At 40.8% G+C, this 60,948-nt stretch overlaps 1 protein-coding gene and 1 non-coding gene across 2 annotated transcripts; one reads left to right on the top strand and one right to left on the bottom strand.

Annotated features, from left to right (window-relative positions):
• Positions 1-20,804: 20,804 nt before the first annotated feature.
• Positions 20,805-36,566, top strand: LNP1 (leukemia NUP98 fusion partner 1). Its single transcript, XM_066347139.1, has 3 exons — positions 20,805-21,165; positions 28,083-28,313; positions 35,449-36,566. Exons 1-3 carry the CDS (start codon positions 21,001-21,003, stop codon positions 35,596-35,598), a joined length of 546 nt encoding a protein of 181 aa, XP_066203236.1. The 5' UTR covers positions 20,805-21,000; the 3' UTR covers positions 35,599-36,566.
• A 914-nt stretch (positions 36,567-37,480) lies between these two features.
• LOC136380219 (U6 spliceosomal RNA) lies at positions 37,481-37,583 on the bottom strand. The gene has a single exon (XR_010746895.1). It is a non-coding gene; the product is annotated as a U6 spliceosomal RNA (small nuclear RNA).
• Positions 37,584-60,948: the final 23,365 nt, after the last annotated feature.

The following is a 60,948-nucleotide window of genomic DNA, read 5'->3' as shown; positions in this document are numbered from 1 at the left end:
CTAATGATTGATGCTTCTCATCTCTCTCCGTTCCTGTCTGTCTGTCCCTGTCTATCCCTCTCTCTGACTCTCTCTCTGTCTCTGTTAAAAAAAAAAAAAAAAAAAGAAAGCCAGCCTGTTTACCTTAAATTCTGTATGAATATTTTTTATCTCTATAGAAATATAAAAGCCAAAATATATACTGTTTTCTTAAATTATATTGGAAATTGGAAAAATTTGACTCACACATTCTTGGCATAGGATATATTTAAAATTTTCATTCATCTCTGATCCCATTTACAGAATCACATTTACCTATAAAGAGATAAGTCCATAGACATCCCCCTGCTAATTAATCACACTAACCTTCTGATCTTGCTGCAAAAACAAATTAAATCAATATTTCATTGTACTGGTTTTCTTTTTGATTATTTATAAATTGGATCTATAAACAATAAAAATAGGGACTTTAACGTGTCAATTGAAATGTTTCCTTCTCCCATTGTCAGAGGCATAGTTCCAAGCTGTTTCAATACTTCCAATGTAATAATGCTTATCTTTTGCCCAGGCTGTGGTACTACAGAAAAATAGAAAAATCCCCAGCAACAAAATCTTCATTTTTTTCCTCCTCTGCCTGGAGCTCCAGAAGCAATGAGGTGAAACCAGAAGCAGCCAGTTTTATAAATGAGGCTTTCTTCCTTTATATACTTGATTGACACAATTTAAGGTTGCATAAGAGTAAATTGTTTCATTAAAGCAAATAACATTTTCCACTTTAGTTCAGTTCTGGTAAACCCAGAAAAAAACAGGTTTCTGCTGCCAAGCTTCTCCGATTACAAATGAAAAGTCGACAGTTCTTGCTGCGGAGGACCCAAGTGTCCATAAATCTGTGCTGCTTCCTCTCGCTGTGCAAATTCCAGGGGGGGCAGAGACTATCACTAAATGGTCCTTGTGTTCCTCCAACGGTGTGCTACATGGTACAGTGCCCAGCCCACTGGGAACTTCTGACAAACCAGGATGAAAACTGTGCCAAGTGGGTCAAAACATGGGGCTCTTTACTTCCGAAAAGCCTAACTATACTTAATTGCGACATCAAGATACAAACAATGTGATCTTGACCATACCAAATGTAAGTATTGTTAGTCAAATAAGTTTGTAAAGCCTGACCAGGCGGTGGAGCAGTGGATAGAGCATTGGACTGGAATGAGGAGGACCCAGGTTTGAGACCCCGAGGTCGCCAGCTTGAGCGTGGGCTCATCTGATCTGGTTTGAGCAAAGCTCACCAACTTGTACCCAAGGTCTCTGGCTTGAGCAATGGGTTACTCGGTCTGCTGTAGCCTCCTGGTCAAGGCACATATGAGAAGGCAATCAATGAAAAATTAAGGTATCACAACAAAAAAACTAATGATTGATGCTTCTCATCTCTCTCCGTTTCTGTCTGTCCCCATCTATCCCTCTCTCTGACTCTGTGTCTCTGTAAAAAAAAAAAAAAAAAAAAAAAGTTTGTACATATAATATACATATATGTTTGCTCGCTTATAGTTTGCATAGGGTGGGGGAGACAGGCCATAAGCTGGCAAGGTCCTTATAGCCTAAGGCTTAGTTTTAAGACTCAGCCTTTCCCACCCTTTTAATACTAAGATTTTTTCAACATCTTTCTAATACAAAGATCTTCTCAAAACTAAGTTTTTCCCCATACCCTTGATTGTTGCATGATGTAGGATGGTACATTCTTATGAGGAATCCCATTTATGCCTCAGATAAGTGACTTTGTATCAGAGACTTCCTTATTTGTATATTGGCTTAAAGGTTTTGATTTCTACACTATAAAATGGGCCAGACCAGGGGCTCGCTCTCTCTTGGTTTCTGCTATTAGCATTGCAGAGGAGAAGCAGCCAAGATGGTGGAGTGCTGAAGGAGAAGCCAGTTTGTGCAGAGAAGGAGATGGGGAACAGAGGTGAATAAGGCTGGTGAGGTAGAAACCTTTGATTCTAGGAAACTCAGATAAGTCAGTAGCTTTGGGAGCCCTGAATGGTAAGGGAATTGTTTTCCCACTGTGTGTATTTCTTGCCTGCCAGGTGCAAGCTAGGATTAAAGCTAATGGCCTACCAGTTCTTGGCTCCATTGTTTCATTACCATCTGTGCAAATCAAATTCGAACCTGCATGTGCCAGGTGGCTGTGATGGTGGTCGCCAATACTGGCTTTACAAAAGGGTTCTCAGGGGATTACGGGGTTACTATGTCCCTGTGGAAACTGAGGACTTTATGTGAACTAGAATAGCCCACTGTTAGGGAAATGAGTTTGTAAAATTTGTATTTTTTGAGTTTGCTACTTTTATTGTTAAAAATAGCGCTGGGCAGCCACGGGTGTGCTTGCCCTCAGAGATTGCAAGTGGCCGGTTGAATTAATACATTTCTGCTTGGGAGGGACCATTGTTTTGCTAATGTCTGCTGGAGAAGAGGCAGAGGAAGAAGCCAAGTTTGCAAAAAACAAAACAAAACAAAAAAAAACATCAGCAGGGATAGTGCTGCCTCCATAGTGTTCAGAGCCCCTGCTGTGCTTACTTATGCTCCCCCTCAGGCACCGGGAATCCCAGACACCACTACCCTTATATTGACTTGATGGGGTAAAGCACTGTAGGTCAAAAAGAGGGTTGGTATCTCTTATGCCAGCTGGATAGCTACCAAATAGTGAGTACACTTTGACCATTCTTTATTTTCCTCAGTAAATCAGTAGTTCATTGGGGGTAGTAGTTTACAATCCTCTTTTTTTTTTCCTTTCTTTTTTTTTTAATGAAGCTGGAAAAGGGGAGAGACAGTCAGACAGACTCCCGCATGCGCCCTACCGGGATCCGGCACGCCCATCACCCGGGGTCCACCCGGCACGCCCATCAGGGGAGATGCTCTGCCCCTTCGAGGCCTTGCTCTGCTGCGACCAGAGCCACTCTAGCACCTGGGGCAGAGGCCAAGGAGCCATCCCCAGTGCCCGGGCCATCTTTGCTCCAATGGAGCCTTGGCTGCGGGAGGGGAAGAGAGAGACAGAGAGGAAGGGGTGGGTGGAGAAGCCAATGGGCGCTTCTCCTATGTGCCCTGCCCGGGAATCGAACCCGGGTCCTCCGCACGCCAGGCTGACACTCTACCGCTGAGCCAACCGGCCAGGGCCTACAATCCTCTTATTGTAAATTGTACTAAGTTTGTACTAATGATGAGGCATATAAAATTGTATAGTCTGCCAAATACAAAGACTTCCTTTTGTACCAAGGATCTGTTGTCGTGGAAAAAATATTTTCTATGTTAGAAATGTATATGTTATTTCAAGAGTCTTTTGTTAATTCTCCTTTTTATTTGCAATTTCATAGCCCTGTGATGTTGAAATTTTGGTTTAAATATTAGGAGATATGTAATGGTTATTAATGATATCTTTTTATACGGTGTATAAATATTCAGTTTATTATCATTTCTGAAGCAGTTAAAGGGATAAGTGTTAATCCAAATTCGGAGGAACCCGAAACATGGAAGACAGGATCAAAGTCCGTCGTTTACACATTAAAGTTTTATTGTCTAGCTTGGCCAAGTGCGGGAACTCCGACAGAAATCTGACGGAGAGCGCGCTGGCCCTTTGTTCTACTTAGTTTTTATAGTTTTGTAAGTGGGAAGTACAGAAGCAAAAATTGCAATTAGGAGCCCCTTACTGCTATTGGTTATAGTCATATGTCCTTTAACATGATAGGACCACGTTCAATTTGCAAACCATACATCATTTTGGAGAAAACAAAATTTACAAGTCAACACAATGGTAGAAAGATGTCTTTTTACATATTAAAAGGCCTTCCTATATTTTCTAGTGTTCATCCGCCATCTCTCTGTCCAGAGTCAGACGTATTAACCACATGCATTTACATAAGAGAGGTAGTTTCCGTGGGGACAAATGCCCACAAATGGCTCATAGTTATAAGAAAAGGTTTATTTTGGCTTTTCCCTTCTTGCACCTGGCTAGCCATTCACTCCTTTCCCCACAGGTGTGGTGGAATGTCAGGGAATCTATGCTTTCCTTCCCTTTTCATTTACAATACAATGGCAAGATCCATCCTGGTTATGCCAATCTCACAGTACAGAGACTATGTCTCACAATTGCTTTGCACACCTTAACCCAAATTAATAAAATGTTCTCCAAGCCTCCTAAAATATTAATATCAATTCTGTAGCCTTTGGTACTTTACAACACCTGGGGGTGAAATGGCTCAGTGGCTCCTCATAAGGTCCAATCTGCTTATGATCGTGTGGACCATGGAAGCAGTATTGTTCAATGTTATGTGACCAAACCCAGAGTGACAAATATTACTATTGATTGGCTTAACAGTAGAGTTCTCAACATAGTATGTGGAAAGGAGAAAATAGATGACTAATTGTAGTAGTAGGAAACAATTTAAGTTTTGTGCCCAAATTAAAGGGCTAAAGGATGTGAAAAGAAATCTGTTTCTCTTGAGCTTTTTAGACATTATCTGTTAGGGTGCATAAAGTTACCGCATAAATAAGGTATGTTTCCTTAGAACAGGGGTCCCCAAACTTTTTACACAGGTGGCCAGTTCACTGTCCCTCAGACCGTTGGAGGGCCAGACTATAAAAAAAACTATGAACAAATCCCTATGCACACTGCACATATCTTATTTTAAAGTAAAAAAACAAAACAGGAACAAATACAATATATAAAATAAAGAACAAGTAAATTTAAATCAACAAACTGACCAGTATTCCAATGGGAACTATGGGCCTGCTTTTGGCTAATGAGTTGGTCCTCTCACTGACCACCAATGAAAGAGGTGCCCTTCCAGAAATGCGGCGGGGGCCAGATAAATGGCCTCAGGGGGCCGCATGCGGCCCGCAGGCCGTAGTTTGGGGACCCCTGCCTTAGAATGTAAAAGGGATTTATGATTAAGTAGAGTATAAGATTTATTTTATGAAGTATTGGTCATTTCAATTGGTGCTTTTAACTAGAACTTTAGAATTTGAGGCATGGATGTAATAGGACATAGTTTAAATCCTTTTTCCCCCAAGTGTCCCTTAGAATTAGAAAGCTCAGAATCCTCTTTCTCAAGGAAGCCTCAAGCCCTACAGGACTGTTAGAATCTGTACTGTACATATGCTGCCCCACTTAGAACAACCGAGACCACCTCGAGAAGGTGTTTCTGGTTGCCTGGCCTAAGAGGAACCCTAATAGCCAAGCAAGTGAGGAAATTTTGGACACTTCCCACCAGTTTCTGTTAGCCAGGATCAGGGAAGATACTAAGAAAAAGAACCATAAATTTGTCTAAGGTGTCAGAAGTGGTTCAGGATCCTCAGAAGACCCCCGCAGCTTTCTTAGACTACAGAAAGCTTACAGAGTCTATGTACCTCTAGAACCAGAGGCACCAGAAAATACTAAGGCAGTCAACTTAGCCTTTACATAGCATTCAGCTCTAGAAATTAGAAAGGAAATGTATTATAAGTTTTTAAAAAACATAGAAACATCAGTTGCTAAAAAAAAAACCCCTAAACATTTCAGAAGGGACATTGCTCCTCCCTCCCTCACATAACTATGTTTGGCCCCTAAGATGGCTGGTTAAGTCAAAGTCAGGTAAGATTCTTCAAGGCAGGAAGAATCTAAGACAGGCACAGTCGAAGAGGGGCCATCAGGAGAAGGCTTAAGAACTAATAAAGGTGAGGCTCAAACCCACACCCAACAATGCAGGAGCCTGCTCCCCTGAAATAGTGGCCTTCATCCACTGTCCAGGGCACCAAAAGAGGGGGACTCCCTAGAAACTCAAGGAAAACCAAGCAGCTGATGATACTACCAATAAGGTAGCCCTAAAACCAGTGGGGATTTTAAAGGAAATTTTAGTAACTTTTCTAGAAACCTTGTTGCCAGAGGTTTTTTTATTTTCTTTTTCTTTCTTTCTTTCTTTCTTTCTTTCTTTCTTTTTTTTTTTTTTGCAACCAATTAGAAAAAGATTTTTGTCAGCAGGAAAGGGATGACTAAGAAGAAGAAATAATTAGCAAAGCCAGACTTAGAATCTACTGCAGAAGGCATAATGTCCTAGTGTTTAGTCTGTGCCCAAATAAATACTAAGCAAAGTAAAGAAATTATAAAGAGAAACAGGGAGAGAGGAACTTTCCCAGATGGACATTTAGAAATAGATTTTACTAAAGTAATTGACACCTTTCTAGGATAGGTGGAAGCTTTTCCTACTAGAAATGAGACCGCAGTAGTAGTTGTTAAGAAATTGCTATATAAAATTATTCCCAGATTTAGCTTGCCCATTAATATTAGGTCTAATAATAGGCCTGCATTTGTATCCAAGATTTCACAGCTAGTAGGAAAGGCATTAAATATTAATTGAAAATTACACTGTGCCTACAGGCCCTGAAGTTCAGGGTGGGTAGAATGCATGAATTGGATCTTAAAGGAAAATTTAACCAAATTTGTTTTTTAAACCAGTGAAAAGTGGCCCACCTTACTTCCCTTGGCCCTCCTTAGGGCGAGGTACACTTCCTACAGGAAAGGATTCACTCCTTTTGAAATAATGTTTGGGAGACCCTCTCCCTTACTACCAAAACTCAGAGAAGAAATGAAAGCTGAGTTAAGTAACCACGCCTTCCTTAAGTACTTACAGGGTCTGCAGTTTACTCAGCAGGCTGTTCAAAAGACTGTCCAAGAGGTGCTTCCAGCACTGCCAGGAGATCTGGTACATTCCTCCCAGCCTGGGGACTCAGTCTGGGTAAAGAAGTACATCACCCAAAGACCGACTCCCTCTGCTACCAAGGTAGAAGGCATACCTGCCTGGATTCACCATAGCTGATTGAAGCCTGCAGCCCCAGTGGAAACACCCTCATGGACAGCAGAGACTGACCCTGCCTACTCTTGTAAGTTGATCCTGAGAAGGACAACATGCCTTGCTCCAGTCACAAACCTGGAGCTGGCTGGTCCACGGAGGACTGAAGCCTGAGGAACCTTGCCATGGGGTTTCTTATAATTGGACTCTGGGGAGGGAGGGGAGCTAGGGCAGAAGACTATGGACTGTGTATTCATATCACCAAGGAAGCCCAGAAGGTCTCCACCACCTTGCTTTTCTATAGCTCCTATGAATGCCAGGGAACTCAGAAAGGAACCTGTACCTATAATCAGACTCAATATTCAATATGTGACCCAGGGAATGACCAACTTTATATCTGTTATAACCTCACAGACCCTCCTACTGAAGTAATGCTTGAGGTAAAAATAGCAAAGAGAGGAGGCGTTTGGGGATGGAAGGATGGGCCAACCATGGCTCAAACGAGGGTCAAAGGAAAGCCCGAACAAGTCACCTTAATTTTTTTTTTTGTATTTTTCTGAAGCTGGAAACGGGGAGAGACAGTCAGACAGACTCCCACATGCGCCCGACCGGGATCCACCCGGCACGCCCACCAGGGAGCGACGCTCTGCCCACCAGGGGGCGATGCTGTGCCTCTCCGGGGCGTCGCTCTGTTGCGACCAGAGCCACTCTAGCACCTGGGGCAGAGGCCAAGGAGCCATCCCCAGCGCCCAGGCCATCTTTGCTCCAATGGAGCCTCGCTGCAGGAGGGAAAGAGAGAGACAGAGAGGAAGGAGAGGGGGAGGGGTGGAGAAGCAGATGGGCGCTTCTCCTGTGTGCCCTGGCCGGGAATCGAACCCGGGACTTCTGCACGCCAGGCTGACGCTCTACCACTGAGCCAACCGGCCAGGGCCTCACCTTAAGTTTTGATGCATGTGCTGCTATAAGTCATACAGAAAGGGGGTGTGGGTCTTTCATCTGGGAGAGAGGCTACAGTGCAAATTAAAAGTATATCTGTGCTTATAGCTACTCTTGTGGAATAAGCTGTTACTATTGGTCATGTGTGTTAATCCAAATTCAGAGGGACCCGAAATATGGAAGACAGGAACAAGGTCCATCGTTTACACATTAAAGCTTTATTGTCTAGCTTGGCCAAGCAGCAGGAACTCCGACAGAAATCTGACGGAGAGTGCGCTGGCCCCTTTGTTCTACTTAGTTTTTATAGTTTTGTAAGTGGGAAGTACAGAAGCAAAAATTGCAATTAGGAGCCCCTTACTGCTATTGGTTATAGTCATATGTCCTTTAACATGATAGGACCACGTTCAATTTGCAAACCATACATCATTTTGGAGAAAACAAAATTTACAAGCCAACACAATGGTAGAAAGATGTCTCTTTACATATTAAAAGGCCTTCCTATATTTTCTAGTGTTCATCTGCCATCTCTCTGTCCAGAGTCAGACGTATTAACCACATGCATTTACATAAGAGAGGTAGTTTCCGTGGGGACAAATGCCCACAAATGGCTCATAGTTATAAGAAAAGGTTTATTTTGGCTTTTCCCTTCCTGCCCCTGGCTAGCCATTTACTCCTTTCCCCACAGGTGTGGTAGAATGTCAGGGAATCCATGCTTTCCTTCCCTTTTCGTTTACAATACAATGGCAAGAGCCATCCTGGTTATGCCAATCACACAGTACAGAGACTATGTTTCACAATTGCTTTGCACACCTTAACCCAAATTAATAAAATGTTCTCCAAGCCTCCTAAAATATTAATATTAATTCTGTAGCCTTTGGTACTTTACAACACCTGGGGGTGAAATGGCTCAGTGGCTCCTCAATGTGTCCGATGGGGTACTTGGGAAAAGGACACCTCTAAAAAGAAAGAAGTATATTCTAAGAGAGGGGTAGCTCTGTCAAACTGCACCACCCAGGGGTGAAACCCCTTAGAGCTGATCGTAACCAACCCCCTAACCCCCCGCTGGAAGGCTGGAGAAGTGCTAGCACTTGGCATTGATGGGACAGGGCTAGATCCCATCGTTCCAATTGTTACTAGAGGTCAGGTACTGGACCACCCCATTCAAGCCTTCCAAGTATATAAGTCCTTTTATAAGGAAGCAACTGAACCTCTACCTCCACCCCCACAGTCAACCAAGAACTTGTTCCTCAGGATGGCTGAGGGAGTAGCCCGTTCCCTAAACGTCAGCTCCTGCTACGTATGTGGGGGAACTCTAATGGGGAACAAGTGGCCGTGGGAAGCCAAGGAACTAGTTCCCACTAGGGCTAGGCCCAATGTAACAACCCCCACCCCTCTGAGGACAGCCAGTGGATTCTAAAACATGCTGTCATAGGGAAATACTGCTTAGGCAGGGGAGGAGATCTGACTGGATCAGTGGGGGAACTGACTTGCCGTGGGCAACGGTATTATAATTCCACCTCCAAGCAGAGTGTGTGGTGAGGAAACCAGACGGAGAGGAATCCGCCGGCCAGGTCCCTGAGCTAACTGGAGCCTGGCGGGACCCCGGCAGGGCCAGAGACTGGATAGCCCCGCGTGGACTTGACTGGATCTGTGGGAACAGGGCTTATACCTGTCTCCCCACGAATCGGGAAGGAAGCTGTGTGATAGGTGATAAAGCCCTCTCTTTTCCTCTTGCCTCTAAAAACAGGGGAACTGCTTGGCTACCCAGCTCCACAGCCCTGACAACGAGTAAAAAGAGAACTCCAGATGGAGACTAGAAAGATAATGAGTGGCCCCCAGAGTGGATAATCCAATACTATAGACCTGCCATCTGGGCAGAGGATAGATTTTAGGGATACTGCATCCCCATTTACGTGTTAAACCAGATTATCCGATTGCAGGCAATGTTGGAAATCATTACCAATGAGACTGGGAGAGCCCTCACCCTCCTTGCACGTCGGCAAACTCAGATGAGAAACGCTGTCTACCAAAACAGGTTAACACTAGACCATCTGTTAGCAGCAGAAGGAGGGGTGTGTGGGAAATTCAATCTCACTAACTGTTGCCTGCAAAGAGATGACCAGGGCCAGGCAGTTGAGGGCCTTGTCAAAAAGATGACAAAACTGGCACATGTGCCTGTGCAAGTCTAGCACAGGGGGAACCCCGGTAGCCTTTTTGGGGGATGGTTCTCAGCCTTTTGGTGGGTTCAAAACCCTAATAGGAGCAGTCTTTCTGCTCCTAGGAACTTGCCCGATAGGTCCGTGTCTGTTGCCACTGCTAATGAACAACATAAAAAGCATGATAGAGATCACTGTGCAGCGACAACTACAGATTAATGATCTTCCAAGGTACTTACACCACTCACCCCCCCGTAGAGAATGAGTCAAGGATTTGACTCATGAGATAAAACCAGTGGGGAATGTGATAAGGTGCCAAAGAACTGTGAAACTTAGCATTAGGAATGCCATTTTAAAGAGGAAAAGCCAGGCTCCTTACCCCCTCCTTTCTGTGGAGAAAGGAAAGAGAAGAATGCAGGAGCTTCGGGCTTACAAGAACAGCTGGATCATCTAGTCATAGTTTAGCTGATTCCTAGAATTCTCTGAAAGGGTGCCTGGGGCCACTTGCCACACAAAGCAAAGAAGATAGAATTTATCTGAAAACCTTAGAAAACAATGTTTATGTACCTTAATCAAGAATTCCTATACTCGGACTCACCCTAAAGTCAGGAGAGTGACTTATACCTCTAGACCAGTGGTAGTCAACCTGGTCCTTACCGCCCACTAGTGGGCGTTCCAGCTTTCATGGTGGGTGGTGGAGGAGCAACCAAAGTATAAATAAAAAGATAGATTTAACTATAGTAAGTTGTTTTATAAAGATTTATTCTGCCAAACTTAGCAAAAATCCAACATAAAGTTCTTGGTAATTATTATTATATGCTTTAACTTGCTGTAACTCTGCTTTACAAATTTTATAAAGTAAAGTTACTTCCCTACTTTTTAAATCACCATTACTGTGGAACCGGCAGGCGGTTAGAAAATTTTACTGCTAACAGAGATACAAAAGTGGGCGGTAGGTATAAAAAGGTTGACTAGCCCTGCTCTAGACAAAGGGATCACAAGCTCCTCCTTACCCACTCCAACCAGTACTTGATTTTGTATAAAAGCAGGCTCAGAACTGTATTAGGCCTACATGATTTGGGATTGTGCCCCGTGTAGCTAGCTGGCTAATTAATAAACTCCTCAAAAATTTATCTGGACTTGTTGTCTTTGTGGAACTCACAGGTTACATTACAACACTGTAACTCAACAGCATTTTAATCTCATTTAGAGCTACCTATTTAGAGAAGTTTATTTTTCTTGATACCGGTCATTCTTCCTTTTCACTTTTATTTTGAAATGATTATGGATTCACAGGAAGTTACAAAAAAATGTACATGGAAGTTCCATGTACCTTTTCACCTCTTCCCCAAATCTCCCAATATTGACAACTTGCATAACTGTTGCATAATATCAAAACCAGGAAATTGACATTGACACAATTCACAGCACTCACTCAGATTTAAACAGCCATACGTGCAATCCTTTGTGTGTGTGTGTGTGTGTCTGTGTATTATAGTTTTGTGCAGTTTTAACACATGCATAGCTTTGTAAATAACGTTGCAATGAAAATACAGACCTATTGTATCACCACAAAGCACCCTCATGCTTAACTTCTACAGACTCAGCCCTGCCCCCCTCCCTAATCTTTGGCAGCCACTAATCTGTTCCTCATCTCTAAGATTGTGTTAAGCAATGTTATATAAAGAAAATCATGCAGTATGTATCCTTTTGAGATTGGGCTTTTTCACTCAGCATTTTTAAGAATATGAAGACTTTCCATTGTTTATTGACTCAAACTTTAATCTTCCTAGTTTCTTTTTCTAAATGTCTTAAATATTTTGCCACATTTTCCTTTAACTGTTCGGTGATCTCCTTTTTTGCCCCTATAAGAAGTGAGACTCACAGGGCTCTAATTTCCCCAGTTCTTCTCTGAAGCCCTTTTTAGGGACATTGAGATATTACCCTTAGATTCTGTAAAATTGCAGTTGGTTACAGGGAAGAAGCCTTTTGTGAAGTACAACACACTGATGAACTGGGTTTTTTTTTTACATTGTAGTAAATTTTAAAAAAATAGTATTTTCAATCTGTTTTAGAATAATAGGTTCTCGGAGGTCAAAAAGACCTTGGAGATCATACAATTAATAACAGTCTTAGAGGCAAAGTTGAAAAGATGATCTTCCATCCCTGGCAGATGAGAAACAACGCTGTGTTTAAAGGTCTCCTATGGAAGAGATGTATCATCTCTTAAAAACCTATTCCTGCCTGACCAGGAGGTGGCGCAGTGGATACAGCGTCGGACTGGGATGCAGAGGACCTAGGTTTGAAATCCTGAGGTCACCAGCTGGTTTGAGCAAGGCTCTCCAGTTTGAGACCAAGGTTGCTGGCTTGAGCAAGGGGTCACTCGGTCTGCTGTAGCCCCCTGGTCAAGGCACCTATGAGGAAGCAATCAATAAGAAACTAAGGTGCTGCAACGAAGAATTGATGCTTCTCATCTCTCTCCCTTTGGACTGTCTGTCCCTATCTGTCCCTCTCTCTGTCTCTGTCACAAAAAGCCAAAACAAAACAAAAATAAAATACTTATTCCAACATCTAACAAGTGGGACTAGTATAAAGACTTTCAATAGCCAAAATCTGTAGAACTTAATGATATTGAATGCTAACTGAATATGTACATAACCAATATTCTTGTAGGCAAACTCTAAAGACACACCTTTATTTCCTTCATATGCTTTTTACATTGACAGTGGTATATTTTAAAAGTGGTTTTCATAGCTTATTAGAATAAAAATAATGATGATGTGGCCTCATGTATATGCTTTTGGACACTTGGTTAAACAACAGTCTGTTTCTTTGAAGATCATCTGAAAAGGGTGGCAAATTTCACTGTGTAACCTGATAACATTCATGGGAACGGATGATTCTGTTAGGACATTTTGCCTACAAAAGAACATTCTGACAGTCAGGATATTAAATGGAAACAGCACACAGTTTAAAGTATTCAAACACTGCTGTCTGGCAAGTAAAAACTGTCTACAACCATTCATGTATTTTGATTGTATATAAAAAATGATGCAGTGGCCTAGTTCTTTTGTACACAGCATTTCTTTCTGAGAATGGGACCAGCTCAGGCAAACTTAAAAGCAGTGTAAGGAATAATTTCTTCCTTTTTTAGCTATTAAGAAAAGAAAAGAAAAAAAACTAAACTAAAAGACTAAATTACTATAACAATAGGGGCCATGGAGAATTAAATAAATAAAGGGAAAGAATATTTTCACTATTTCAGTCTTCCGGATCAGAGACTATGGAAGAGGGCATTGAAAAACCACTTTATTTTTACATAGCCCAACAAGAATTCTCACTGATTACCTGGGCACCCATGATGTCTGGTTGCTTATGAGAATACACATACTTCAAGCTTCCTGCCCCTTATGAGAGGGTAGCACCTTCCACACTAAGCATGATTAAAAGTAAACCACGCACTCGGACTGCAGCTGTCTCCGCCACGTGACCCTTCGGGGATGCCCTGTGGGCTGGGCAAGGCAGAGCAGTAGAGTAGGGTCGAAAGGGCAGCTCCCTTGGGTCCTGTGCCCCTGGCAGCACCTCCTCCAGGCGGGTGTCCAGGCTCCTGCCCGGGGGAAGCCAGCAGCTGGCCTCCCAGGGGATACCTGGCCTGTCTTGGGCCAGGGTGACAAGCCGGCAGAGCAGCGCTCCCGGCCTCCAAGGTTTGACAGCTGCTGCTGCCGCTGCCCCATCACTGCGCCGGTTTGTTATGCAAAATCTGGTCCAGGCAGAGTGGGGAAAACCTTTCTCTCTCACTTTTAAAGAAATGGGCTTAACAGGAAAAAAATAAATGGAGGTGGGCTAATTTTATATAATATAGACCAAATTATATATTTTTCTTCCGGTGGTAAATTTGTATCTTGTTGCTTTGGGTAAAATTTTGACAAAAGATTTGAGGTGTTCCTTTCCCTTCCCGTGCCGGGGAACCTGACCACTCCCAGGTCTGGTGACTGAAAGGATTCGCAGGGCTCAGCATCTAGTGTACTCACAGCTAAGATTTCCCACAGGATATGGTGCAGAAGCAGCACAGTGAAAAGGCAAGCAGGTGACGTCAGGCGGAAACCCGGCTTATGCTTCCAAGTGTCCCTTCCCACTGACGTCACACAGGATGTGCTCAGTTCCTTTGGCGGTGAGCTGTGACAGCACAGGCAAAGTGTTCACGGGAAGCTCATTGGCGAAGACCTAGAAAGACTTCATGTTTAGGAATTGATTGGGACAAAATGTTGAATTTTCAGAATGTGTTTATATAACCTCACTCCTTTTGTCCTGATCATTTATTTAGTTAGCAGTCTAGAAAAGATCAGTCTCTATTTGGGGACAGCTATATTTAATTATCAAACTTCCTGACTAAACAGAAAGGTGAGTGAAGTACAACTAGGCAATCAATCTATTGTCGGCCCAGAGTGCAGACATCCTGAGTTTGATTTCTGCTTAGGGCACATAGGAGAAGTGACCATCTGCTTCTCTCCCCCTCCGTCTTCTCCTTCATTCTCTCTTCACTTCTCCCAGCCGGTGGCTTTATTGGTTCGAGTGTCAGCCCGGGGCACTGAGGATAGCTTGGTTGAGTCAAGCATCAGCCCCAGATGGGGGTTTCCAGGTGGATCCTGGTCAGGGCTCATGCAGGAGTCTGTCTCACTATCTCCCCTCCTCTCATGTAGAGAGAGAGAGAGAGAGAGAGAGAGAGAGAGAGAGAGAGAGAGAGAAGGGGCTGAGAGTCCCATTGGCCAGGGGTGGGTGAGAGGTCCTACCCCCCATGATGTGCTGTCCCCAACTTGTACCTGTAGCTTTCGACAAGCGTGGTTTCTTGGGATCGATCATCTCAGATGCGATTAGTTTTCGCATTAGAATTGCAGAGCCACCAGCGGCTCGGTCTCAGATGGTCCCATCAGAGAAGAAGTCTTTCCTTCTGTGCATCTTCCAGGGTCCCCTGTGGTACAGGCAGCGCCCAAGATGTTTGTATAGTTTATTGTTCAACTTATTTATAAATTTATTGGTATGTGCCCTAGCTGGGGATCAAACTCACAACCTTGGTGTGTCAAGATGATGCTCTTAACCAACTGAGCTAACCAGTCAGGGCAGATATTTGTATAGTTTATGGCCCACAGGACAGCGTCTTGAATCTGCAGGAGTCCCAGAATGCCAGTTCTGCTCACTGACACTGTGCCTGTGTTTGGAATAGTCCATCACGGATGTTATCAGCTTTCCACCCATGGTCAGGACCAGGAAACGAGGGTCTGACTTCAGGATTCCAAAACCGCCAGTGACTTCTCCTTTTTAGCAGCAGCATAGCTGAGAGACGACAGGGTCAGGCAGTGGGACTCCAGGTCCTTCTAAGGCCTTTTTGTCTCATCAGTTTTGGAGTCCAAACTGACCCAATCTAAAATGTGCACCGTAAGCTGGAAAACCAGCAGCTTTGATGGGTCAGCCAACTGATTTCACAAGAACTGATTAGCAAACTAAAAACTGCGTTTTAAAACACAAAAAGTATATTTTCCTGTGGAGCTATCTTTCTTAGCTTTTACGTGTCTATTTTTTCCAACAGGGGAAAGTCATAGCAAAAACAATCAATCATAGAGGATTCAATACTCAGACAGTCGAAGAGTTTAAATTTTAACCCATCCACCAACAGCAAAAAGCAAGGGAGCTGTGTTGCACTAACACTTTTTATAGGGAAGCTTTCCTAGACTGGGACAATCTCTCTACCATTTATGACAATATAAGCATATGATATTTTATTTATTTATTTTTGTGTGTGACAGAGGCAGAGAGAGACAGAGAGAGGGACAGACAGGAAGGGAGAGAGATGAAAAGCATCAATTCTTCATTGCGGCTCCTTAGTTGTTCACTGATTGCTTTCTCATATGTGCCTTGACCGGGGGGGGGGGGGGGGGGGGGGGGAGGCTACAGCTACAGCAGACTGAGTGGCCCCTCGCTCAAGCCAGAGACCTTGGGCTCCAGCTGGTGACCTTGGGGTTTCAAACCTGGGTCCTCCGCATCCCAGTTTGATGCTCTATCCACTGCGCCACTGCCTGGTCAGGCTGGCAAAGCATATAATATTTTACATCAGTTTTTATCATACATCTAGAAGCAATAAGCCACAACATAAAAAGGCATTTTTTAAAGTCTCTCCTTTTCTTTTTTTTTTTTATTGAAAGTTTATTCAAACCCTGGTCAACAAATTCAACACTTTAAGGGTTACCTGAGATCGCAGCTGAGCTACAAGGAGCTGCCGCCCCAGTGAATAGAGTGTCGTTCCTCCCCCGCCCGTCCGCCTCCCTTTTTTCTGATTTATCTAAGGTTTGCTCCTTGGAACTGACTTAATTGTTCACCCTCCCACTTGGAGGGAGCAATCCAAAGATTAACATTTTGGATCACCCAAAATGTGTTTTGGGGGAAGTTTTGGACCTTTCCCCTCCCACCTAGAGGTGAGAATAAAGCCCACAGACAGCACCCGGACCACACTTTTTAATCCCTTGACTTTAGCTATCATGGCCCAAAGCAGCCAGCGGATCCAGTGAGCCAGTTCTCCTGGGGTTGGATGTATCAATTTTTAATTACGTAGGTGACATTTACCTCACAATAGACATAAAAGTTCAGCTGCTGTTTCGTACCAAGATGGCTCTGTAGCCAACGGGCATAGAAGGTTCATCATCTCATCCCCTTCACCCTTCCTTTTCTCAGGGGTGGTGTTAGCAAGTCCTACCTCTGACGCCGACCGTCAGCCCTAGTTTGGGAATCTATCAGAAGGATTTACAGGACTGAGCATATAGTTGTGCTTATGGGTCAGATATATTGTACAGAAAGGGTACACAGCAAAATCAGAAAGGGGGAGAGGCGTGTCAGGTGAAGTCCAAGGAAATCAGAAACAAACTTGCAAACGTCCCATATGCTTTGCTTGATTCCTCCAGCAATGAGTTTGTGGTTTCACATGTGAAATATCATCTACATCAGGGGTCCCCAAACTACGGCCCGCGGGCCACATGCGGCCCCCTGAGGCCATTTATCCACCCCCGCCGCACTTCCAGAAGAGGCACCTCTTTCATTGGTGGTCAGTGAGAGGAGCATAGTTCTCATTGAAATACTGGTCAGTTTGTTGATTTAAATTTACTTGTTCTTTATTTTAAATATTGGATTTGTTCCTGTTTTGTTTTTTTACTTTAAATTAAGATATGTGCAGTGTGCATAGGGATTTGTTCATAGTTTTTTTTTATAGTCCAGCCCTCCAACGGTCTGAGGGACAGTGAACTGGCCCCCTGTGTAAAAAGTTTGGGGACCCCTGGTCTACATGCTTAGTAGAGACTTAGTGCCCAGGGCTTTTTACTGGGTGCTCGTCATGGAGGCTGAACTAAATGTTTGGGGTCCTCCCAAATTCATATGTTGAAGCCTAACCCACAATGTAACGGTATTTAGAGGTGGGGTCTTTAGGAGGTAAATAGATCAGGAGGATTTCATGAATGGGATTAGTGCCCATGATACAGGTATTGATCGACTTAGGACCTATGCAATTTATGACCATTCGACTTTATAGCCACAATCGCTAGCCACGACTGCTCCGCGTCTGGCAGCGCAAGCGTTATTTTGATATGTTTTGCAATTGGGAAAATGTTTCCTATGGTATTTTTTACACCTGTATTTTGTAATTTTGTATGTTTTGCAAATATTAAACCAGTTGTACCGGTAATGCAGTGTTTTACTTAAACCTGACGAATGTAAAAATAAGAAACAAAATGGCGTAGAGATGATACAAATGGCAGCAGATGAACAAAGAAAATTATGAAATATAACAATAATGAAATAAAATTACGACAAAATATGACTTGAAGATTTTTATAACACCATTTCATAGTACTGTACATATAGCCTACTCAACTTACCACCGAATCATGTTATGACCGATCTGTCGGAACCAGTTGTGGTCATAAATCGAGCAGTAGCTGTAGTTAATTTTCTGTAATTTTGATGGACTAGGGCTGCCCGGATTAACCACTACGTCTGAGCGTGTCTGTAAGGGTGTTTTTAGATGAGATCAGAGTTTGAATAAGTGGACTCAGTAAAGCAGAGTGCTCTCCCTGACGTGGATAGACATCATTATTCAATCCACTGAGCGCCTAAATACAACAAAAGGCAGAAGGCAGAATTCGCTTATTTTTTTTTTTCCTGCCGCATTGCTTGAGCTGAGATATCTCATTTCATCATTCCCCAAGAGAAGTTGTCTTATTCCTTTCTTTAATAACAGAGACAACCAACAGTGATGAGATACAGTTATAACTCTTTCTCATCTGGGTCGTTGAGAAGCAGGCTTCTGCCATTCCCAAATAAAAATAATACTGTTGATATAGGAAACGTCCAAACTTATACAGAGTTTTTATGAGTTTATTTGAGTCAAACTGATGACAGTTTCCAGGAAGTAAAATCTCAGTGGATTGAGAAAATGCTCTGGGGAATGGCAATTTTACAGCCTATTTTATAGATACATTAGAATCACATGAGTAGACAGTAGGGGGTTCCATGAAATTCATTGGTGGTAAATTAGGGAGACAGGACAAAGCAAAGGGGAGAATCTCTGAGATTGGATAAAGAGCAAAACAGAGAGACACATACTTGTTTTACATTAGTGACTATAGGAGAGTTAACAATGAACATTTACAGCGCATAGAGATGGTATTTGAGGGACAAGATAACAATGAGGGCTTCTATAGTCTTGTGTTCTGGTGTGATGGGTATATCCTGAGGTGTCCATAAAAAGGGGTTTTCTCTGGCATTCCAGGGGTATATTATCTTAGATGCTAAAAGATGAAGGAGAGGCTTACTTAAGGTAAAGACTGACCTTTGTCAAGGAAGCTACAGACCCAGGATGTGTCTACCCACCATAACTCACTGTTAGGATTTTTTTTTAATGTTTATTGTATTGATTTTAGAGAGAGAGAGAGGAAAGGAGAGAGGGAGAGAGAGAGAGACAGAAACATCAATCTGCTCCTGGATGTGCCCTGACCAGGAATCAAACCAGCAACCTCTGTGCTTTAGGACAATGCTCTAACCAACTGAGCAATCCAGCCAGTACTTAGTTAGGAATATTTGTGTTCAGACCATTCTATGTGGTTACTTTTAGTGCTGTGAAAGCGTCTCCTGAGCTTGTCAGATTTAGTACATGCCCCCTTTTCATCCACATTACAAAGTAACAAGCATGCATCTCTCTATTTAAAACAAGATATAAAAATGTTGCAAGCCACTTTATGCTGTGGTTACCTTTCTTTAGTGACTTACAGATTGTGGTGACATGCTCTAGGTAGCAATGTGGTAGCATTGCTCATAATTATCTTCCTTTCTGCAGCTCAAGGAAGAATTTTCATATGAAAAAGGGCCAAGAATACCTCTGTTTAAAACTGTAAGATTTTTCAAAGATCTCTTCGGAGAACTGAAGGAGTGGTGAAAAGAGCCTAGATTTTGTTATTTTACTACATGTTTTAAACTTGGCTGTGCTGCTTAGTAGTAATTTCTCCTTGGACAAATCATTATTTGAATCTTAATTTTCTCATCTATACAATGTATTACAAATCTCCCAGTTACGAGGTTGTTATAACGAAAATAGCATATGTAACATACTTAACTCCATACTTAGCACAGAAGGGCTGAATATATATAATATTCTCCTTACTTTGGAAAAAAAAAAAAGGCCACTGAAAGACAGGGGCCATAATGTTCATAGAAGCTTTGTTTGTAATAGCCCAACTGGAAACAACCCAAATGACAGCCTCAAATGACCATAATTAGTAGATTAAAAAAAAAAGTGGATTATTCGTACAACGCAGCATGTAATACACAGCGTAAACTATTGTTGTGATAAAAGCATGGATAAACCTCACCAGCATAATGTTGAATGACCCAAAATAATAATTCATTGAAAGAAAGTTCAAAAGCAGGCAAAGCTGATCTATGATGACAGAAGTCAGAAGTGGCCATCTTTTGGAGGGAGGATAGACTGGAAGGAAGCAGGAAGGAGGCTGCGCAGGCTTGGCGTGTTCTACAGCGGTGATCGTACGAGGGTAGGTGGATGTGGAAGTTCATCAGACTGTGCATTTAAGATCTCTACAACTTGCCTGACCAGGTGGTGGCGCAGTGGATAGAGCCTCGGACTGGGATGCGGAAGGACCCAGGTTCGAGACCTCGAGGTCGCCAGCTTGAGCGCGGGCTCATCTGGCTTGAGCAAAGAGCTCACTAGCTTGGACCCAAGGTCGCTGGCTCCAGCAGGGGGTTATTCGGTCTGCTGAAGGCCTATGGTCAAGGCACATGTGAGAAAGCAATCAATGAACAACTAAGAAGTCTCAACGTGCAAAGAGAAACGGATGATTGATGCTTCTCATCTCTCTCCATTCCTGTCTGTCTGTCCCTGTCTATCTCCGCCTCTGTAAAAAAAAAAAAAAAAAAAAGATTTCTACAACTTACTTGTACATTATTTACACTTAAATATATAAAAATAATGTCAATTAAAGTCCTGTCCCCTTTTCCCCACGACCTGGATTTTATATCTATATCAATTTTATTTATTAGGACACTCTCTAGCTCTAGATATGACATACTAATAGCTGGCCATCTTGCAGGCTGCAGTCAATCTGTCCCCTGTGAGTGTCCCCATTTTAGAGCTGGCCTGGAGCTGACAGGCATATGATGAGGGTCACGCACTATCGTTATTGACAGATGGAGATGCCATCACATGCCACTGGCAGCCCAGCGCTGGAAAAATCAGGCAGTGGCCCGTGCTTCCCACCCTGAGGCTGCCAGGCACCGCCTGGCACTGGAAGGATTAGAAAGCTTCTCGGTTTAAAAAGGCAGAGGAAGGGGAGGGGAATGTGGGCTGGACAATTTATAAATAGACATTGTCGGAGGCTGCCCGATGGTGAAGGCGTTGTTTAGTAAATCTTTCTCCTTTAAGGGTCCCGTGATCGGAGACCCCCTTGAAAAGACCAGCGTCTTTTTGGTGTTCGTGGGAGATTGTAGGTTTCATCAAGTCCGCTGAGTTGGATGCTATTTCTCTCTGCCAGATTTAGGGACAGGCCTTGGATATTTTGAATCGCTTTTACATGGAGCACAAAGATGACAATGATGATGGGGGTGATGAGGTGTCTTTTGCCAAATGGATGAGCAGCTTCTGGGGTCACAGCTGGACAGAGGAGGATGAGCGACGACCCCGGGACCGCCACGGACCACGAGACGCCAGCCGCAGGAAAGCCTCGCTGCCCTGCTCAGTGAGTTGTGATCGGGAGCTGGGGCGAGCTGAACTGGGGGGGGGGGTCCCCTTAGGTAATTTTTGAAGAGTCCTTCTGTATAAAGTTTTCTTTGAATGAAAATGAGTATAGTACTCCCAAATCTTTTTATAGCCACAGAAATACCTTTTATTATTTTGTCTTGTCCTCCAAGGGACCTGATTTTCTTCTATTAGGTAATGATTTCTTCATTTTTAGTAACCTGAGATATCTTTCCCTTCTATTCAGAGCTCCGGGTAGATAAACCTGAGAGAGTCCTACCGCGTGACAATATAATTCAAGTAAAAGGGAAGAAACTTGATGTCACGGTCAGTTTGTGTAGCCTCAGTGTGGATCAGTGTGATTTCCAATAGTCTTTGGCAATATTGAAAATAGCCTCACTGTTCGGTGACTTCTAAGGAACTGGGGAGTCTCAACAATAAATCACTCCTTTTGATACATGGGGTGCACTTTTTATTCTGGTTCCCATTTGGTTTCCTGATGGGAGAGGGAGATAACATTCTCCCATCCTCAGCACTACTTTGGCGTGGCTGGGCAGCGTACCTAGTGTCCCGAGAGTAAGCTGTGAGTGGGAGAGTTCCCGAGAGGGGAATGGGTGGGCGTGGCGAGGTACAGGGTGGGCGTGGCGAGGTACCCACTCGGCCGCAGGTGCAAACAGGGTTCTCTCTTCTACTGCGAGGCTGGATGACTCCACAGTAGACGTGTATGTCCTCTGATTCGCAGTTACACTGGGATAATACAGCTCTTCTTTTTGGCAAGTCACTTAGAATTCCAGTTAGCAGAGAATCCTCCCTACCCTCTGCTTCTGCCAACCCCAGAACCAAATCAGTTTTGGGGTAATGTTATTTTATTTTATTTTTAGTTCTAGAGTTCTCAAATGCAGCCTCCCGTATTCCCAGGGGTCAGCAAGTGGACGAATGATACCTTTTTGAGACATAAATATTTGAAAATAGATCCCTTATCAAATGTATATATACGCAAGGACAAAAGGCAAGCTTTAACACCTCTTTGAACTTCAGGTTCCTTAAATGAGAAAGAAAAGAGATTGTCCTGGATGGTTCTGAGAGCCCTTCTTGCTCTAACTTGCCATGATTCTGTTGTAAAATAAACACCTACTTATCACACTTGTTTTGATCTCTTATGTTCCACATCAAGTGAGATATTCATAATGTGTGAGCCAGGGGCGTGATTAGTTTCCAGTTTCCAGATAATGTGAACCAGGAAGAAACAAGGAGGAAAAAACCTGTGATTTACTATTTATCACAACAGCCCTTTGGAGCCACAGGAAATATGAGAACAAAGGAAGGTACATGACATAAAATGTAATTTCTTAAATAAATGTTACTATCTACTAGACTTTAAAACCTGAGATAATCTATTGTATTTGAAGACTCAATTTACAGGTTGCAATTTTTTTTTTTTTTTTTTTTTGCCTTAAACTATTGGGGAAGCCAGAATTTGTTAGGTACAATATTTCTAAATGGTGTCCACATATCTTTTTTGGGTCATGCTGGCTTTGAACATTTGCCTGAATTAATCTGTTTAGATTCTCCGAGTCAACAATGAATTCCATAATTATCAGGCTAACATGCAGAAAGCATGTGTTCATTTAAGGAGACGAGGCATGGAGCAAAAACGACAGGCTGACTGAATAGAGCAGAGAGAGCACCAACATGGAACACAGACCAGGGGACCCAGGGGGATGTGGGCAGAGCACTGGAGAGTAGGCAGTTTGGTTCTTAATCTCTCTTTACACAATTTTGTGTATTTGTGAAGATAATCTGTAACTGGATACATAACTCTAAGATGTGTTCAAATTTTTCTTATGTTAGAGATTTGAGAACAATTAGGTATTTAATTTTTGTGTTTGGTTTTGAGGTTAATGAAAATAACTTCAAAAGAAGAACTCACTCTTAACCTTATCTTCTTTCTTCTCTCCCCACTGTCCCAGTCTAAGTCTCTTCCCTCTCATTACCTGTGAATAACGTCATTATTATCACACACATAGGAGAAAAGAGTTTTCCCCTTCTTTCTTATTTGAATATAATATGGCTTTTAGTCTCATGATTTTTAATAAATTATAGTGATGGAGTATTAATTCATTCAACATGTTTATTGAACACCTACTATGTGCCAGGCATTGTACAAGGCACATTAGGATTATACGGTGAAAGGAGACATACATGGTCTCCAGACTTGTGACACTTCAGTCTGGCAGAAATACAAATCTGACAGAAAAAATGAGGTGTTGGCAAAGGGTTAAAGCTGAGTCCTTCGCAGAGAATACTGTTTTTCAACCGGAATCATTATGATCTGTGATTGCTGATTTAAAGTGAATAAAAAATTCATCTTTATTGTTTTGGTTGTGCTCGGTTGAAAAAAAATTTAATATGATATCTCTCTCATTACTGAACTGAGCTACTCTTTCCTGCCATCATCCCGTGAATACAAACTTGAAGTAAAGTGACTTTGGTATCTCTTATTTACTTTATTTATTTATTTATTTATTTATTTATTTTTGTATTTTTCTGAAGCTGGAAATGGGGAGAGACAGTCAGACAGACTCCCGCATGCGCCCGACCGGGATCCACCCAGCACGCCCACCAGGGGCTACGCTCTGCCCCTCTGGGGCGTTGCTCTGCCGTGACCAGAGCCACTCTAGCGCCTGGGGCAGAGGCCAAGGAGCCATCCCCAGCGCCCGGGCCATCCTTGCTCCAATGGAGCCTCGGCTGCGGGAGGGGAAGAGAGAGACAGAGAGGAAGGAGTGGGGGGGGGTGGAGAAGCAAATGGGCGCTTCTCCTATGTGCCCCGGCTGGGAATCGAACCCGGGTCCCCCGCATGCCAGGCCGACGCTCTACCGCTGAGCCAACTGGCCAGGGCCTACTCTATTTATTGAAAGTGGAGCTCTAATACTTAGTCTATTCAGATTTCTAGGCATCTTCTCTTTCAGCTCATGGTTCTCTCAGTGTCGCTTTATATAGTTTGGGCCTAGTAGAAGGAAGGATTAAGCTAATGAAAGACTCTTTGAGGAGGTACTGAGTTCACTGGCCAGGGCTCGGTTAACTCCAGATGGACTTTCTCAGTGCTCCTTCTCTGCTCCAAGGTAGGCAAAATATGTGTCTGCCCACGTGGCATCATTTGAGGGGATGGGGGGATACAAAGTAAGTCTCTACCTACCTTCACCTAAGGTTTTTTTTTCATTTGTTTTTTTAAAAATCACCTTTTCATCCACCTTCTAATTTCTCTTCATATTCTCAATTTAAAAGAGTAGAAAGGCCCTGGCTGGTTGGCTAAGTGGTAGAGCGTCAACCCGGTGTGTGGAAGTCCCAGGTTCAATTTCCGGTCAGGGCACACGGGGGAAGTGACCATCTGCTTCTCTACCTTTTTCCCTTCTCTCTCTTCCCCTCCCACAGCCATAGCTTGATTGGCTCAAGCAAGTTGGCCTCAGGCGCTGAGGATGGCTCCATGGCCTCCACCTCGGGTACTAAAAAATGGCAACAGCCTCAGATGGGCAGAACATCGCCCTGTAGTGGGCTTGCTGGGTGAATCTTGGTCGGGGCACATGCAGGAGTCTGTCTCTCTGCCTCCTACACAGAAGTCTTCCACTAGTCCTACCAGCTACCCCAACACCTCTTCAAATAGACACAATTTTACCCTGTTACACCCTCTCATTGCACCTTAAACCTTTGTATCATTGGCCAAAGAAGCAAGAGCATGCCCTATTTGTTCCATATCTACCATCTATGCAGACATAAGCTCCAAGATGGGCACACTCTTCCTGTTTTCTCCCCAACAATTTATAGCACCAACTAGCATAAAAGGACTTATATATAATATATATACATATATATACAGATTGATCTCATGTATCTTAGTGCTTTACAAATATTTAACCATATTTCTGATTATTCATTGACAGTAAGTTTTTAGGCATGTGCATTAGTTTGTTTAGATTCCCATAACAAGATACCACAGACTGGGTGGCTTGAAGAACAGAAATTTATTTTCTCACAGATCTGGAGGAGGTTGGAAGTCCAAAATCAAGGAGTCGGCAGATTTGGTTTCTTCTGAGGCCTTCTGCCTTGGCTTATAGACAGCCACCTTCTCATTGTGTCCTCAATTGGCTTTTCTCTGTGTGAACAAATCCCTGGCGTTTCTCTGTGTGTCCAAATTTCCTCTTCTATTAGGATACCAGTCAGACTGGATTAGGGCCTACCCTATGGCCTCATTTTAACTTCATCTTTAAAGGTTCGACCTCCAAATGCTGTTACTCACATTCTGAGTTACTCACATAGAGCTTCAATATGGGAACTGGTGAGGGAAGGCACAATTCAGCCCATAACAACATTCAACAGATGGATCCAAGGAGGGAAATCGTTTAAGCCTCCTGACATGTTTTACCGATGGCTTTTTAGGAAGGTGTGTACCTCTATAGTCCTATCAGCCAGGAATGGCAAGCCCGTCTCCCTCCACTCTTGCCACTATTGGTATAATTTAAAAACTTTTTATTTTATTTTTTTGCTAACCTGAATGGCAAAATTATACCTTATTCCATTTTATATAACCTTTCACTACCAAAAAGGATAAACAGTTTTACCATTTGGTCTTTCTAATTCCATTTTTTATATATTTATTAATCCAATATATATTTAATAAACTAATGTTATAAATAAGGAAAGGTGTTGCATAGTCTGGCATTCCCATAGCGAATGAAATGTAGCCCTTGATGTCATGGAACATACAAGCTAACGGAAGAGAGACTTGTAACAAAACTCCCCAAATTATTGATTACAGTTGTGATAAGTGGGAATATGAGAAAGGAAAAGTAGCCTGACCAGGTGGTAGTGCAGTGGATAGAGCATCGGACTGGGATGTGGAGGACCCAGGTTCAAGACCCTGAGGTCACCAGCTTGAGCGCAGGCTCATCTGGTTTGAGCAAAGCTCACCAGCTTGGGCCCAAGGTCACTGGCTTGAGCAAGGGGTTACTCAGTCTGCTGAAGGCCCAAGGTCAAGGCACATATGAGAAAGCAATCAATGAACAACTAAGGTGTCGCAGCAAAAAACTGATGATTGATGCTTCTCATCTCTCTCTGTTCCTGTCTGTCTGTCCCTATCTATCCCTCTCTGTGACTCTCACTCTGTCTCTGTAAAAAAAAAAAAAAAAAAAAAAAAAAGCCCTGGCCGGTTGGCTCAGCGGTAGAGCATTGGCCTAGCGTGTGGAGGACCCGGGTTCGATTCCCGGCCAGGGCACACAGGAGAAGCGCCCATTTGCTTCTCCACCCCTCCACCGCGCTTTCCTCTCTGTCTCTCTCTTCCCCTCCCGCAGCCAAGGCTCCATTGGAGCAAAGATGGCCCCGGGCGCTGGGGATGGCTCTGTGGCCTCTGCCTCAGGCGCTAGAGTGGCTCTGGTCGCAACATGGCCACGCCAGCATGGGCAGAGCATCACCCCCTGGGGGGCAGAGCATCGCCCCATGGTGGGCGTGCCGGGTGGATCCCGGTCGGGCGCATGTGGGAGTCTGTCTGACTGTCTCTCCCTGTTTCCAGCTTAAGAAAAATGAAAAAAAAAAAAAAAAAAAAAAAGAATAGATTGGTGTTCCTGTCTCTCTCTCTCTCTCTCTCTCTCTCTCTCTCTTCCTCTCTGGTTAAAATAAAAAAAAAAAAATAAAGAGAAAGGAGAAGTATGAGATCCCAGGAGAACATATAACGGACCTGAACTGATCAGGTTGGTGGGAAAGGTTTTCCGGGGATATGCAGTTTGGGTGGTGACTGAAGGATGATTAGCTACTAGCAAGGTAAATGTGGTTGGTGAGGCCACAGGCAGGAAGATCAAAGGGAAACTGGGAGGGTACAGTGGTAGAAAGACAGAGGAAAGAGTGTTTCCACAAGGGCCCTAAGGGCAACTGAGTTGAATGCTACTGAATTAATCAAGACCAAAATGTGCCCAGAACTTGGCAACATTGAGACCAATATCATGATCAAAATTAGTTGTGGGTGCAAAAGCTAGATTGGAGTGGGTTGGTGAGTGAGAGAAATGAGAGAGCAAGTGTCACAATTTTTTCAAGTTCTTTCTTCTGTTTTTCCCTTGATAATTTTCCAATATGATTTTAACACTGATGTCATTGTATTACATGCCCTCTATGTTTCTCTGTTTGTATGCAAGATATATTATGTATTGAAAGGATATTTATTAAACATTAGTAACATGTAGCACATGTTTTTGGATCTTGTCTACTATTTAATTTTAAGTTGGTTTTTATAAAAATTGATTTGAGAAAGGGGGAAGAGAGCAAGAGAAAGAGAGAGAAAAATACTGATTTGTTGTTCTAGTTATTTATGCATTCACTAGTTGACTCCTTTATGTGCCCTGACCAAGGATCGAACCTGCAACCTTGGCACATTGGAACAATGTTTCAAGTAACTGAGCTACCTGGCTAGGGCTAATTTTAAGTTGTTCTTGTTGTACATCAGCTTTATTTTTACATAGTTAAATGAATTTTTTACCTTATGACTTCTCCCATTGCTCTCTGCTTAGAAATTCTTTCTTTGTACCTAAATAATATAAACATTCATTTTTATATTATTCTTTGAAAATTTACAGCTTCGTTAAATTGTATTTATAATTTTGGAATTTACTTATACATATAAATTCAAGGTTTGGAATGCTTGATTATGTGCCCTAATGGTGGAGGAGAAATGTAGCAAATCTTGGGATGTTCTACTTAACATTTTAACCAATTGATTCTATTGCTCCATTGTAGAAGAAAGGTCCTACTAATGAAAATGATGAAATTACAGTTCAACATGTGATTTGTTTAGTTACTAATCTATGGATATTCTGTCTCTGTGCTAATATCATGTAGTGTCTTTATATTGTAATCATTTTTGTTTTATATTTCCAGTTTCCTGTGCTTCCCAGAGTCAAATCATCTGACAGCCATCCAAGAAGGCATTCTCATCAGGGCCACGAATTCCAATGCTGTACTCACATGAAGGAATGCGAAAAAAGCTCAGAGGATAGGTCATTCAAGGAGCCACTGGAGTCAAGAAGAAGATCCCATTCCAAAATTCAGGCATTTTCAGAGTCTTTTGAACAACAACTGTCCTTTAGAACCAACCGCTCTGTCTCTTTGGTATGTAATGGAATTATTGAATATTTAAGCCACATTAGAAAAGGAAAATTAAAGGGTGCCTCCTCCCCAAATTTGAGAAGACCAAATCTAACTTCTTAATTTACAGCTTGGTGATGATAGTTCTGAAAAGCAATTCTTTCTTTTACATAGTTCAGATGTACAGAAGATTTTCTAATTATTATTTTTATTGAAAGCATCTGGTGTAGGAAGAATTCCTAGAGGACCATTAGTGGAAAGTTTTTGCTATCAAAGTCCTCTAATTCTTTGAGACTGCTTTCATCACCCTTATTATAAATAATTGTGACTCATTCTCCTTTCACTGTATGGAGAAGAGAAAAACCGCTCCTACTGCTCCTATGCAGTATTTAATCCAGTAGCAGGTAGTCTATGATGGTGTCATATTCTCCTGTACTTTTATTTATTTATTTATTTATAAAATGGAATTTAATAGGGTGACACTGATCAATAAGAGTACATAGGTTTCAGGCAAACATTTCTATAGCATTAGAACTGTTGACTGTATTGTGTGCCTATCACCCAAAGTCAAATCACTTTTCATCACTGTATGTTTGTACCTCTTTACTCCCCTTTCCCATCCTCCTTCCCTTGGTAACCACTTCACTTGAAGTCAGAGTAATGGTGGCATGAGAGATACTCTTGCTCTCTCCTCTTGAAATTTCAACAAATTGAACAGCTATAACACAGCAAAAGAATCCCAGGTGGGCTTGTAGGCTTGCCTGAAAATATCTGCTCATGAAACTGACTAAAGGTGGAAAGGGTTGAGAAAGGGGATAGAAGACAAGACATACTTGCAGTCGGGCTTTAGAGAGGGGAGAAACCTGGAGTGAGTGGACTTTTGCAAAGAGGAGTGGAGAGATTAGGGGGCACTTGGGGAGATGTGAAGCCAAAGTGACAGCATAATGAAGGGTCACTGCCAGCATTCCTGTGGTCTAAGTACAGCTCACACTCAGCACAGTGACAGAGAAAAACAAAGTGTGGCTACCCAAGTCCCAGATCCCACCTCCATCCCTTCATGGGGTATGGAGAGTGACAGAGACGTACCCCATAGCTAGTTCTACAGTACAACTCTCTCCCCTGAAGAAAAGAAGTGCTCTGTGTCTGGTCCCCTGGTCTGTTGAGACATGAAGAGGAGCATTGGAAGGCTTGAGATTGCTATATATAAAGCCATAAAGCCCTCACAACATGCCCTACCCATCATCCTGAGAGCAACATTTCAGTGGAGGTCAGCCCAGAAATATCACATAATTAATTCTTATACTCCAGTGTCACAATTGGAAAATAAAGAGAAAAGAAAAACTTCAGAACTGAATTTTTTCCCTCTCTTCTCTTTATTCTTTTGAATTTTTTTATCACTATTTTATATTTTTATTTTGGTGGGTATTTTGTTTGTTTTTTATTTATTGGTTTTGGTTTTCTCTGTTTTCTGTGGTTTTTCTCTTTTACTTTTTATTATTTTAAAAATGGTTTTCTTTTTATTTTATTGTATTTTTTACTTTTACTTTTACTTTTCTTGTAGTTGTTTTTTGTTTGATTTCTTAACAATACCACTCTCAAATGCTATCAAGGATGAAGAAAGCTAATACCATGGCTACACATAAGAGAGACGTAGTTCAGAAAGAAAATGAAAAATCTCCAGAAAGCAATCTCAATTACATGAAAACCTTGAAAGTACTCATGAGATGTGAGAAAACACTGATAGACAATTTAAAGAACCCAGAAAACAAATTAATGAACAATTTGAATACTTCACCAAGGAGATTGAAACTTTAAAAACAGAGATGAAGAACTCTATACATGAATTGAAAAATAAGGTAGCAAGTTTAAATAATAGAACAGGCCAGATAGAGGAGAGAATCAGTGACATTGAAAAAAGGCAACTAGAGATGCTACAAAGAGAAGAGAGACTCACACACTTTAAAAAATGAGAGAGCTCTATGAGAATCGTCTTACTCCATCAAAAAGAGCAATATAAGAATAGTGGGTATATCAGAAGAAGAAGAGAGGGAGAAGGGAATGAAGAGCTTATTAAGACAAATAATTGACGAAAACTTCCCAACCTATGGAAAGACTTAGACCTTCGAATCCAAGAAGCAAACAGAATGCCAAGTTACTTCAACCCAGATAGACCTTCTCCAAGGTACATTGTAATGAAACTGTCAATAAAACTGTCATTCTTTCAATGACATAGAAAGAATCCTCAAGGCAGTCAGGAAAGGAAGAAGATAACATAAAAGAAGGCCCATTAGGTTATCAATGGACTTCTCAGCAGAAATTCTACATGCCAGAAGAGAGTGGACTCAAACATTAAAAGGACCAAAAGAAAGGAATTACCAGCCAAGAACACTATATCCATCAAAGTTATTCTTCAAATATGAAGGAGAAATAAAAACTTTTGCAGAACTACAGAAGCTGAGAGAATTTATCACTAGAAACCCCCACTGCAGAAAATATTCAAGGGGGTTATTCTGCTTGATACAAAGAACAAAGCAAAACAAAACCACAAGGCCCCATCACAGTTACATATAAACAAGGACAATCTGTGACAACAAAAACATAAAAAGGAAGTGGATAAAGGTCTGAAGTAGCTAAGGAGGATGGAGTGCAGAAGCACTCATAAGACACAGAACTCTAGTATATATAAAACATTTTTTCTAAATAACCTAATGGTAACCACCCACAAAAAAACCAAAACTGAAATCCATAGCTTAAAAAAGAGGAAATAAAGGAAGCATGGAATATCACCAACAAAAGCAACTGACAGACACACAAAGGAAAAGAACTAAAGGAGACAGAGCTACCAGAAAACAAAACATAAATGGCTATAGGAAATCCTCATATGTCAAAATTACTCTAAGTGTAAATGAACTAAACTAACCATAAAGAGGCACAGAGGAGCAGATTGAATCAAAAAGCAAAACCCAACCATGAAAAAAAGTAGACTCAAAGTGAAAGATTGGAAAACAATTCTCCAAGCAAATAATGTAGCCATGTTTATATGTGACAATACTGAGTTCAAGACAACAAAAGTAACAAGAGACAAAGATGGACATTTCATAATGGTAAAGGGGACACTGGATCAAGAAGACACAACACTTCATAATATATATACACTGAATCAGGGAGCACCAAAGTATATAAAGCATCTACACATATAAAAATAGGATCTGAAAAAAAAATGCAATCATAGTCTGACTGGTGGTGGTACAGTGGATAGAGTTGACCTGGGACACTGAGGACCCAGGTTTAAAATCCTGAGGTTCCTGGCTTGAGTGTGGGTTCATCCAGCTTAAGCAAAGGCTCACCAGTTTAGCACAGGGTCACTGGCTAGAGTGTGGGATCATTGTCATGATCCCATGGTTACTGGCTTGAGCCGAAGGTTGCTAGCTTGAACAAGGGGTCACTGGCTTGGCTGGAGCACCCCTATCCAGGCACGTATGAGAGTCAATCAATGAACAACTAAGTGATGCAACTATGAGTTGATGTTTCTCATCTCTCTTCCTTCCTGTCTTTCTATCTCTCTGTCTTTGTCTCTTTCTCATTAAACAACAACAGCAACAACAACAAAAATGTCATTATAGTTGGAGACCTCAACACACCATTGATGATTTTTCCAAACAGGAAATCAATAAAGAAATATTGGCCTTAAACTACACACCAAGCCAAATGGACATAATAGACCCTACAGAACATTTTATTCCAGAATAGATTATACATTCTTTCCCAGTGTGCATGGAACAGTCTCAAGGATAGATCATATGTTGGGCCACAAAACTAACCTCAACAAATTTAAGAAGGCTGAAATTATACCAAGCATATTCTCTGACCATAAGGCTTTGAAATTAGAATTTAACTGCAAAAAGGAACTAAAGAAACCCACAAAAATATGGAAATTAAACAATATACTTCTAAAAAATGACTGGGTGAAAGGAAAAATAAAAGCAGAGATCAAATATATATATATACAAACAAGAACGACAACACGACATATAAAAACTTTAGGGATGCAGCAAAAGCAGTAATAAGAGGGTAGTTTATATCACTACAAGCTGAAGTCAAGAAACAAGACATATCCCAAGTAAACAACCTAACATCACATCTGAAAGAACTAGAAAGAGAAGAACAAAGGCAGCTGAAAGTCAGCAGAAGAAAGAAAATAGTAAAAATTAGAGCAGAACTAAATGAAATAGACTATAAAAATCTATAGAGATATTAAGACAACAAAGAGATAGTTCTTTGAAAAGATTGATAAAATTGGCAAACCCCTGGCTAGACTGACTAAAGAAAAAAGAGAAAGGATGCATGTAAACAAAATCTGAAATGAAAGAGCAAAAATGACGACAGACATCAGAGATATACAAAGGATCCCACTAGAATACTATGAAAGATTATATGCCACCCAATTCAACAACATAAAAGAAATGGATAAGTTCCTAGAACAATACAATCTTTCTAGACTGAGTCACAAAGAAGTGGAAAACCTAAATAGACCCATAAGCAGAGAGGAAGTAGAAACAACTATTAAAAACCTCCCCCAAAATAAAAGTCCAGGACCAGATGGCTACTCTAGTGAATTCTACCAAACAATCAAAGATTTGGTACCTATCCTTCTAAAAATCTTCCAAAAAACAGAAGAAGAAGCAATGCTTCTTAACACATTTTATGAGGTCAACATAACCCCAGAGGCAGATTTAACAGTGAGTGCACTGGGCGTGTGCCCTGGGCCCTGACTTTTGAAGGGTCCCACAAAACCCCAACTTTATACTTTTTCTAATGACACCAAGCTTGGTTTCAGATGTGCAATTTTAACATTAATAGCACATAATACTTTTTATTTATTTAAAAATATGGTTAACATGTATTTTTATTTTCCCTGTCTCTTTTTTTTAAGGGGCCTCATATTTTCTTCTGCACCTGGGGCCTCAACTGACCTTAATCCACTTCTGCATAACCCCAATATCAAAATCTGGCAAGGACAACACAAAAAAAGAAAACTATGGACCAATATATCTAATGAATACTTATACAAAAATCCTACAGAAAATACGAGCAAATTGAATACAATAATACATTACAAAAATAATATGTCATGAGCAAGAGGGATTCATTCCAAGAGCACAAGGATGGTTCAACAAATTGATTAATGTAATACACCACATCAACAAAACAAAGGACAAAGATCCATCAATAGGTACAGAAAAGGCATTCAATAAGGTACAATATCCATTTATGTTTAAAACACCCACTCACCACTGTGTAAGTTCACTTGATAAGCATTTAGGGTTCCTCAACATTTTTAGATCAAATGGAGGAGGGGGTAAACAATGATTTTTCTTTCTTTCTTTTTTTTAAATTTTATTTATTGTTGTTAGAGAAGAAAGGAGGGAGAGAAACATTAATTTTTTGTTCCACTTATTTATACATTTGTTGGTTGATTCTTGTATGTGCCCTGATTGAACCACTAACCTTGGCATATCGGGATGGCATTCTAACCAACTGAGCCACCTGTCCAGGATTATTTCTTTACTTTAAAAAAGAGAAGTGAAAATAGGTATCATTCCTACATTTATTAATGCCTTTTTTTTTTGTCAGTAATTCCTTTGAAAGGCACTCCCTGACCATGGAAACTAAAGAAGCAACACCTCTCCCCCATTGTTTTCTATCATATTATCCTATCATTGCACTCATCACTATTTCTTATTCTTTTGTCTCCTGTTAAACTTGTTGATTAATTGCCTGTCTCTCTCCACGTAGGTATAAAACATAGGAAGCTGGGTCTCTGTAGTTAGTGTATCTCCTGATACCAGTGAATATGGACCCTTGGGTAACCTGTTGGGGACTGTTAATATGTTTGGATGTAATTTTGACATTTCAGTCTTTACAGAGCCCTCTTCAGTCTTTTTTTTTTTTAATTTCTTTTTATTTTTCCAAAGCTAGAAACGGGGAGAGACCGTCAGACAGACTCCCGCATGCGCCCGACCGGGATCCACCTGGCACGCCCACCAGGGGGCGATGCTCTACCCACCAGGGGGCGATGATCTGCCCCTCTGGGGGCGTTGCGACCAGAGCCACTCTAGCACCTGGGGCAGAGGCCAAGGAGCCATCCCCAGCGCCTGGGCCATCTTTGCTCCAATGGAGCCTCGGCTGCGAGAGGGGAAGAGAGAGACAGAGAGGAAGGAGAGGGGGAGGGGTGGAGAAGCAGATGGGTGCTTCTCCTGTGTGCCCTGGCCGGGAATCGAACCTGGGACTTCTGCACGCCAGGCCGACGCTCTACCACTGAGCCAACCAGCCAGGGCAAGTCCTCTTCAGTCTTTACAGAGTCCTCATATGAAAACTAGTGCAGGCCCTAGTCGGTTGGCTCAGTGGTAGAGCGTCAGCCTGGCGTTCAGGAGTCCTGGGTTCAATTTCCGGCCAGGGCACACAGGAGAAGCGCCCATCTTCTTCTCTACCCCTCCCCCTCTCCTTCCTCTCTGTCTCTCTCTTCCCCTCCTGCAGCCAAGGCTTCATTGGAGCAAAGTTGGCCTGGGTGCTGAGGATGGCTCTGTGGCCTCTGCCTCAGGTGCTAGAATGGCTTTGGTTGCAACAGAGTGACACCCCAGATGGGCAGAGCATCGCCCCCTGGTGGGTGTGCCGGGTGGATCCCGGTCAGGCACATGTGGGAGTCTGTCTGACTGCCTCCCCATTTCCAACTTCAGAAAAATACAAAAAAAAAAAAAAGAAAAGAAAACTAGTGCAAACACTACGGTTAGTATAATTTAAGGGAGTAGACATAGGAAGATTAGAATCATTGCATGTAGGATTCACTTACATTTCTTTTCAAAAAAACACCTGGAGACTATTAATTTCATCATTCTGTGAAATCACATGTCAGAGGCAGAATCAGAATCATGGGCTGAGTTTCCTCCATAGACCATCTGCTGATGCCCAGGCCCCTTATTCTGTTTATTTATGACTAAGGCCCTTAGCACCACCCTTAGGCTTATGCTAATTTATTACAAGAAACTAAGATGTAAAAGCCTGCTTAATAGTCGGGCCTTTCTCCATTTCTGATAATGAAAAGTGGAACATTGTCAGCCATTGGCACATTTTTATGCTTTTTAAAATCCTTTTCTTCCAGGGACCTGAGAGCAGAAAGGAAAGAAATGAAAAAGAATGCCAGCAGAAGGAAACAGGACCCCTCAAGAAAGTGGAGGAAAGAAGGAGGTGTAGGAAGGAAGAACATGGAAAAGCATACGTGGCTCCTCTCTTTGAAAAAGGACCCAAGTAGTACATTGTTTCCACATTGCACCCACACGGCTACTGTGTGTTTTGAGTCCAGTATACTAGCTGAGGGGCAGCGACTCTAAAAGATTGTCTGCTGGCCTGACCTGTGGTGGCGCAGTGGGTAAAAGGGTTGACCTGGAATGCTGAGGTCACCAGTTCGAAATCCCGGGCTTGCCTGGTCAAGGCACATATGGGAGTTGATGCTTTCTGCTCCTCCCCCCTTCTCTCTCTCTCTCTCTCTCTCTATCCTCTCTCTAACAAAGGAATACATAAAATCTAAAAAAAAAAGACTGTCTGCAGGCACTGAGTGATGGAAGTGGGCGGTTGGTGCGACTGCTTCCCAAGAAGGCTCTCATCTTAGTTGAGAGTTTGATCTGCTTTTTTTGTCCTTTTGTAAGAATAAAAAATAAAAAAAATATTTTAATAGAATAAAGTAACTCTTGTAAATGTAAAGAAAGATATTTAAAGAGCCACCCACACATCTTTATCAACCCCTCTTCCACGTCAAATCAAGTTAAATAAACGTCATTGATGTGACTCTAAATTTATTTCCTTATTAGAAGTAACTATGTAAGTATGCCTAATGGCCAGCCTTTAACTGCTAATTAACATGCCAAGTACTAGGCTGAGGTCTTCAATGCCTTACCTAAAACAATCTCCACCACTCTAAGGTGGGACCTATTCTTGCCTTCACTTGCTGGCTGAGGAAACTGATATTTAGAGAAGTTCAGGACTCACAGGTGCATGCAGTGACAGAGTAAGGGCCAGAGACCAGTTCATTCCGACTCATACTCCTACCCTAAGGCGGGGCCTCCATTTCCCCTTAGTGGTGGGTGCTGACTTAGTGTGTATGTGGTGTACGTGGGAATGAGCTGTGTGAGAAAAGCAAGAATGGGGATGATTTCCCATTTTGACTGTATGGTAGAGACTGATTCTTTGAGGTCTGCTTTATGCTCTTGGTTATAATTTTATGAGGCCATATACTTTTATATATATTTATTAATTATTTTATTGAAATATAACTGACATATAACAGTATATGTTTCAGGTGTACAGCATAATGATTTGATATAGGCATATATTGTGAAATGATCACCACAGTAAGGCTAGTTAACATCTATGACCACACATAGTTACATTAGTTTTCTTTTTAAAAACGTTTTTCCAGCCCTGGCCAGTTGGCTCAGTGGTAGAGCAATGTGCAGCATGTGGAAGTCCCAGGTTCAATTTCCGGCAGGGCACACAGCAGAAGTGACCATCTACTTCTCCACCCCTCCCCCTCCTTCTCCCCTTCTCTCTCTCTTTCTCTCTCTTGTCCCCTCCCACAGCCATGGCTCAAATAAACAAGTTGGCCCCGGGCACTGAAGATGGCTCCATGGTCTCACTTTAGGGGCTAAAATAGCTCGGTTGCTGAGCAATGGAGCAGCGGCCACAGATGGGCAGAGCATCAGCCCCAGATGAGGCTTGCTGGGTGGATTCCTGTTGGGGCACAGGTAGAAGTCTGTCTCTCTGTCCCCCTGCCTCTCACTTGATAAAAAAAGTTTTTTTTCATTGATTTGAGAGAGACAGAGAAAAAGAGAGAGACTCACAAGGAAGAGACAGAGAAGCATCAACTTGTATTTCACTTAGTTGTTTCATTTAGTTGTGCACCCATTGATTGCTTTTCATTGATGGTTTTTTGTATATGCTCTGAACAGGGATCGAACCTGTGACCTTGACTTGCTGGTATGACACCCTATTCACTGACCCACCCAGCCAGGATGCAACAATTTTTTTCCTTATGATGAGAACTTTTATGATTTACTCTCTAAGCAATCTTCAACTCTACCATAGAGTATTGTTAAGTATGGTCACCATGCTGTATATTACATCCCTTGAATTATTTAAAAAATTTGGAGCACTTCACAAATTTGTGTGTTATTCTTGCTCAGCAGCCATGTTAATCTTTGCTGTGATATTCCAATTTTAGTATGTGCTACCGAAACGAGCATTTGTTTTTCTTACTTTTCAGCTTTATTAAGGTATAAATGACAAATAAAAGTGTATATATTTTAATTGTACAGCACAGTGATTTGACATATGTACACTTCATGAAATGATTATACAATCTGGTTAATTAGCATATTGAGGCCAAATTCTATCACTATTATTTTTCTCTAGAGGACAAGACTCTGATACTCCCCTGATTTACTCTTTGTCTCTGTCTTGAATCTTTAAATGCTCAAGGGCAGCTAGTCTCCGTGTTGTCAAGAAAGACTATCTCCCCAAACTACTACTTATAACTAAGACAATAACTTATTGATTAGGTAAGATACAAACTAACTTTGACATAGGCAGTGGAAAGAAGGAAAATGAGAAGGAAAAAGAGGAACACTGAAAGAAAAGTAAAATAGTGATGATCTGTGACCGGAATTTTTTCAGTTTTTTTTTTTTTTTTGTAGTATCCTCAAATAATTTTTTTTTTAATAAATTTTTATTAATGATAATGGGATGACATTAATAAATCAGGGTACATATATTCAAAGAAAACATGTCTAGGTTATTTTGTCATTAAATTATGTTGCATACCCCTCGCCCAAAGTCAGATTGTCCTCCGCCTCCCTCTATCTAGTTCTCTGTGCCCCTCCCCCTCCCCCTAACTCTCTCCCTCCCTCCCTCCCATGTCCTTCCTCCCCCCACCCCTGGTACCTTCATCCATTCCGTGGCCTTTATACAGTTTTGGGCTTTTTACTCCTGTAAAAGACAACTTCAAGCTTTTACATGTGGCGTTAGCCTCTTATTTGCCAGCACCAAGGGAAGGGTGAGGCCTCAGCTGCCATCAGGTCTGCATTATGCTGTAGCCATGCAGTGGGGAAAACAACTGTTTTCCAAGCTTTTCTATAGGGAGTTTTCAGTCTTACCAACCCAGGTTCAGATCTGGGGACAGCCTGCTCACCGATTCTGGCTCCTACAGGAAGAGCTAGGAAGGGCTGGTCCATCCACAGAAAGAGGAGAAACTGATGGAGCTCCCTCGGCCAGTGCTGGCCGAGACAGTAGCCCCTTCCTACTCCCACCCAGACACCTGTGAATGTTCTTCCCCTCCCTGAACTCAAAAATGGCAGTCCTTGGAAAAATCATGATTAGGGATTTTATGATATATTTCATCAAACTGGGGAAAAATTTATTTTCACCATATTTTCAGGACCAGAGTACAAGGAGGAGTGGGGACTCTATGAAAATGAAGTCGCCAGCTTATGACCTTTTCCACATCACAGAACAATACTTCTCCTAACAAAAAAGGCTGACAAAGAAAAAGAATAAAAATTATCAGCCTTTTATTGTGCCTACTCAGAGATAAATATGGCTAATACTTTGGTATATGTCCTTCCAGAATATTATCCACGTATACACACACACACATATACATAAACAAACTAACTATTTTTCAGACATGAGCTCATTCAAGTTGACAGTATATTATTAACATCTCAAATTAATAAAATAATCTAGTGTGTAATTTAATGATTTCTTTCCAATAGCTTTTAAACATGCTCAATCTCTTCTATCTTAAAAACTTTCCCTGATAATACACCAGCCGGTACCACCCTTGATATCCTATGGTTATCACCTTAACTATTTTTTCTTATCAAGCAAACTTCTTGAAGAATTATGTACATGTCCCCTTTGACTTTCAGCCAGCATTAATGTGACTCCTATCCTTATACTCTATAAAAGCTGTTGACATCAAAGTCACCTATAACTTCCTTTCTGTCAAATTAATTTTAGGGAAACAACACTTTACTTTCTTCACTTGATTTTCTGGCAGCATCTGACATTGCTGGCCAACCTCCCCCTCTTGCCTGTCATGACCTATATTCTGCGTTTTCTTTCATCTCTCTAATCACTTTGGGTTGGCCTTTGGTGAGGGATTCTTTTTTTTTTTTTTTGTATTTTTTTTCTGAAGCTGGAAACGGGGAGAGACAGTCAGACAGACTCCCGCATGCGCCCGACCGGGATCCACCCGGCACGCCCACCAGGGGCGATGCTCTGCCCACTAGGGGGCGATGCTCTGCCCCCTCCAGGGCGTCGCTTTGCCTCGACCAGAGCCACTCTAGCGCCTGGGGCAGAGGCCAAGGAGCCATCCCCAGCGCCCGGGCCATTCTTGCTCCAATGGAGCCTTGGCTGCGGGAGGGGAAGAGAGAGACAGAGAGGAAGGGGGGGTGGGGTGGAGAAGCAAATGGGCGCTTCTCCTATGTGCCCTGGCCGGGAATCGAACCCGGGTCCCCCACACGCCAGGCCGACGCTCTACCGCTGAGCCAATGGCCAGGGCCTGGTGAGGGATTCTTTTTTTTTCTTTTTTTTTTTTTTTTTTCATTTTTCTGAAGCTGGAAACGGGGAGAGACAGTCAGACAGACTCCCGCATGCGCCCGACCGGGATCCACCCGGCACGCCCACCATGGGGCGACGCTCTGCCCACCAGGGGGCGATGCTCTGTCCATCCTGGGCGTCGCCATATTGCGACCAGAGCCACTCTAGCGCCTGGGGCAGAGGCCACAGAGCCATCCCCAGCGCCCAGGCCATCTTTGCTCCAATGGAGCCTTGGCTGCGGGAGGGGAAGAGAGAGACAGAGAGGAAAGTGCGGCGGAGGGGTGGAGAAGCAAATGGGCGCTTCTCCTGTGTGCCCTGGCCGGGAATCGAACCCGGGTCCTCCGCACGCTAGGCCGACGCTCTACCGCTGAGCCAACCGGCCAGGGCTGGTGAGGGATTCTTATCTCTTAAATAATGATTTTTCTCTGGACAGTCACTTTCCCTCCTGTCTTTATTCTCTCTGGACAATCTCACACATTCACACCGTCAGTGCCCTGTGTGTCGATAGTCCCCAAATCAATCCCTGTGCTGCAGACCTCTGCCCTGAGCGCCGCAGCCACACACACAACTGGCTTGGACACAGAAGTAGTTGCAGGTTTCACTGGCATCTCAAACTCTCTTTTAAAAGCAAACTATTACTTCTTGCTTTGTCTGCCCCCATTGTCTCACCTCCTGTCTTCCTTATCTCAGGGAATAGCAGAATGACTTACCAGTTGTTGAGCAAAGAACTGCTTTACCTTGAAACCATCATGTACTCTTCTTATTCTCCGTTCAAGTAATCACCAACTTATGCCTATTTTGCTTCAAAATATCACTTGGATCTACCCAATTCTCTTCATTTTCATTGCCATTACTCTTTCATACCTTGCCTTGATTCCAACAAAATTACAGTATTTTGGATATATTTAACAAAATGAAATAGAGTATTAAAATTAATTTCTCTTGCCCCCTCCCATTTTTAATGTAGCTGCTAGAAAATATTACATCTATGTCTCATAGTTCTATTGGGCAGCAATGATCTATATATATCCTGACTAATGCTCAGGCCGCCTTTTGTATTACTTGCATTTTACTTTTTAAGTTCTCCTGAGATTACAAAGTATTGGAATTTAATTAATTCCTGGTGTCATTTGGGGTTACTGGGCCTAATACTAATTACAACATTTTAAAGTTCATTGTGCCTCATTCTGTCCTTCCTTTATTCCATCCTTCCTGCTTTCCTTCCATCTCCAAATAAAAATGCCTCTCTCATTTCATATTCTCTTGTGTTCTATAGTACAATTAAATAGTTCTTATTAGGGCCCTGGCCGGTTGGCTCAGTGGTAGAGCGTTGGCCTGGTGTGCAGAAGTCCCAGGTTCGATTCCTGGCCAGGCCACACAGGAGAAGCGCCCATCTGCTTCTCCACCCCTCCCCCTCTCCTTCCTCTCTGTCTCTCTCTTCTCCTCCCGCAGCCGAGGCTCCATTGGAGCAGAGATGGCCCAGGCACTGGGAATGGCTCCTTGGCCTCTGCCCCAGGCGCTAGAATGGCTCTGGTCGCGACAGAGCGACGCCCCGGAGGGGCAAAGCATCGCCCCCTGGTGGGCAGAGCGTCGCTCCCTGGTGGGCGTGCAGGGTGGATCCCGTCCGGCGCATGCGGGAGTCTGTCTGACTGTCTCTCCCAGTTTCCAGCTTCAGAAAAATACAAAAAAAAAAAAAATCTTATAATGTAATGAATGATTTTCTTACATGTCTGTCTTCCCATCTAGACTGTGGCCACATCTTAATTGTGTTTTCATTCCCAGAATTTAATAGGTGCCTATCACATAGCTGGGATTCAATATATACAGTTTGGGAAAAAAATGTAGTTAATATTTTCCTCTTAAAATGTAACATTTTTAACTTATAAAAACAATATCTGACACACTTTCAAATAGTGCAGAAGTATATAAAACGCAAAGTGACAGTCCTTGGGAAAAGCTCAGTGTCAGAATTATGAACATAATACACAGTTCACCGATAAGGTTAAGGCACTCTGGTTTTTCTACTCTAGAGGGCAGACTTGAGCTGACATTTGCACAGGTAACACTGGACACCCAGGAAGAAGCCCCAGTGTCTGGCCAATGACAAAATCATTACCATGACTTTCAAACAGAAAGGAGAAAATTCTATGTATGTATGAATCTGTCTCTATTTTGCTCATGAGTTTATTTTTTTCATTTGATTCCACATTTGAGTGAAATCATATGGTACTTGTCTTTCTCTGACGTAACATAATGAATAATACATAGAGAGCAGGCTTACAGCTGTGGGGGCTGGGGGCTGGGTGAGAGATAGAGCAAAAAAGGACGCCTCTTCCTCAGTTATGGATACGGACAGCAGTGTGGTGATTGCCAGGAGAGGGGGTGAAATGAAGAAGGTATAGGGGGCATAAATGGTGATGGACAAAGACTTGACTTAGGAGAGGAGTGGGGAGTGAACACAATGCTGTGTACAGAGATGTGTTGTAGTATTGGGCCCCCGAAATCTGTATAATGGTAACTAAGTGTCATCCTAATAAATTAAATTAAGATTTTTTTAAATCGGAGAGAACTCAGCATTTCCTATCAAAACTCTTTGATGTTAGATTAAATGCTGGGTTATTTTTATGACTTATTAATATAGTTAAAAATATTCATGAGGGAAGATGATTAATTGGTTATTTCCATGGTACAAAAAAAGAGAAAGAGTGCTTAAAATACTGCTTAGATGACTTACATTTACACCATGAAAAATTTTAAACTGGTGAAGGGAGGAATTATAAATTCTGATTTTTTCTGTCTTTGGAATTTTTAAACATCCTATTCTAACCTTGGATATAATTCTGTTTTGGCTAATTCCTGCTGTAGTTTGAAGCCAGGATTAATTGAAGCCAGGATCATATTAAATGGCTGAACACAGTTCTTCTCTTTCTATATGTATGGAGTTGTGAGGGGGAAAAAATAGTGAATGGGAACCCCTGTGCACAGTTAGGGGAAATGTAAATTGGTGTAACCACTGTGGAAACAGTATGGAGATTCCTCAAAAAATTAAAAATAGAACAATGATATGATCTAGTAATACTTCTGGGTATTTCTCTAAAGGAAATTAAACACTAACTTGAAAACATGTTCACTGCAACATTATTTACAATAGCCAAAGTGTCCATCAATGGATCAATAGATAAAAAGATATGATATATATACACAAAGGAATATTATTCAACCATAAATAGGAATGAAATCTTGTCTTTTGCAACACTATGGATGAAACTTGAGGGCATTATGATAAATAAATGAGTCAGATAGAGAAAGACAAATACTGTCTGATCTCATGTATATGTGGTATCTTTAAAAAAAAAAGCTCATAGATATGGGGAACAGATTGTTGGTTGCCAAAGACAGGAGCCAGGGGGTGGAATAGGTGAAGAGGGTCAAAAGGTACAAACTTTCAGTTATAAAATAAGTCCTGGGGATGTAATGTACAGACAGCATGGTGACTATAATTAATATGCTATATTGCATATTTGAAAGTTGCTAGGAGAATAAATCTTAGAAGTTCTCATCACAGGAAAGAAATATATATATATATTTTTCCAGGGACAGAGAGAGAGTCAGAGAGGGGGATAGATAGGGACAGACAGACAGGAACGGAGATGATGAGAAGCATCAATCATGAGTTTTTCGTTGCAACACCTTAGTTGTTCATTGACCACCTTCTCATATGTGCCTTGACTGAGGGCCTTCAGCAGACCGAGTAACCCCTTGCTTGAGCCATTGACCTTGGGTCCAAGCTGGTGAACTTTTTGCTTAAGCCAGATGAGCCTATGCTCAAGCTGGCGACCTCAGGGTCTTGAACCTGGGTCCTCCGCATCCCAGATTGATGCTCTATCCACTGAGCCACTGCCTGGTCAGGCGGAAAGAAATATTTTTTAACTGTGTGGTGATGGAAGACTTACCATGGTAATCCTTTCACAGTTTATACAAACGTTGACTCAAGTTGGATACCTAACACCTGGAACAAATGTGAGCAAAGTGAATAAAACCCCTGCTGTTCAGGAACTCACATCACTGGCTCAGAGATAACTTGTTAAAAACAACAACATTGTATAGCTAGAAGGCCTCTGCAGGCTCATTAGTATTTACAGAATTTAATAAAAATCTTTAAGCATGACATCAAACACCCATCTAGCTGGTTTTCAAACTTTAAATGAGGACATTGTTTCAAAATCTCCTTACCTCAACATTCTGTGCACAATATGCCTTTCTTCACAGCTCATGTTTTCATTGTTATTGTGTAAATTGCCTTGAAGTGTTTTGGTGGAGGGATAAATGCAAACAAATGGAAACTTTATAATAACTATTGTATTTATTTGTTTAGATTTTTCATTTGGGAAGGGCACAGTTTACCCATTAATTAAGGGGAAATAATAATGTGATACTGGCCATGAACCATTTTAACATGATTAACGAGACAACAAAATACTTTCCCAGGAATCTCTTTTCTCATCTCTGAAATACACCTACCATCTATGATTAGTTAATATGTTTAAAGACTACTCATTATGTTCTTATAAACAAGTGGCTTTATTTTTTACCCCTGAATTTGCAAACATAGTAAGATAATGACAAGTCACCATTTCCAGAAAGTGCAGGAGCAAATAAGAAACAAACAAACAAGAAACATGTTAAGGAAGGGAAATGAGAGAAACAAATTACAGGACTATTAAAGATCACCTGATAGCACCAATGCTAGACTCAGCTAGCTACACAAGCAGAACACCCAAAGGAGAGGTTCAGCAGGCACCAGACACTGTGGGGAATAAATATACCCAACAGGACAAACACTGCACAGTGTCTAGTATATATGATCAAGGTTGACCCTTAGAGCCAGCCAGCCTGAAGGGATAACTTCACCTATGAAAGGACCAACTACATTCAATATTCACATACAACAGGAGGATAAAAACTACCCTCAAGAAACATTCCTTGAGCAAGGAACTCAGGTGGTCTGGAGGTCAGTACCACTGAGCTCATCTTCCTCAAAAAGATACCACAACACATTTTAAAGTCAGAGCAGAGCAACCCAATACAATGGGCAAAGAAATATGACCCAAAATGAATCAACAAAAGAAATCCCTAGAAAAAGAACAAAATGAAATGGAAGTAACCAAAATACCAGATGCATAGTTTACAATAATTATTATTAGGATGCTCAAGGATCTTAGAGCAACAATGGATGGACATCTATGACACTGTGGACGAGCCCAGGGTATTTCTTCCAAGAAGCAGGTAAACTGATCTCATTTGCACAAGGGTCACTTAACTATGTTTTGCCTGAATAGTCAGGTTTTTTATTCTTCCCTCAAAGATCTCTGTTGTGGGTGTTGATAGTCCTATGTTCTGATGCTTTGCTTAATATATAGTGTTTCCTTTATCCCTCCTATCTCAATGCCCCAGTCATATTTCAGGCTGGGACCTACTCCTAATTTAGAGCTCTCTTTCCCCCTTTTTCCAACTTCTATTATGAATCTACCTTTGCCACCCAGCTTAGTGTATCCCAAGGTTCTCTTTACCATGCCACAGTCGCAGAGCTCCAGGGAAAAGCTACCTGGTCTCATCTCTCCAGGCAGAGGAGAACAGAAGCTCCATATCCATGCATGCTGCAAATGGCTTCTCCAGTCTACCTGAATCATTACCAGCTAGAAGCAGCGGTCACTGGGACTTGGACATGAGCTGCAAAGTATAGAATGGTGACAACAATGCCAGTGCCATGCGGACTTTTCCTGGATGTGGACTTTCCCTGGACTCCTGCTCCCTGTGACAGATCCTAACAGACTGAACTGTGGTTGGGTTGCATTTTTCAGGGATTTGACATGGTGATGGGGCCAACTTGGACTTGGTGAACATGTTAAGGACACTACTCTTTTATGGATTCTTGCTGTATGGGCCAAGAGTTTGCTTAAAGGTTTTTAATCACTGTAAAAAAAAAAAATAGAAGGCTGGATAAAGAAGATGGGGCACATATACACCATGGTATACTAGTCAGCTAGAAGAAATGATGACATTGGATCACTTACAGCAGATTGGTGGAATCTTGATAACATTATGTGGAGTGAAATAAGCAAATCAGAAAAAAACAAGAACTTCAGGATTCCATACATTGGTGGGACATAAAAGTGAGACTAAGAGACATGGACAGGAGTGTGGTGGTTACGGGGGGTGGGGGGAGGGATGGAAGGAGGGGGAGGAGGGGGAGAGGTACAAAGAAAACTGGATAGAGAGTGACGGAGGACGATCTCTTTTTGGGTGATGGATATGCAACAAAACTAAATGACAAAATAACCTGGAAATGTTTTCTTTGAATATATGTACCCTGATTTATTGATGTCACCCCATTTAAATAAAAATTTATTTATTAAAAAAAACAATGGATGGACATAATGGGTATCTAAATAAAGAGATAGTAAGCATCAAAAAGGACATTAAAATCATAAAAAAGAACCAATCAGAAATGACAAATACAATATCAGAAATGAAGACTGCACTAGAAAGAATCAACAGCAAGCTGGATGAAGCAGAGGATCGAGTCAGTAATTTAGAGGACAAGATAAACACAAGCACAGAAGGAGAGCAGCTAAAGGAAAAAAAGCTCAATAAGACAGGACGCTCTAAGAGACCTCTGTGACAACATGAAGAAAAACAACACCTGCATCATGGGGTTCCTGAAGGAGAAGAGAACAAATAAGAGATAGAGAATTGTTTGAAGAAGTCATAGCTAAAAATTTTCCTAAACTAATGATGGAAAAAATCACACAAGATCAGAGAGTCCCATTAAAAATGAACCTTAAGACACATTTTAATTAAAATACCAAAGTTAAGAGACAAAGAAAGAATACAAAAAGCTGCAACAGAAAAACAGTTAATTACCTATAGAGGAGCCCCCATAAGGATGGCATATGACTTCTCAACAGAAACACTTGAGGCCAGACAGAATTGGCAAGAAATATTCAAAGTGATGCAAAACAAGAACTTACAACCAAGACTGCTTTATCCAGGAAGGCTATCATTTAAAATTGAAGAAGTAAAGAGTTTCCCAGACAAAAATGACTCAAGGAATTCATTACAATCGAACCAGTACAGCAAAAAATGTTACAGAGCCTGCTATAAAAAGAGCAAAGGAAAAAAGAAATTGAGAGAAAGAGGATTGTGGTTTTAAAGAATAAAATGGGAGTGACATCACAGAAATGGCGCCGTGAGCAGCGCGTCCGACAGATCTCCCCAAAATCTCAACAAATTTGTCAACTAGAAGCAGAAAAATTTATCCTCGGAGCATCCACACTGAAAGCAGAGGGACTGTTGCCCAGGAGGGAATACGCCTGGGGTGAGTCAACCCACACGTGCAGCTGCCCCCGCCGCGTCCCGGGGAGTGCCGGCAACCACCGGCGTGCTCTGAAAAGCCCGGCGCGCGCGCGCGCGCCCCGAGCCGCGTCCCAGCACCCCGAGCCACGTCCCAGGGAGTGCCGGCAACCACCGGTGTGCTCTGTGCTCTGAGGAGCCGCAGGCGCGCCCCATCCACGTCCCAGGGAGTGCCGGCAACCACCGGCGTGCTCTGTGCTCTGAGAAGCCGCGCGCGCGCCCCGACCCACGTCCCAGGGAGTGCCGGCAACCACCAGAGTGCTCTGAGAAGCCGCGCGCCCGCGCCCCGAGCCGCATCCCGGGGAGTGCCAGCAACCAACGGCGTGCTCTGGGAAGCCGCGCGCTCGCGCGCCCCGAGCCGCATCCCGGGGAGTGCCGGCAACCACCGGCTTGCTCTGAGAAGCCGCGTGCGCGAGCCCCGCTTCCCCAGGAGTGCCGGCCACCACTGGCGTGTTCTGAGAAGCCGTGCACGCGCGCGCCCCGTGACGCAGTCCAGGAGGGGCGCCAAACCTGTCTTTCCTAGTCAGGAGATTCTCTCCGCGGGCGGGGCACCTCACCCAGCCATTCGAGCTAACAATCAAGCGTTGGGGGAGGGGTGCGCAGGCAGCCTGAAATACTCTCTGGAGCACAGCTGCGGATCCAATCACTGAAATTAGCTAAACCCACAAAATCTACGCACCCACGGGGCTCTAATTGATAAGATCTCTCCCAGTTCAGCGATCCAAGACAAGAGGCATAATATTTTTCAGTGCCTTTCGCTAAAGGGGCGGGGGCAACTTCTGATTGACAGAGCCTCCATATTCAGGGATATACCTAACAAGAGGGACTTGGCAGATATTAAGATCTATATAGCAAGCAGCGAATAGTGCATCTTCTTTCCAGCCAAAACAGGCTACCAAGTGTGGAAAGCCTGGGTTGAGTGGTCCAACTGAATGATAGGCGCTGAACAGTCACCTTGACAACAATTGACTCCCAGCCCCGCCTGATTACGCTGGAGGCTCTGACTGCCAGAGCCTTACCCAGAGCCTTGCGCTGAGTGAGGATAGAGTGGGGATTTCCCAGCTCTTTGAGCCTCTTACTCCCCAGACAGAAGCAGTGGCAGCCTCATAGCTGGATCACCAGGCTGCTAATTCAGGAAGGGGAGACTAGGGGAGAGACTCCAGGAAAGCAAACTCTCTCTCATTGTTGGACTCTACAAACGCCAACAAGCCTTGACTACCAGTGAGACTAAAGCCAATTATATGACATTGCCATAGAATCCCATCAACTGCAAATCCCTACCTAAGCGTGACACAGGGGCAGAACCTGGGGTACAGAGTCACCGACCAGGAAGAGGGAGAGAAAAGAAAAAGGAAGAAGTTAACCTCTCAAAATCAAGAAAAATCCACAGACTTTATAACTTGTTTCACTAATTCTTTGTTGTTGTTGTTTCTCTCTTCTTTCTTATTGTCTTTATTTGTATTTCCTCCACCTCGGTCCTTTTATTCTCTGCCCATCTTATGCTACCCTTTTCTTGAACTACACTACCCATAAGTGTTACATTTTATTTCTTTTCTTCATCCTTACTCTCCCTTAGGGTTACACTCCAAAACCCTTAACTCTCACTCTCTCCCCTTTTGTTTTCTTTTTGTTTTTTTTCCCTTTCCTTTTTTTCTTCCTTTGTTTCTCTCTTTTTCTTATTTTTTCCTTTCTATTCGTTCCTTCTTTTCTCCTTTTACTTTTCCTCTCATTTAATCCTCAATTACGAACAAATTATTTAATTTGGGACTAAAGTTTTTTTTGTTTTTGTTGTTTGTTCTTTTTTTTTTTTTTTTTTTTCCTTTTCTTTTCTGCTTTTGTTCTTGGTTTTCCTTTATTTGTTTGTTTTTGTGGCATTTTGGGTACTTTTTACATTGCTTTTTAACTCACAAGCATTCCTCCCAACCCAAAGTCTCCATTGTATTTAGTCTTCACTCCACTTAATACAACAGATTTTTACTTATTTTTATTTTTTTCTTCTTTAAATATTATTTTTTCTCTCCTTTTTTCTGTTTCCCTCTTATCCCTCTCATTATATCTTTTAGTCGACCATCACTTACAAGCAAATCATTTGATGCTTGTCTAAGATATCCTCCTTTTTTTTTTTTTTTTTTTTTTTTGCATTTAGTAGGTCCCTACTCCCTTTTTTGCACCTTGAACTCTTCACCCCAAATCAGGCCCTCCGTTATAGGCAATTTTTGTTCCATTTAGCATAATATAATTCACAGGTCATCACGATATTTACCTAAAGAGGTGAGAGGAGGGAAGGAGAAGAAAGAAAAAAGGGGGAAATAATAAATCATTACTTTTTTTGTGTGTGGAGTGTTTTTTTTTTTTTTTTTCTTTTTTTTCCCTTTTTATTCTTTATTAATTTTAATTAAGAATATCAACAAGACCACCTTCAGATGCCAATAAGAAAAAGGAAATCGAATATTATGGATACAAAAGATAGAGAGGTAACACAAATAGATGTGGAAAAATCTATGGAGAAAAGATTTAGCATACTGGAAGCCTTGGAGCCAAATGACAGAGAATTTAAAATAGAAATCTTAAAAATACTCAGAGATATACAAGAAAACACAGAAAGGCAATTTAGGAAAATCAGAAAACAACTCAACGATCACAAAGAATATATTACCAAGGAAATTGAAACTATAAAAACAAATCAAACAGAAATGAAAAACTCAATTCACGAACTGAAAAACGAGATAACAAGCTTAGCTAATAGAACAGCCCAGATAGAAGATAGGATTAGTGAAATAGAAGACAAGCAACTTGAGGCACAACAGAGAGAAGAAGAAAGAGACTCAAAAATAATAAAAAACGAGAAAACCCTACAGGAATTGTCTGACTCCATCAGAAAGAATAACATAAAAATAATAGGTATATCAGAGGGAGAAGAGAGAGAAAATGGAATGGAGAATATACTTAAACAAATAATAGATGAGAACTTCCCAAGCCTGTGGAAAGAATTAAAGCCTCAAATTCAAGAAGCAAACAGAACACCGAGTTTTCTTAACCCCAACAAACCCACTCCAAGGCACATCATAATGAAGATGACACAAACCAATGACAAAGAAAAAATTCTCAAGGCAGCCAGGGAAAAGAAGAATACAACATATAAAGGAAGACCTATTAGATTATCATCAGACTTCTCAGCAGAAACTCTACAAGCTAGAAGAGAGTGGACCCCAATATTCAAAGCCCTGAAAGAGAGGAACTTTCAGCCAAGAATACTATACCCATCAAAGCTATCCTTCAAGTACGAAGGAGATATAAAAACATTCACAAATACAGAAAAGATGAGAGAATTTATCAGCAGAAAGCCCCCACTCCAGGAAATACTAAAGGGGGTTTTCCAACCAGATTCAAAGAACAAAAGAAAACAGAACCCCAAGTAACAGCTCCACCAAGAAAACAATAAAACCAAACTTAAACTGTGACAACAAAAGAAAAAAAAGGGGAGAAAGGATGAAGATTAACAGTAGCAAAGGACGATGAAGCGCAGAAATACTCATAAGAAAGGGTACTACAATGAATATGGTAGGTACCCTTTTCATTACTTAATGGTAACCACACTTGAAAAAACCACCACAAAAACACTTGACTTAAAAAAGGTAGCAACAGAGGAAAGAAGTATGGAATACAAACAAACAAAAACAAATGATAGAAAAACAAAAGAGAAGAATCAAACAAGATACAAAACTAACAGAAAGCAATTTATAAAATGGCAATAGGGAACCCACAAGTGTCAATAATTACACTAAATGTAAATGGATTAAACTTACCAATAAAAAGACACAGAGTAGCAGAATGGATTAAAAAAGAAAATCCAACTGTATGCTGCCTACAAGAAACTCATCTAAGCAACAAGGATAAAAACAAATTCAAAGTGAAAGGCTGGAAAACAATACTCCAAGCAAACAACACCCAAAAAAAAGCAGGTGTAGCAATACTCATATCTGATAATGCTGACTACAAGACAGAAAAAGTACTCAGAGACAAAAATGGTCATTTCATAATGATTAAGGGGACACTGAATCAAGAAGACATAACAATCCTTAATATATATGCACCAAACCAAGGAGCACCAAAATATATAAGACAGCTACTTATTGACCTTAAAACAAAAACTGACAAAAATACAATCATACTTGGAGACCTCAATACACCGCTGACGGCTCTAGATCGGTCATCCAAACAGAGAATCAATAAAGATATAGTGGCCTTAAACGAAATATTACAACACCTGGATATGATAGACATCTACAGGACACTTCATCCCAAAGCGACAGAGTATACATTTTTCTCTAGTGTACATGGAACATTCTCAAGAATTGACCATATGTTGGGCCACAAAGACAATATCAGCAAATTTAGAAAAATTGAAATTGTACCAAGCATATTCTCTGATCATAAAGCCTTGAAACTAGAATTCAACTGTAAAAAAGAGGGGGAAAAACCCACAAAATTATGGGAATTAAACAACATACTTCTAAAAAATGAATGGGTCAAAGAAGAAATAAGAGCAGAGATCAAAAGATACATACAGACAAATGAAAATGAAAATACGACATATCAGAATCTCTGGGATGCAGCAAAAGCAGTAATAAGAGGAAAGTTCATATCACTTCAGGCCTATATGAACAAACAAGAGAGAGCCGAAGTAAGCCACTTAACTTCACACCTTAAGGAGCTAGAAAAAGAAGAACAAAGACAACCCAAAACCAGCCGAAGAAAGGAGATAATAAAAATCAGAGCAGAAATAAATGAAATAGAGAACAGAAAAACTATAGAAAAAATCAATAAAACAAGGAGCTGGTTCTTTGAAAAGATCAACAAAATTGACAAACCCTTGGCAAGACTCACTAAGGAAAAAAGACACAGGACTCAAATAAATAAAATCCAAAATGAAAGAGGAGAAATCACCACAGACATCATAGATATACAAAGAATCATTGTAGAATACTATGAAAAACTATATGCCACCAAATACAACAATCTAGAAGAAATGGATAAATTCCTAGAACAATACAACCTTCCTAAACTGAGTCATGAAGAAGCAGAAAACCTAAACAGACCAATCAGCAGGGAGGAAATAGAAAAAACTATTAAAAACCTCCCCAAAAATAAAAGTCCAGGCCCAGACGGTTATACTAGTGAATTCTATCAAACATTCAAAGAAGACTTGGTTCCTATTCTACTCAAAGTCTTCCAAAAAATTGAAGAAGAAGCAATACTTCCAAACACATTTTATGAGGCCAACATAACCCTCATACCAAAACCAGGCAAGGATGGCACAAAGAAAGAAAACTACAGACCAATATCTCTAATGAATACAGATGCTAAAATACTAAACAAAATACTGGCAAATTGAATACAACAACATATTAAAAAAATAATACATCATGATCAAGTGGGATTCATCCCAGAATCTCAAGGATGGTTCAACATACGTAAAACGGTTAACGTAATACACCATATCAACAAAACAAAGAACAAAAACCACATGATCTTATCAATAGACGCAGAAAAGGCTTTCGATAAAATACAACACAATTTTATGTTTAAGACTCTCAACAAAATGGGTATAGAAGGAAAATATCTCAACATGATAAAGGCCATATATGATAAACCATCAGCCAACATCATATTAAATGGCGTAAAACTGAGGACTTTCCACCTTAAATCAGGAACAAGACAGGGTTGTCCACTCTCTCCACTCTTATTTAACGTGGTGCTAGAAGTTCTGGCCAGAGCAATCAGACAAGACAAAGAAATAAAAGGCATCCACATCGGAAAAGAAGAAGTAAAGGTATCACTTTTTGCTGATGATATGATCCTATACATCGAAAACCCAAAGGACTCCACAAAAAGATTACTCGAAACAATAAACCAATACAGTAAGGTCGCAGGATACAAAATCAACATACAAAAGTCCATAGCCTTTCTATATGCCAACAATGAAATATTAGAAAACGAACTCAAAAAAATAATCCCCTTCACGATTGCAACAAAAAAAATAAAATACCTAGGAATAAACATAACAAAGAATGTAAAGGACCTATATAATGAAAACTACAAGGCATTGCTAAGAGAAATAGAAAAAGACACAATGAGATGGAAAAATATTCCTTGTTCTTGGATAGGAAGAATAAATATAATTAAAATGGCCATATTACCCAAAGTAATATATAAATTTAATGCAATTCCCATCAAAATTCCTATGACATTTTTTAAAGAAATGGAACAAAAAATCATAAGATTTATATGGAACTATAAAAAACCCCGAATAGCTAAAGCAATCCTAAGGAAAAAGAATGAAGCTGGGGGCATTACAATACCTGACTTTAAACTATATTATAGAGCCACAATAATCAAAACTGTATGGTATTGGCAGAAAAATAGACACTCAGACCAATGGAACAGAATAGAAAGCCCAGAAATAAAACCACATATATATGGTCAAATAATCTTTGATAAGGGGGCCAACAACACAAAATGGAGAAAAGAAAGCCTCTTCAACAAATGGTGTTGGGAAAACTGGAAAGCCACATGCAAAAGAATGAAACTCGACTACAGCCTGTCCCCGTGTACTAAAATTAATTCAAAATGGATCAAAGACCTAAATATAAGATCTGAAACAATAAAGTACATAGAAGAAGACATAGGTACTCAACTCATGGACCTGGGTTTTAAAGAACATTTTATGAACTTGACTCCAATGGCAAGAGAAGTGAAGGCAAAGATAAATGAATGGGACTACATCAGAATAAAAAGTTTTTGCTCAGCAAGAGAAACTGATATCAAAATAAACAGACAGCCAACTAAATGGGAACTGATATTTTCAAACAATAGCTCAGATAAGGGCCTAATATCCAAAATTTACAAAGAACTCATAAAACTCAACAACAAACAAACTAACAATCCAATAAAAAAATGGGAAGAAGACATGAACAGACACTTCTCCCAGTAAGAAATACAAATGGCCAACAGATATATGAAAAGATGCTCAGCTTCATTAGTTATTAGAGAAATGCAAATCAAAACTACAATGAGATATCACCTCACCCCTGTTAGATTAGCTATTATCAACAAGACGGGCAATAGCAAATGTTGGAGAGGCTGTGGAGAAAAAGGAACCCTCATACACTGTTGGTGGGACTGTAAAGTAGTACAACCATTATGGAGGAAAGTATGGTGTTTCCTCAAAAAACTGCAAATAGAACTACCTTATGACCCAGCAATCCCTCTACTGGGTATATACCCCAAAACCTCAGAATCATTGATACGTAAAGACACATGTAGCCCCATGTTCATTGCAGCACTGTTCACAGTGGCCAAGACATGGAAACAACCAAAAAGCCCTTCAATAGAAGACTGGATAAAGAAGATGTGGCACATATACACTATGGAATACTACTCAGCCATAAGAAATGATGACATCAGATCATTTACAGCAAAATGGTGGGATCTTGATAACATTATACGGAGTGAAATAAGTAAATCAGAAAAAAACAAGAACTACATGATTCCATACATTGGTGGAACATAAAAACGAGACTAAGAGACATGGACAAGAGAGTGGTGGTTACCAGGGGTGGGGGGAGGGAGGACGCAGGAGGGAGGGAGGGAGAGTTAGGGGGAGGGGGAGGGGGAGGGGCACAGAGAAAACTAGACAGAGGATGACGGAGGACAATCTGACTCTGGGTGAGGGGTATGCAACATAATTTAATGACAAAATAACCTAGACATGTTTTCTTTGAATATATGTACCCTGAATTATTAATGTCATCCCATTAACATCAATAAAAATTTATTTAAAAAAAAAAAAAAAAAGAATAAAATGGCAATAAATAAGTATATATCAATAATATACTTAAATGTAAATGTATTACATGCTCCAATCACATTACATAAGGTAGCTGCATGGATAAGAGGACCTATCAATAATAACCTTAAATAAAAATGGATTACATGCTCCAATCAAGAGACATAGGGTAGCTGCATGGAGAAGAAAATAGGACCCATACATATGCTGTCTATAAGAGACCCACCTCAGAACAAAAGATACACATAGACTGAAAGTGAAAGGATGGAAAAAAGAATTTCATGCAAATGGAAATGAAAAAAAAAAAAAGCTGAGATAGCAATACTTATATCTGACAAAATAGCCTTTAAAACAAAGGCTACAGTAAGGGAAAAGGAAGGTTATTACATAATGATAAAGGGAGCAATTCAACAGGAGGTTATAACCATTGTAAATACTTATGCACCTAATATAGGAGTACCTAAATATATAAAGCAGACTTTGATGGATATAAAGGGTGAGATCAACAGTAATACTATAATAGTAAGAGATTTTAATACCCCACTAACATCAATGGATAGATCCTTCAATAGAAAATTAGCAAAGAAACAGCAACCTTAAATGATACACTAGATTGACTGGATTTATTTGATACTTTCAGAACATTTTACCCCAAAGCAGCAGAATATACATTCTTTTCAAGTGCTCATGGTACATTTTCTAGGATAGACTATGTGTTAGGACACAAAACAAGTCTCAATAAATTTAAGATTGAAATCATATAAAGCATCCTCTCTGATTAGAATGGCATGAAACTAGAAAGCAACTACAATGGAAAAACTAAAAAACATTCAAACACTTGGAGGCTAAATAGCATGTTATTAAATAACAAATGGGTGAACAATGAGATCAATGAAGAAATTAAAAAATTCCTTGAAACAAATGAAAATGAACATATAACAACCCCAAGTCTATGGGGCATGGCAAAAGCAGTCCTTAGAGGGAAGTTCTTAGCATTGCAGGCTTACCTTAGGAAGCAAGAAAAAGCTCAAATAACCTAACCCTGCACCTAAAGGAACTAGAAAAAGAGCAACAAATAAAGCCCAGAGGAAGTAGAAGGAAGGAAATAATAAAGATCAGAGTGGAAATAAATGATATAGAGGCTAGAAAAATACAAAAGATCAATGAAGCCAAGAGCTGGTTCTTTGAAAAGGTAAACAAGATTGACAGACCTTTAACCAGATTCATAAAAAAGAGAGAGAGAGAGAGAGAGAGAGAGAGAGAGAGAGAGAGAAGACCAAAATAAAATTAGAAATGAAAGTGGAGAAGTAACAACTGACACCACAGAAATATGCCAAAAAGTTGGACAAATGAAATTGAAACAGTTATCAAAAAACTCCCAACAAACAAAAGTCCTGGACTGGGACACTAGAATCCATTTCAACACAATAAATTTTAAAAATTAATAATCCAAAAAAGAATGACAAAAAAAGAAATATTATTTTTTTAAAAAAATTATCTGATAAATACTAGGGATTTGCACATGACTATGGTTAACATGCATGTATGATATGTATAAAAACTTAAGAGAGTAAGTTTTGAGTTTTTATTACAAGGAGAAAAAACATTTTCTCTCTTTTTTTTCATTTCTTTTTATTGAGTCTATATGAGATGATGGATGTTAACTAAAGTTATTGTGGTAATCATTTTATAAAATATTTGAATGAAACCTTTATTCTGAACACCTGAAACTTATACAATAATGCATGACAATTACCTCTCAATAAAACTGGGGGAAAAAATCTGATCCAAGACTGTCTCATCCAAATTTCTGCTTGAGACAGACACTCCCTCTGTAATGGATCTGACAGCCTTCTCTTGATGACTGCCAGAGCTGGAAGTCAGCCTATTTCATTGTGTGGAAGCTCTCATAGTTGATGCTGTTGTTATCCTGCCGCTCCTTCTGCTCGCAACAAAAAAAGGTCCTTTCACACCCTGAGCTGCAATCTCCCTATTTAAGAGCTCCATTCACATAGAACCTAGTCCCTTTCTTTCCCTGGAGTTCATTATGGCATGGGTTCTTCTCCTGAATGATGTCTTTACAGTTTCTGGAAGAGAGAACTCATGCCTTTCTCTACTTCTCTGATCCCAGGGCACTTTCTCAGGTGATGTTCTGAGCTATCTACTATTTCTCACAGATCCTGAGTTCCACAGCCCATTACCCTGAATGTCTTTACTTTAACCTCTCTAGTTTTTCAATTTTTTGTTTAAAACATGACATTGATAGTAATAAAAATGTAAACAAAAATAAGAGGCTATTTAAAACTCAAATTTGCAAATGTTTGGGGGGGGGTGATAAGAGGTGATGTTAAAAATACGGTTTTATTTAATCTTTCTTGAAAGTATTCTGTGTCTCAAGAACATTGAAACTATTATTACTATTTGACTTAGTAAATGTCATTAAAGGAATGCATTCTTAAGAAATACGATTTGTGGGATAAAATTTTTTGCATAATGATGTTTTATAGCATTATTTTATATCAAACATCATCTAAAACAGCTTTATTAAGGTATAATTTACAGATTAAACTGCTCATATTTAAAGTGTATACTTTGAGGCCCTGGCCGGTTGGCTCAGTGGTAGAGCGTCAGCCTAGCGTGCAGGAGTCCCGGGTTTGATTCCCGGCTAGGGCACATAGGAGAAGCACCCATCTGCTTCTCCACCCCTCCCCCTCTCCTTCCTCTCTGTCTCTCTCTTCCCCTCCTGCAGCCGAGGCTCCATTGGAGCAAAAGATGGCCCGGGCGCTGGGGATGGCTCCTTGGCCTCTGCCCCAGGCACTAGAGTGGCTCTGGTTGCGACAGAGCGACGCCCTGGATGGGCAGAGCATCCCCCCTTGGTGGGCGTGCCGGGTGGATCCCGGTCGAGCGCATGCGGGAGTCTGTCTGACTGCCTCCCCGTTTCCAGCTTCAGAAAAATACAAAAAGTAAAAAAATAAAAAAATAAAAAATAAAGTGTATACTTTGATAATTTTTTTATTTGTAGTTAAATATACATAACATAAAATTGAACATATTTGATAAATTTTGAAACATGCATGTTAACCATAGTCATGTGCAAATCCCTAGTATTTATCAGATAATTTTTTAAAGAAAATAATATTTCTTTTTTGGATTATTAATTTTAAAAATTTATTGTGTTGAAATGGATTCTAGTGTCCCAGTCCAGGACTTTTGTTTGTTGGGAGTTTTTTGATAACTGTTTCAATTTCATTTGTCCAACTTTTTGGCATATTTCTGTGGTGTCAGTTGTTACTTCTCCACTTTCATTTCTAATTTTATTTTGGTCTTCTCTCTCTCTCTCTCTCTCTCTCTCTCTTTTTTTTTTTTATGAGTCTGGTTAAAGGTTTGATTGTCGTGGTTCTATAATATAGTTTGAAGTCAGGTATTGTAATGCCCCCAGCTTCGTTCTTTTTCTTTAGGATTGCTTTGGCTATTTGGGGTTTTTTATAGTTCCATATAAATCTGATAATTTTTTGTTCCATTTCTCTAAAAAATGTCATTGGAATTTTGATGGGAATTGCATTAAATTTGTATATTGCTTTGGATAATATGGCCATCTTGATTATATTTATTCTTCCTATCCAAGAGCAAGGAATATTCTTTCATCTCATTGTATCTTTTTCGATTTCCCTTAACAATGGTTTGTAGTTTTCATTATATATGTCCATTACATTCTTTGTTATGTTTATTCTTAGGTATTTTATTTTTTTTGTTGCTATCGTGAAGGGGATTATTTTTTTGAGTTCGTTCTCAAATGTTTCATTATTGGCATATAGAAAGGTTATGGACTTTTGTATGTTAATTTTGTATCCTGCGACCTTACTGTATTGGCTTATTGTTTCTAGTAGTCTTTTTGTGGATTCTTTGGGGTTTTCGATGTATAGGATCATATCATCTGCAAAAAGTGATACCTTTACTTCTTCTTTTCCGATATGGATGCCTTTTATTTCTTTGTCTTGTCTGATTCCTCTGGCTAGAACCTCTAGCACCACATTAAATAAGAGTGGAGAGAGTAGACAACCCTGTCTTGTTCCTGATTTAAGGGGGAAAGCCTTCAGTTTTGTGCCATTTAATATGATGTTAGCTGATAGTTTATCATATATGGCCTTTATCATGTTGAGATATTTTCCTTCTATACCCATTTTGTTGAGTGTCTTAAACATAAAATTGTGTTGTATTTTATCGAATGCTTTTTCTGCATCTATTCATAAGATTATGTGGTTTTTGTTCTTTGTTTTGTTGATATAGTGTATTACATTAACCATTTTACGTATGTTGAACCATCCTTGAGATTCTGGGATGAATCCCACTTGATCATGATGTATTATTTTTTAATATGTTGTTGTATTTGATTTGCTAGTATTTTGTTTAGTATTTTAGCATCTGTATTCATTAGAGATATTGGTCTGTAGTTTTTTTTGTATGTGCTGTTCTTGCCCGGTTTCGGTATGATTATGTTGGCCTCATAAAATGTGTTTGGAAGTATTGCTTCTTCTTCAATTTTTTGTAAGACTTTGTTGTTTATTATTTCTAATAGTTTTTCAGTGGAATCTCTGGGGTTTTCTATATACAGGATCATGCTACCTACAAAAAGTGATAACTTTACTTCTTCTTTCCCAATATGGATGCCTTTTATTGATTTTTCTTGCCTGTTTGCTCTGGCTGAGACTTCCAGTACTATGTTGAATGAGAGTGGAGAGAGTGGGCATCTTTGTCTTGTTCCTGATTTTAGAGGAAAATCCTTCAGTTTTTCACCAGTTAGTATGATATTATCTAATGGTTTTCATATACAATCTTTATTTTATTGAATGTTTTAAACATAATGGGCATTGTTTCTTCCTGAATGCCTTGTTGGCATTTATTGATAGGATAATATGATTCTTGTCCTTTGTTTTGTTGATGTGGTGTATCACATAGGTTGATTTGCAGATGTTGAACCATCCTGTGCTCCTGGAATAAATTCCACTTGATCATTATGTATTATACTTTTAATGTATTGTTGTATTTGATTTGCTAGTATTTTGTTTAGGATTTTTGCATCTGTATTCATTAGAGATATTGGTTTGTAGTTTTCTTTTTTGTGTTGTCCTTGCCAGGTTTTGGTATCAAAGTTATGTTGGCCTTTCAGATATAATGTTAGGGATTTTACTTCGGAGATCTCTTGTTCCTTGATATAAGCCTATAGTGATAGAAACTTCCCTCTTATTACTGCTTTTGCTGCATCCCAGAAGTTTGATATGTTGTGTTGTCATTCTCATTTGTCTGTATATATCTTTTGATCTCTGATTTTATTTCTTCTTTGACCCAATCATGTTTTAGAACTATGTTATATAATTTCCACATATCTGTGGGTTTATTTAGTTCCCTTTCGCAGTTGAATTCTAATTTCAAAGCCTTATGGTCAGAGAATATGCTTGGTATAATTTCAGACATCTTAAATTTGTTGAGGTTAGTTTTGTGGCCAACATATGATCTATTTTTGAGAATATTTCATATATGTTGGAAAAGAATGTGTAACCTGATGTTCTGGGATTGAAATGTTTTGTAAATGTCTATTATATCCCATTGGTCTAGTACTGTGATGGCAAACCTTTTTATAAAAATCACCCAGAGGGACCAGGTTGACCAGCACTGTAAAAGTGGGCAGTTTTTATAAAAAGGTTTGCCATCATGGATCTAGTATGTCATTTAGAGCTAATATTTTTT

This window comes from Saccopteryx leptura, chromosome 8 (assembly GCF_036850995.1).
Source record: "Saccopteryx leptura isolate mSacLep1 chromosome 8, mSacLep1_pri_phased_curated, whole genome shotgun sequence".
Lineage (NCBI taxonomy): Eukaryota > Metazoa > Chordata > Mammalia > Chiroptera > Emballonuridae > Saccopteryx > Saccopteryx leptura.
The sequence above is the reverse complement of the archived record's forward strand: the minus strand, read 5'-3'. Positions and strand labels throughout refer to the sequence as shown.

What these genes read in the sequence shown, in the direction of transcription:
- LNP1 (XM_066347139.1), top strand. Translation starts at nt 21,001, where the DNA reads ATGGAGCACAAAGATGACAATGATGATGGGGGTGATGAGGTGTCTTTT. An exon ending in AAGCCTCGCTGCCCTGCTCA is followed by an intron (nt 21,166 to 28,082) that starts GTGAGTTGTGAT and finishes TTATATTTCCAG; the next exon opens with TTTCCTGTGCTTCCCAGAGT. An exon ending in CCAACCGCTCTGTCTCTTTG is followed by an intron (nt 28,314 to 35,448) that starts GTATGTAATGGA and finishes CTTTTCTTCCAG; the next exon opens with GGACCTGAGAGCAGAAAGGA.